A 72,089-nucleotide genomic window follows, 5' to 3' on the forward strand; every position below is an offset into this window, starting at 1 on the left:
ATGGTACTAATAAAAACATCAACTCGTCCCACACAAAAGGAGCCCCACATAAGACGATTGGAAAAATAAAATAATAATGTGGCTCTCAGAATATGGCGACAAAAAACATGATTTTTTTTTTCAAAAATGCTTTGTGTAAAACTGGTAAGACATAAAAATACTATATAAAATTGGTATCTCTGTAATCGCACTGACCAGCAAAATAAAAATAATGTGTCATTTTTACTTAATGGTTTCACCACAATAACAAAACAATAAAAAGCAGTGACAGAATCACTATCTTTTGTTTATCTTGCTTCCCAAAAAACTAAATAAAAAGTGATAAAAAATTGATCAACTAGAACTAATGATGAATAAATATATATAGGGTGGCACAACTAACCCAGAGATAATGGTAGGTGCTCTGATCCATATGACACCTCCAGTCACGTAGAAAAAATAAATTGTATATTAAATTGATCGGCACTCAATATCTGTTTCATGCTGAATACATTTAATCGATAAAACCAAGTAAAATATAATACATAAGCATAAATAAAAACTTTCTTATAAAATCCAGAAATGTCAACTAAAATAAATGTATTTGCACTTCGTTAAACGCAAGGTTGGATAATTAGGCAACCTGTGCCAAGAACAGCTGTGCAAAGTCCTTCATAAACACTATTCAATACTGCATCATATTGCAATGTTCACAGTGTTCATCCGATTTTTTTATGTTAATGCAATTTTGATGAAATTTTTGTAATTAATCCCAATAGATTCAATTTGCAATGCATTAAACGCATGGTAGAACAATTAGGCAAACAAAACTATGCAAAGAACCGCTGTGCAAAGTCCTACATAGACTGCATCAAATTATAATGTTCCCAATGTTCATCCGATTTTTAATACTAGTGCGATTTTTATGCGATTTCAGTACATAATCCAAATATATTCGACTCACAGTGTGAACACAACTTGATTTAGACCTTTACAGATTCCTGCGGTATTTACTGAATGATAAAACACTGTGCAATGGTCCACATAAAAGACTATTCACTGTTATCGCAAATGATGAAAGCTAATCGCATCAATATATTCGTAATGTTCGTCTGCTTAATAATGATGCGATTTTTTAATGATGGAATTTCAATATTTTCGTTTGCAGATCTATGCACATTCAATTCCGTTGTAATAAACCTTCATAAACTTGTGCGGTACTCACTAATGATCGGGCACTTTGTGGCATCCCACGTGTTGAAAAGTTGGTCTGTGCCTACCTATGAGATCCCATCGATGTCTCGTGAGATCACCGCTAATTTGCAGCTGTAGTGGAGGTTTCACACTCCCATCGTCATCTCTGGGATTTGAAGTTTCTGTGCTTCTCCACTATTGGCTGTATGGTGAAGGGAGTAGGAATTTGTGTGTCGATTTTCTTCTCTGCTGTAGTAGTTCTGTAATTTTCCAAAAGGTTATCTATGCCGGCATGATATAATCGGTCCTCCAGTGAATATTGGGGTATTGTATTGGCAACCAGACGCGTTTCGGAGCTTTATTATGCCTGCTCCTTCTTCAGTGGTGTAATAATGATGCCAAGGATACCCCTTATATATCACATAACTCCACCTAAAGGGTTTGGGAGAATCTCCGGATTGGATTTTCCTGTTTGAGATTTGAATCCCTTTGGATTAAATCAATTCAAATGCAAATCGCTATATAAACACCTATTCAGTTGTGCATGTGTGTTCACATAGTCAGGATAAGCAAAATGAACAATGAGAGCCAAAAAAAGCATGTGCGTTTTAGTTGCAGTTTTCATGCAGTTTTTGGGAACTTATGCATTTTTTTTGTCCAGAGTTGGAGGGAGATATCCTCCATCAACTTATGTATTCATGAGTCAATACACTGTTGCATCTTGAAAATATAGACCTTACAATATTGATAGCAGAATTAGGTGTTGTGAAAAGGGTGTGAAAGGTGTAGTGGAGCGAGTTCCCTTCTCTAAGGACAGACCCCGTGGTTTAAAAGATCACCGGGGTTCTGCGTCAGTGAAGAGACCCCGCCCTAAAATTTCACAAAAAAACAAAAAATTCCATATCTGCATTAAGGCCTGCCGGCATTGCAAATTTAATCTATTGGGATTAATTACAAAAATTGCATCAAAATTGCATTAACATCAAAAAATCGGATAAACACTGTGAACTTTGCAATATGATGCAGTATTGAATAGTGTCTATGAAGGACTTTGCACGGCGGTTCTTGGCACAGGTTGCCTAATTATCCAACCTTGCGTTTAACGAAGTGCAAGTACATTTATTTTAGTTGACATTTCCGGATTTTATAAGAAAGTTATTATTTATGCTTATGTATTATATTTCACTTGTTTTTATCGATTAAATGTATTCAGCGTGAAACAGATGTTGAGTGCCGATCAATTTAATTTAGACCCAATGATGATAACAACTCAGAAAATGGCTGTACTAGAACCCCAGAGGTTGTTCAATAGCAACAGGGCACCAGTAAACTAATCCATCAAAATCTGCTCTGCAGAAGCCAAATGGCGTTCTTTTCCTTCTGAACCCTCCAAAACTGCAGTGTACCTCCACATTTATGGCATTTCAGTACCCAGTAGAACCCTCCTAACATTTTAAAGGGCATGGTGTGTCTCAGATGGTATATGCTGGGCACAGCACACAGGCACTGAAATGTGATATCTGTGGAAGACTTGCAATTTTCACTTTGTACAGTCCGCTGTGCATTAATTTCTGCAAACTATCTATGGAGTAAAAATGCTCACTCCACTTCTCAATAAATACATTAAAGTGTGTAATTCCTGATATAGGGTCACTTCTCGGGGGTTCCATTTATTATTTCACCCCTGAGCCTCTACAGCTGTCAGCACAAGATGCGAAAATTATCACAATGCACCTCAAATGCACATGGTGCTTTTCCACTCCTGAGTCCTATGGTTTGTCCAGGCAGAAGATTAGGGCAACATGAAGGGTGTTTATAAAACCAGGAAGCATGGAATAATAATACGAGGGAATTTCACACTGGCACACTTTGGGCACAGCACATTGGGCACTTGGTACATACTGTGAGGGGTGTGGCTTCCAAAATGGAGTCACTTTTTGGGGGTTTTATTTTTTTTCACCTCAAAGCCTCTGGAGTTATCGGCCAGTGCTGTATAAATCACCAATCTAGGTCACAAATGCACATGGCACTCTTTCTCTTCTGAGCCCTCACATGTGTGCATACAGCAGTTTATGACGACATATGGGGTGTTGCCGCATAAAAGGGAATCTGTCACCTGCTTTGAGCATATTAAAGTGTTACTACTGCCATGTACAATAAAATACCTTATTTCTTGCTGTAGTCTTCATTTTTTGTTTCATGGTTTCATTAGCAATGAAATCCACTTTTTATGTTATGAAAATTAGTGTCCAAGATGCCCAGAGGGGCGTTATTATCCTTCTCTGGAGCCCAGTAACTCCCCCCTACAGTGTCCAGCCCGCCTTCCTTTAGAGCCCAAGCATGCCTCTTCCAGCATAAGTAACTGCTCACACCCAAACTCTTTGCCGCCACCCCGCTCCGCTATGTGAAATCTCACGCAGGCGCAGTACCGTGGACTGCCTGCTCGATATAGAAGCTCCTGAGGGCAACAGCTTCAAATGTGTCACTGGGCATGCGCCGAGCCCAGTGACAAATTTAAAGCTATTGCCCTCAGGAGCTTCTACCTTGCGCAGGCGCAGGCAGTCTGCGGTACTGCACCTCCTTCTATTTTGATCCCTGCTGTGTGCCCATGCATTTGTTTACAACCACAAATAGGGTGTTGCTGTGTTCAGGAGAAAATGTTTGGAGTGATTTTTATCCTGTTATCTCTTGTCAAAATGAAAAATGGGGGGGCTTATGCAACATTTTAGTGGAGGAAATTTAATTTTTAATCTTTACAGCCATGTGTTTCTAAATTCTCCAAACACCTGTGGGGGTCAAAGTGGTCAGTACACCCATCAATAAAATCCTTGAGGGGTGTAGCTCAGGGTCTTTTCGAAGGTAACATGGTGACCGAAAACCATTCCAGCAAAATCTGGCCTCCAAAAACCATATGGCTCTTCTTTCCTTCAGAGACCTGCCGTGTGCCCAAACATCATGACCACATATGGGGGGGGTTCTGTAAACCACAGAAGCAGGGTAATAAACATTGAGTTTTTTGTTTTTTTTTTGCTGTTATCTCTTGCTGCCTTACAGTAAAAACTGAATTAAAGGGCTTCTGTCACCCCCCAAAAGTCATTTTTCATTTTTTGGGCTAATTAAAATCCTTATAGTGTGATTATTCAATATATAGTGCTCTTACCCTTATCTGTTGTCTAGTTTTTTTGAAAGGAGGATGCGGCGGCTACCAGCAAGTAACCGCCCTACTTGCTGGTAGCCAGGTAATTAACATATTATAAAAGTGCAGTTTTTAAAGAAACTAGACAACAGATAAGGGTAAGAGCACTATATATTGAATAATCGCACTATAAGAATTTTAATTAGCACAAAAATGAAAAATGACTTTTGGGGGGTGACAGAAGCCCTTTAAAGTGGAAAATCTGCAAAAAAAAATAATAATTACATTCATTCATTTAAATATTCCATTCATTCTTGTGGAACACCTAAAGGGTTAGCAAAGTTCATAAAATCAGTTTTGAATAACTTGAGGGGTGTAGTTTCTAAAATGAGGTCATTTATGAGTGGTTTTTACTATGTAAGCCCCACAAAGTGACTTCATAACTGAACTGGTCCTTAAAAAAGTGGGTTTTAGAAATTTTCTTAAAAATTTTAAAAATTGCTTCTAAACTTCTAATTCTTCTAACATCCTAAAAAAATTAAATTAAATTTACAAAATGATTCCAACATAAAGTAGACATATGGGGAATTTTAACCCCTTCCCCACCGCAATCCGTCTATATACGTGATAGCTGCACATGCCCCGTTCAGCTACCACGTGTATAGACGTCAGGCAGTTCTTTAATCCAAGCACTGCAAAGCGCTTGGATTAAAGCTTCTTCCCCTGCACTGCAGATGTCAGGGACACCATACAGTCTAGTAATGCCGGCAAGGGACCAATCAGAGTGGTCCCTTGCCGGCAATCGATCCGATTGGTTAGTCTGTGCAGACTAGCCAATCGGATTGCGGCAGTGTTAAAATGCTGGTTTCAGGCTCTGATCTGCACTCTGCAGATCAGAGCCTGAAATCAGGTAATGTGTAATGAAGCCCCCTGATCTGTGCCCCCGATCTTTGCCCCCCGATCTGTGCGCCTTCAACCCCCCCACCCCTCCTGTGAGCCCTGCCTCTGATGCGATCCCCGCCCCCCCATCCATGTATTGTATCCCTGATGCGGTCCCCCCATACATGCATCAACCCCCAAATGTGCCCCCTCCTGCTGGCCATGCCCTCCCTTTACAGCGTTCCCTCCATCTGTGCCCCCTGCCCCCTATGCGGTCCCCCTGCTTTATTTGATGTCGGCGGCTCTATTCCTGAGCCGCCGACATCAGCAGCGAGTGTCAGCTGTATGCTGACACTCTGCTGTAACCCCTTAGATGCCGCGGTAGCGGCATCCATGGGGTTAATAGAAGGAGGGGGCTCCCTCTCTCAACCATCGGGGCTGCCGCGCTGTGATGGCAGCGCCCAATGGTTGCCATGGCAACCGGACGCTTTGCAAAAGCGCCCGGTGTTGCCATCTACAGGACATTTGATAGTATTGTACTTTGCAATGCAAAAGCATTGCAAAGTATAGTACAGCCATCAGCCCCACTGGATCTTCAAGATCCAAGTGGGACTTGATAAAAAACAAATTGAAAATAATAAAAGTAAAAAAAATAAAAAAAAAATAAAAATGTAATTTAAAAAAATAAATAGCGTTTTCCTGTAAAAAATTAAAAAGAAAAAGAAACTACACATATTAGGTATCACTGCGTCCGTAACGACAGTCTTTATAAATATATCACATCATCGACCCCGTACGATAAACACTATAAAAAATAAAAACTGTGTCAAAAAGCCATTTTTGTCACCTTACACCACAAAAAGTGCAACACCGAGTGATCAAAAAGGCGTATGTCCCGCAAAATGGTACCAATAAAACCGTCACCTCATCCCGCAAAAAATTAGACCCTACATAAGAAAATCGCTCAAAAAATAAAAAAAACTATAGCTCTCAGAACACGGAGACACTAAAACATCATTTTTTTATTTCAAATATGGCATTATTTGTGTTAAAGTGAAATAAAAAAATTAAAAGTGTACATATTAGGTATTGGCGCATCCGTAACAACATGCTCGATAAAAATATCACATGACCTAACCCCCTCAGGTGAAACACTGCAAAAGCTATTTTTTTCACCTTACATCACAAAAAGTGCAACAGCAAGCGATCAAAAAGGCATATGCAAAAATAATACAAAAATAGTATCAATAAATCTGGCACCTTATCCCCCCAGTTTCCAAAATAGGGTCACTTTTTGGGAGTTTCTCTGCAGGGGTGCATCAGGGGGGCTTTAAATGGGACATGGCATCTAAAACCAGTCCAGCAAAATCTGCCTTCCAAAAACCATACGGCGCTCCATTTATTCTGCGCCCTGCCGTGCCGCCCTTACATCAGTTTACGACCACATGTGGGGTGTTTCTGTAAACCGCAGAATCAGGGTAATAAATATTGAGTTTTGTTTGGCTGTTAACCCTCAATGTGTTAAAGAAAAAAATGTAATAAAATGGAAAATCTGCCAAAAAAGTGAAATTTTTTTAATTTATTCTCCATTTTCCTTTAATTCTTGTGGAACTCCTAAAGGGTTAACAAAGTTAGTAAAATTCGTTTTGAGTAACTTGAGGGGTGTAGTTTCTACAATGGGGTCGTTTATGGGGGTATCCACTATGTAGGCCCCACAAAGTGACTTCAGACCTGAACTGGTCCTTAAAAAGTGGGTTTTAGAAATTTTCTTAAAAATTTTAAGAATTGCTTCTAAACTTCTAAGCCTTCTAACCTCCTAAAAAAATAAAATGACATTTCCAAAATGATGCCAACATAAAGTAGACATATGGGGAATGTTAAGTAATAAATGTTTTATGAGGAATCACTTTCTGTTTTAAAAGCAGAGAAATTGAAATGTTGAAAATTGCGAATTTTTCAAACTTTTTGGTAAATTTGGGATTTTTTCATAAATAAAGGTGAACTATATTGACTCAAATTTATGACTATCATGAAGTAGAATGTGTCACGAGAAAACAATCTCAGAATGGCTTGGATAAATAAAAGTGTTCCAAAGCTATTACCATATAAAGTGACGCATGTCAGATTTATAAAATTTGACCTGGGCACTGGGGCATCAATGACCCTTGGTCATGAAAGGGTTAACTAATAACTATTTTATGAGGTATCACTATCCGTCTTAAAAGCAGAGAAATTAAAATTTAGAAAATAGCAGATTTTTAAAAATTTTCTTTAAATTTTGGTCTTTTTAATAAATAAAGGTGAAACATATTGATTCGAATTTACCACTAACATGAAGTACAATATGTAACGAGAAAACAATCTCAGGATGGCTTAGATAAGTTAAAGCCTCCCAACGTTATTATCACAAAGGCCGCTTTCAGATGAGCGTATTGAAATCCATCAGTATTCTGGCTCAGGATCCTGATGATATACCATCAGTATTGTCATCAGGATTGCTTTAGGATTTTATCAGGATTTACATGCGTATTTCTTCCTTCCTTCCTTCCTTCCTTCAAATACTGGCAGAAATTATACGCCCATTTGAATAGCTCAATTCATTAACATTAGCAGCGGATTCTGGTACATTAAATCTGGACTATATATACGCATTGCAAATACACTTGTCTGAAAGCAGCCATAAAGTGACACATGTCACATTTGCAAAAAACATCCTGGTCCTTAAGGGGAAAAATGGCTGGGTCCTTATCACGGATGCAGACCCATTCACTTGAATGGGTACACAATCACAGAGATGCAGACCGGAAGCATGGATCGGAACCCCACGGAAGCACTCCGTAGAGTTTCTGGCCATGCCTCCGCACCACAAAATAATTTGTTCTATTTTTTTTTACAGTGCAAACGCATCACGGACCCATTCAAGTTGAATGGATCTCAATCGTCCCGGCCGCCCCGCACGGACATTGCCCTTGCATTGGGGACCGCAAATTGCAGTCCCCAATGCACGGAATGGAGCACACAACGGCCGTGTGCATAAGGCCTCAAGGTGTTAAGTCCTAGGCTTCCAATGCTCAGATTTGTTATGCCATACAATCCCAAACTCAAGCCAGTTGTAATCTTGGAAATTTTGAGTCCAAGTTATTATCATGAATTCTGAAACAATTTTTGTCAGCGTGGTAGGGCATTATTAACCTGAGGTTAATACTGAGGAAAACTGTTGCCATGAATGGGCATACTCTGCTATACACTGCCTCTGGTGGCTTACTTTCTTTAGTAATGCATCTTGGTACCACCTCTCCCCAGGTAAGTCTTACAGCAGTGGCCTGCAGCTGCTGTACTCGCCTGTCCCTGCGGCACCAGACCTGCCACCTGCTGTGCCCCCTACTCCTAATAGATCAGCGCTTGTTGCTCTATCTCTCCATGCAGACTGAAGACTGCATGCTGGCAGTCATAGAGCGTGCGTGTGCCCTCCATTTCTTCAAGGGCCAGCATGCACCCTAATGCTCACCAGCCAATGGCTGGCAATTCTAGGTTACTTTAGGCTCCTTTCCCTGTGGGAATGTGTCTGAACAATAGGTTTTGTAGCTTGTAGCATAGGTGTGCTGTTTCTGTTATCTGCCTGTGTATTGACTTTCTTCCCATTTCCTGGACTGTGACTCCATTTAAAATCTACTCTGCCTGCCCTGACTTTGGACTGCCTCTGGCTTTTCCTGAACCCTCTTTGCTCTGTATCAGTGTCTCTGACCACCATGGGTCAGCTGTCAATCATACAGACACTAAACAAAAATCACAGAAAAAGATTTAAAAAACCATCCTGCATGATGTAATACATGAATATGCAGATGTGCATGGCTACATTCATAAAAGAAAAATCATGGAAAATAATGCACTAAGACAATAGATGCAAACATTATATATGGACTAAGCCCTCATTCTGATGTGATAAAATCGAAGACTCTCAGTTAATATATTTTGATCAAAACACATCTGTGCCCACCTACCCACGCCAAGGTGGTCTCAGTCAGGCAGGTCCTACTCTAAACCTACCTATGCTGTTGGGCATCTACATTCAGGAGAGCAGACCCTGCACATATAGTGTGCTGCTCCTAGTTACCTCTGTGTGCTCCAAGCAACCAATGAGAAGCAAGCACACCGATATGTACCACCTAATCAAGGTCGCCTGTGGGATAGGCGGGGCAAAAGTGCACAGAAATGCTATAATGTTTGCATCTATTGTGTTAGTGTATTATTTTCAGTGATTTTTCAGTCATACATAGACTACCCTGCAGTGAAGCCCACATCCATGTACTGGCAAGTCCTTGCTCTCCAAGTGCACCAATGAGCCTTGAGCACCTATGACTCCTTGAACCACTTTTCATTGGTACTAACAGCTGCATGCACCCCATAAGACCTACAGTCTCTGATCTAGTGGTCCAGCCATCACAATATGGCTCTTGTCAAAGTCACTCAGATTTTTACACTTGCCTATTCTTCCTGCTTCCAACACATCAACTTCAAGAACTGACTGTTCACTTGATGTCTAATATATCCCACCACTAGACATTGTCACAAAATAATAATCAATGCTTTTCACATGTTTTTCATATTATAGCTGAATATCATTGCCTAAATGTGAGCAACATTTTAGATGCGAATCAGTTTGTTAGTATTGTTTTTTCTCTACTCTACTTCACTACATTAGAATTTTCATTATGTTAACAAGAATGGTGGCTACAAATGTGGTGACCTATTTCTTCAATCAATCTTTCAATTGTATTTGGCAGCTGAGCCTAAAAATTGCAGTCAAAGACTAGCCATTGAGGAAAAAAACCTTTCTCTATTAATCAGTCAAATGGAAGAGGTTGAGAAGTAGTCTGCAGTGCGTCATGGCCAGAAGATTTATTAAAAGTCATACGGGATGTGAATTTCTTGAGGTGTGCCTGGGTTATTTTAAGCTTCTGAATGATGTCTATACCCTATTTCTTATCTCATTTTTTCACACTGCCATTTCCTATATACGTGCCCTTCCCCATAACTCTGTGCCTATCATTATTCCTTTATTCCTCTCAAAGCGCATAACGCTTCTGACGTCCAGCAACTGATCTCTGACGAACACCCTTCTGCTTTATAAGAATTTTTCTTTTAATAAAACAAACAAATTTGCCCGTTGACTTCAGATAGGTCACACGCCCTGCCTCATTAAAGATCTATAGGCTTATAATAATCCTAACTGCTAAATTAAAAAAATAAAACATTGGAAGAAGTGGAGAAGTCTTGTAGGTCCGGAATTCCCCTGTACTGGAAAGGCAAGTGTGTAACTCCACCCGGTCCGGACTATCCGCTCTACTACTATCAATGAGAGCCATTGTTTGATAGGGGGTGTATCGCATGTACCCCAAGTAAGGGTGCAGGAGATACGCCCCGTCTAGAGAATTAGTCCTATAAAACTAGCTTCTTCCCTCTGGGGCTACTTTTTTAAATTAAGTAGCTGTAAGGACTGTAGATTGGATCAGGACCTAGGACAGTTCACTATTGCTATGTTATACATATCCACGATAAATAGACTGAGATATCAAGACTCATTATGATATGAAATATGATGTATATCCTCAACCTTCATAAGTAAAAAGAATACATTTCTCTGTTTTTGACAGCACGATTTGACAGAGGAAAGCAGACTGCAGCTCTCAGGGGGTGGATTTTCTCTTTACTTCAATGAGAAGTGAATTGTGGAGCATAGAAGCAGCAGGGGATTGTGCTTCTGGCTTATGAAGCAGGGTGTGTGCAGCCAGAAGCAGAGCAGGGAGTGGGCATACACTGGGAGTTGAAGGTTGCAGATGGATGATGAGCACCCTTCGAACAAGTGTTTGATGACCTATGCATAATGTGAGTATTCTACATTGCCAATATATGAGCACTAAACTAAAGCTTTATTTGACCATTCAAAAATATACTTCAACTTTTATAGCAAAGTGGTAAGAATTGGAAATTCAACTGTTTATAATCCTGAGCAATCTGGGCATAGTTGTATGATGTTACCAATGTGAATCCGACAATAAAGACAAAACGAGTGTAATTTTACTAATAGATTGTAACCTTTGCATCCCTTTAAAAGCTATAAGGGGTTGGGTCCACTCTCTCTCCTTTTGTTTCATTGTTAGCAGATGCCTTAGTCACTATCTGGTTATTTTTGCATGTATTATATAGCAGTATGACTATTACTAGCAGACATTAGTTAGGAACAAAGGTTTTTATGGAATAATATTTGACTGTGAGATAAATACATAAATTATAGAGTTGCAATAACATTTCCTACCAGTTATTATCCGTAATACAGCCAGTAGAAGTAAATTATGATTTCCCTGCCTTTTATGGTGAATCATGCAGAGGAATTCTTAGCATTGTGAGACAGGCAGGAGTGATTGATGATGGTAGGAGCGGAGAGAGCAGGCAGAGAGGAGCACAATTTACAGGTGACTGACTTGTTGATATTTTCCTGTGACTTCTTAGATGGTTATTATTCTACATAGAGAAATGTTGAGTTGACTATTTGTGTTCTGTCTTTTTCCTAGTTCTTCATGTACAGGAGACCAGAGTGCTGTACGATATTATGACTCATTCATGAAATAGCCAGGACCTTGCTCTAGAAGATGGCTTTCCACGTGGAGGGGCTGGTGGCAATAATCTTTTTCTACTTGGCTATCCTGTCTGTGGGCATTTGGCTGCCTGGAGAACTAAGAACTCACGTGGTGATGGAGGACCCCAGGGAAGGCATTATTGTGGGTGGAAGAGATATAGGACTCCTGGTTGGAGCTTTTACTACTACAGGTGAGGATCCACTGTCTTTTATGGAGTTTTCTATCTGCAGCTTTATAACACTGATTTATGAGCGTTATAAGCAGTAATAGAAGATTGAGGGCAGAAAGGACCGCATGGTCCATCTAGTCTGCCCTTGTATTATCACTTCTCTTAGACAGACATGTGTTTATCCCAGGCATGTTTAAATTTACTTAGTGTAGATTTCCCAACCACATATGCGTGGTAGGTTGTTCCAAGCGTCAACTACTCTATCACTGTAAAAATATTTTCTGATATTGTTGTTGATCTTCTCCCCAGCTGATTTTATATTGTGCCGACTTGTTCTTGTGTTAAGTCAGGCAGCTTATTATCAAGCAAATCTGCATTGTCTTGGCAAACTACACTGATACAAATAAGGCACCGTACACACAAAGTGCTATGGGTTTCAGGTTTAAAATTTTTACTGCCTGTCATGTTGACTAGAGATGGTAAAATTGATGTACCAGCTCCTAAATTTACAGCAAATTGGTCTGATTTGTGTCTTGAAGAGTCACAGAAGAGAAAATAGATTCATTCATCTCGATTGCTGATTCCTCAATTATCTGAGGTGCATTACAGCTACATTAGACAGCCTTTACTGTATTCCTAATTGTGTATTATTAATTACTTTCCACCTCCGCTTTATACATTGCTACATTATCTGCTGTGCATAGTTCATGTTAATGATGGAATGATTAACTGCAGCAATGTTTGCTCTGCCAGGGCTCGGCTAGATGGGTTTAATGTTAGTTATGCAGTTACTTTAGTAAACAATTTAAGCAAAGCACTTAAAATATTTGTCTTTGTTTTAAGCTGCGGATAGTTTTTTTTTTAACACTCCTCCAATCTTCAAGTCAAATGTGTGGATTGAAAGACTCTTGAATGAATCAATCAATCATATTTTTTTTAAAAACGGAATTAAAAGAGATGCACTAATAAATCTTTCACGTTGTGCCACCCCCCTCCCCCACTAAATATACATTTCTATATGTCCCATTTTCAACATTTCTCTAATCATTATTATCTCTTTTTCAATATCAATGCAATTCATTAGCAACATGGGTTGGTGGAGGATACATCAATGGGACGCAGAGAAGCGGTGTATGTGTCAGGGTATGGGCTGGCTTGGGCTCAGGCACCCATTGGCTACGCGATCAGTCTTATCTTAGGTAAGTGGTAATTAAATCACATGTATTGATATTTGTCTCAGCCAAAACTATGGTCATCCGCAAATCAAATAAGGGTTGAGGAATACAGATATCAGGGAGATGCAGAGGTTAATGCATGACTAATTTAATAAGCAGACATATCTAATCAGTGTTCCTTCGAGAGGCTTCATTTAACCTTTTCAGGCCTTCAATGTGGTGTGCTGTTTTACTTCAGGACGTATAAAAGATAATGCAATGGTGCTCATATTAGGAGTAAAGTATAATACAAACTAATTTAAAATTCTGCCTATCTTGCACTCTAAGCTAGGGAAAAGAAATTCTGGATCATATTTTTCACATGAGAAAAATTAATTATTGTGCTAAATATCTGGATGTATAATGTTCCACGGATACATGCCTGGGCATAGAAAGCTTCATCATTCATGGGGTGCTACACTGCGTCATTACTGCCTGCCTCTTGGCCTTTAATATTGCCTCTAAATGCCACATTCTACAGTAACCGAATGGAAATGAAAGTCATGACAACTTTATAAGACAAGCTGCATAAGGAACATTCTAAACGATGCCATGAAAAAATGTTTTCATCAACTGAATTTTTAGTTCTGTGTAGCCTGTGATATGTTTGCACAAATTTCATGATATTAATAAGTCATACTAATACATAGTACAGTATATACTACTGTAGATCAGCTTATTTCTCATTATATTTTATAGGGGATCTAAACTCTATATGTATCAAAGGCAAAGCAAAAAATGGTTTAACAGATAACTTAATTTATGGCCCCCGTTGCTAATTCAGGTTCCCAAACTATATAAGCGGTCATATACTGTAAGGGCCATTAAATGGTGAAATACACTCTTCCAATAAGCAGCAAATAAATCTAATTAAGTGTCGTATATTTCTGGACAACAGCATATACTGACTATAAATATGTATTGGCAATACTGACATAGTGAGTTGTTCCAGGAATATGTCTAATTTTCAGTACAGGACCAGGAGGGAGTGTTACCAGTTTGGGTACAATTTAAAGGAGTCTCACCTCAGACATTGGAGACATATCGTTAGGATATGCCACCAATGTCAGATAGGAGCAGATCCCACCTCTGGGACCTGCTCCTATCTCCAGAACAGGACCGCCAAAGTGAACAGAGGGCAGCCGTGCAGGAAAAACTAAAAGTGGCCCTGTGATGTAGACAACAGAAGGCATGGCCATCACAAGTAGGCAGAGCCAAATACCACAGTGCATCACAAAATACTCACCCAGCAGAACCAAATACCGCAGTGCATCGCAAAATAATGCTCCAGCAGCACAAAGAATCTTCCCCACTTTGGTGGCCAGTGGCAACTGCCATGTTCTATTCCCCTACTCCAGTTACCTCAGGATGGCAACAGTTGAATTCAGGAGTCAGGAGGGAACCTGCAGCCACCGGCCAAGTACATAAGTGCTTGATGCTACTAGCATTAATTAACTGTCGGAGCATCAGACTATTACTTCTTTGAAGAGCTCAGACGCTTCCCTAGGCATTGGCCCATTGGGAAGTTTCCCTGTGGCCAGTACAGCCCTGGCAGCCACCTTCCATTCATTTCTAAGGGACTTCTGAAAATAGCCTATTGCTGGCTGACCCATATAGGTAAATGGAGCAGTGGCCATGCTTGTCAATTTTTGAAACTTCCATAAAAATTAAAAGAGAGCACACCATGCATGCTTTGTGCCCTTTCCTTCACTTTTGGGATCCTGGACCTCTAGGACCCGCACCTATCTGATATTGATGACGTGCCCTAATGATATGCCACCAATGTCTGAGATGATAAAACCTCTGCTGTTTGTTATCGTATCTGTTCTCTGTACTTCCATCAAATAACATGTAACATTATATCTAAATGGTTGCGCTTGGATTTCAGAGGTACCTTTACACCTTGACAACAATTGCTGGGTCATCTGGTCATGACAATACTGAGTCTGTTCCTGTATATTTTATGTGCCTTCTTATAGAAAAATGTCCACCAAATATAAATGTACTATACATCTTTCTCTAGGTGGTCTGTTCTTTGCTAAGCCGATGCGATCAAGGGGATATGTAACCATGCTAGACCCTTTCCAGCAGATTTATGGAAAGCGAATGGGCGGCTTACTTTTCATACCAGCATTAATGGGAGAGATGTTCTGGGCCGCTGCAATACTTTCTGCTTTAGGTAAGGCTCTCATATACTTTTATTGATTGAATTATATGGCATCTGATGTATCTAACAGAATCTTCTACAATTATTCACTGTATACTCAGTAAAAGAAAGAAGCATTAATGTGTTGTATACAGCACAAATCACTTGGCCATTTAGGCCTCCTGCACATGATTGTATCTGTTTTAGCAGTCTGCAAGCCACGGATCCGCAAAATACAGATACCAGCCGATTGCATCTTGCACTTTTTTCCAACCCATTGTAGAATTGCCTATTCGTGTGTGCAAAGCGAACAAGAATAGGACATGGATGCAGACAGCACATGGATGACACCTTTGTGCTGTCTGCATTTTTTGCGGCACCATAGAAATGAATGGGTCCATGTGTGATCCGCAAAAAATGCGGATCGGATGTGGACTGCAAATACAGTGGTGTGCATGAGGCCTTATAGCGTATGTCTTACAAACTGAACTCTACAAACATCCTTCACAGCGTGGGGGCGTCATAGGTGTAGCCACAATGCTGGTCCTTGACTTAGCCCAGCGTTGAGTCTTACATGGCCATTAACCCTTGACCGGCCAACACTATAATGTGTAATATCACTACATATACAGTGCATTTCAAATTAAATACACAGACATATTTGCATCCTATCAGAGGGTTTGTGACTCACAAAGGTGTTATTGCTGCTTCACATGGGCATAAGAAGTATTCAATGATGATTGCATCTTTTAATTTCATCACACATGCAGCCGCGTGACCGTGTGACATTAAATAATTAAAAGTGGGATTGTTTGATTGTATAGCATAAGTTTCTCTTCTATTAAAAGTGGGATTGTTTGATTGTATAGCATAATGTTTTTTTTAATGGTTAGTCGTTCCACTGTGAAATATTAGAAGGTATATATTTGTCATAGTGTAAAAAAAAAAGTAAAGTTAGAAAATGAACTATTGTTTAAATTAAGTTTTCCCACAAGCCACTGAGCTTCACAGTAGACTGACACCTTTTGTTCTGTATAATTTCTAAGCATTCATTTTGTTATCATCATAGACAAGATTACAATGAAAGATAATGCATGTATATAGATATGTCATGATCCCCCATTCACAATACATGACGCTCACAGCCCATCTCCACCCCTTCTCTGCACAGGTCACAGAGTATGACTAGAACACAATGAGACTAGATTTGTATGGTGTGTGTGGCTGCTATTAGCTGTGGTTAACAGCTGCTGCTGCTTTGGCAAGATGTCTGCACCCTGGTCATGCCCCTGTATTAATGGAGCGGCAGGTGGAGCAGGCTGCTTCATTCACTCTTTATACATGGGCTGGAGATACCATAGCTGAGAGCAGCAGTTCCTTAGAGAATGAATGGAGAGACATGCTCAACCTGCAGCTCCATTAGGATGTGGGTACAGGATGCCTGTTTTTAGGATCGGTGGGTATTACAGTGGTAGAAATCCAACAATCACTTATGTTGCTGCGATTTAGGATAACTCCCAAACTAGGGGACTACACCTGGCTTGTCTATGGGGTCCAAATTAGCTAATTGTCTTCCCTTGTGCCTAGGGAAGTCAGCCGGCCAAAATAACAAAGATGCAGACAGCTTGCTATGTAATGGATTTTCTCTTTGATTAACTATAAGTGATCTACCCTCTCCTCCACGCCAATTTCAATATAACCAATTACAAGCATTTATTAAAGTAACCAATTAGAAGCATGATGTAAAAATATATCTGTTTCATTTAGACATTACATATGAGGGCATGATCCATGCTTTTGAAAAAAGCCCCATTCTAAATAATGTCTTGCTATCTCAGCAGTTCCTCTACTTGCAAATACAACTAATTTAAAGTACCTTATAAATAATAATTGCGAAAGAGAGTGAAGAAAACACAGGCTATACTTATGATTAATAAGGGTCCATTCACACGTCCGTAATTTGGGTCCGCATTTGTTCCGTAATTTCCGGACCCGTTCACTTTCAATGGGGCTGGAACAGATGTGAATCCGCATTTCCTGGATCCGCCTCCGCATTTTTAGGATCCGCAATTCCGTTCCTGAAAAAAATAGAACATGTCCTATTCTTGTCAGCAATTGCGGACCAGAAAAGGCATTTTCTATTATAGTGTCAGTGATGTGTGCGGTCTGCAACTTGCGGATCGCACATTGCAGATGTCTGTGTGAATGCACCCTTAAGTAGACAAAATGGATGCTGCTTAACACATATACTAAAATATTGCTGGCTTCATCAGTTCCTCTTTCCTTGCAGTCTGTACAAATCAAGCTCTTCATGACTCTTGGCCTCTTGCACACAAAGGGTTTTTTTTCCGTTTACGTTCCGTTTTTTGCGTTCCGTATACAGACCGTATACGGAACCATTCATTTCAATGGTTCCGCAAAAAAAAAAAAAAGGTACTCCGTATGCCTTCCGTTTCCGTATTTCCGTTTTTCCGTTCCATTCAAAGATAGAACATGTCCTATTATTGTCCGCATAATGGACAAGTATAGTACTGTTCTATCAGGGGCCAGCTGTTCCATTCCGCAAAAAACGGAATGCACACGGACGTCATCCGAATTTTTTGCTGATCCGTTTTTTGCGGACCGTAAAATACTGAAAAAGCCATACGGTCGTGTGCGAGAGGCCCTGAGTAGATGTTAAAAAACAAACAGACATTTTTAGCATAAAGGAGAATACTTAACAAAACTTAACCATGGACAAGAGTGACAATCTTTCCGGAAAAAAAATGGAAATTTTTTAAATCTTAGACAAGCTTTTTATGTTCAGTTAGTGTATTGAAATATACAAACTTTTGCCCAAACCATCCACAATATAGATATTGGCAACAGTATTAAAGGACTGGATTTTTACTGTAAATTCATAAATTACATATAAATATTCATAGCAATAATACAAAGACTCAGCCCATGACTGTAAATATGTTTGACATGTCAGTCATGTATGATATTATGGGCAAAGCTCATGTGGATACATAAATAGTCATTACATGGACTCTCTTTCATGTAGCTATGAATTAAGGATGTTCCTTTGAAATGCTGAAATGAGTGTAGTAGGTGACAACCCTTACATCATGCTGGGGAGAGGGGAAACATATATCTGAAACGCAAGTAGGGGTCTAAGGTCTCAGCTTTTATCTCGCAGGTAAGTATATGAAAAAAAAAATCAAATAGTGAAGATTTACATTTTAAATAAGCAACATTCTTTTTCAGAGATCTTGTAAAAACTTAAACACTTGGTGTGAGTCATCTATATAAGAAATCCAAATTGGAAGTCATTTACCTGTGTTGCTGCCCACTTAGATTTGATTCAAGTGATTTTGCCTTGGGTTTACTGGTCTATTTCTTATGCTTGAGGCCAAGCTTCTCTTGTTCTAATAAACCTAATTTACTGTAATTTCCAACTGTGCCCTGATTAGATGAAACAGTAAGGCGCTTGTTTACATTTAGACAATTATCACAGTAATATTGATGTAATTATTCTGTTTTAGACATTAATGGCTCAAAATAAAAATTGTAACGTGCTAAAAGTAATCAAAGAATACAACAAACTAATCGCATACAAAGATACAATTTTCAAGTTTGAAAATACCTACAGTAAAATTCTGAATTTAACAGACTTGACAGACCTGATGGGTACTTGAATAGCAGTGCATCTACTACTCTTTCAGTAAAAATTGTATTTTCCGCCAACTTGTTTCAGATTCTGTCCCCTTGTTTTTTTGTTCAGTTTATTTAAAACCTTGTTTAAACCTTTGTCATATTTATGATTCCAAGACCATGGGATTTCAGTTTTTGCATTTTCATTTTTACTCCCTGCCTTCCCAGATCCATAAATTGTTTTTATTTTTCAGTGCCATATGAAAACTTGTTTTTTATTGGACAAGTTGTACTTTTTAATGGCATCGTTTAATATTGCATACAATGTAGTGGGAAGCTGGACAAAATTGCAAATGTTGTGAAAAAATAAATTCTGCTTTATATAATAATTTATAGTTTTATAAATTTCGTTTTTACAGCATTCCCTATTCAGTAAAACCAACCTGTTCCCTTCATTCTCTGGGTCAGTATGATTACAGTGATACCACATTTACATAGTTTTCTTTTGGTGTAATACTGAAAAACAAATAAAAACATTGGGGGGGGGAATTTGCATCGCTACATTCTGACCACCATAATTATTTTTTTTACATTTATGTCTATGGAGCTGTGTGGGGACTCATATTTTGTGGGGTGATGTGTAGTTTCAGTGATTTAATTTTGTAGTTAGTATGACCTTTTAATCACTTTTTATTTAGTTTTCTGGGGGGAGGTGAAGTGACGAAAAAATTGTGAATCGCTCACTTGTCCCATAGACTGCAATGAATTATCATTGCAGCCGCTGGAACAATCAATACATTCCTAAGGGAATGGGAACTATCACTGTGGTAGCCTCAGAATCTTCAGAGGGACCAATGCTACTACAGCGAATGAAAGACTTCCCCAATCATCACGCAGGGGAGCTGTTTGGGCCCAGGAAGTTGCAGCATTCCTGGGGAAAGCCATCTCAGATGACCATAGCATCTGAGGCATTAAATGTCTATGATCAGCCTTTTCCCATAAAACTATGGCGGAATTGATTTTGTTTTCCTTTTCCATCCCATTTGGTATTTTTTCCAGCTTTGCACTACATCATATACAATATTAAATGATGTTATTATAAATAGAGATGAGTGAATTTCTAAAAAATTCGATTCAGCTAGTTCGCTGAATTTTCCGAAAAAATTTGCTTCAATCAGAATATATTCGCAACGAATCGCGATAAAAAACGGCTATTTCCTGGCTGCATAGAGCCTTTATATGGATGTAGAACACTGTGCCTTGCAGTAACACGCATAGGGAGTGTGCTGTGGTAGTGAAATAATACTGTGAGTCCATATGACATGCAGATGACAGGCGTCGCTCTTAGAATCACTGCACACTTCACTTATTTGGGTAGTCACGGGGCCAAATAACTCAAGTATTAAATCAGCCTTACAGGTCCATGTTAGCATCAAGAAGAAGCGCACTAGAAGAATATGACAAGAAACGCTTTCACCGCAAATAACACCAAATGTGAACTGCATCTATTTTTCTCGTATTGAAGTGAAATACGACAATAAACGCTTTTAGGGCAAATAACAGCAAATATGAACTCAGTCTATTTTTCTCTTTTTATCTAGCAATATGGCAATAAACGCTTTTAGCGCAAATAACACCAAATGTGAACTGCGTCTGTTTTTCTCGTATTGTAGTGAAATATGACAAGAAACGCTTTTAGCGCAAATAACACCAAATATAAACTAAGTCTATTTTTCTCGCATTGGAGTGAAATATGACAATAAACGCTTTTAGCGCAAATAACACCAAATGTGAACTGCGTTAATTTTTCTCGTATTGTAGTGAAATGTGACAAGAAACGCTTTTAGCGCAAATAACAGCAAATATGAACTAAGTCTATTTTTCTCTTTTTCTCTAGAAATATAGCAATAAACGCTTTTAGCGCAAATAACACCAAATGTGAACTGCGTCTGTTTTTCTCGTATTGTAGTGAAATATGACAAGAAACGCTTTTAGCGCAAATAACACCAAATATGAACTAAGTCTATTTTTCTCTTTTTCTCTAGAAATACGGCAATAAACGCTTTTAGCGCAAATAACACCAAATGTGAACTGCGTCAGTTTTTCTTGTATTGTAGTGAAATATGACAAGAAACGCTTTTAGCGCAAATAACACCAAATATGAACTAAGTCTATTTTTCTCTAGAAATATAGCAATAAAAACTTTAAGCGCAAATAACACCAAATGTAAACAGAGTCAATTTTTCTCGTATTGTAGTGAAATGCGACAAGAAACGCTTTTAGTGCAAATAACACCAAATGTGAACTGCGTCTATTTTTCTCGTATTGTAGTGAAATATGACAAGAAACGCTTTTAGCGCAAATAACAGCAAATATTAACTTAGTCTATTTTTCTCTTTTTCTCTAGAAATATGGCAATAAACGCTTTTAGCGCAAATAACAACAAAAGTGACCTGTGTAAATATTTCTCGTATTGTATTAAAATAGGCCACTAAATGATATCAGCGCAGTTAACAGCAAAAGTTACCTGCGTATATAATTATCTTTTTCCACAGATAAAAGCCACGAAAGGCTTTTCAACATAGCACTTACACCCCGATAACTAATTGCTGGAATGACAGAGCTGTATTAAGAGACTATCTGGATCCCCAAGTAATGTTTCCCTGCACTTCTAAGGCCTCATGCACACGACCGTATTTTTTTGCGGTCCGCAAAACGGGGTTCCGTTTTTCCGTGATCCGTGACCGTTTTTTCGTCCGTGGGTCTTCCTTGATTTTTGGAGGATCCACGGACATGAAAAAAAAGTCGTTTTGGTGTCCGCCTGGCCGTGCGGAGCCAAACGGATCCGTCCTGAATTACAATGCAAGTCAATAGGGACGGATCCGTTTGACGTTGACACAATATGGTGCCATTTCAAACGGATCCGTCCCCATTGACTTTCAATGTAAAGTCTGGAGTCCCTTTTATACCATCAGATCGGAGTTTTCTCCAATCCGATGGTATATTTTAACTTGAAGCGTCCCCATCACCATGAGAACGCCTCTATGTTTGAATATACTGTCGGATATGAGTGAGATCGTGAAACCTCATTTCCGACAGTATATTCTAACACAGAGGCGTTCCCATGGTGATGGGGACGCTTCTAGTTAGAATATACTACAAACTGTGTACATGACTGCCCCCTGCTGCCTAGCAGCATCCGATCACTTACAGGGGGCCGTGATCAGCACAATTAACCCCTTAGGTGCCGCACCTGAAGGGGTTAATTGTACTATCATATCCCCCTGTAAGAGATCAGGGCTGCCAGGCAGCAGGGGGCAGACCCCCCCCTCCCCAGTTTGAATATCATTGGTGGCCAGTGCGGCCCCCCCCCTCCTCCCTCTATTGTAATAATTCGTTGGTGGCACAGTGTGCCCCCCCCCCTTCCTCCCTCTATTGTAATAAATCGTTGGTGGCACAGTGTGCGCCCCCCCCCCTTCCTCCCTCTATTGTAATAATTCATTGGTGGCACAGTGTGCGCCCCCCATTGGCCCCCCCTCCCTCTATAGCATTAACAACATTGGTGGCCAGTGTGCGGCCTCCCATCTTCCCCCCCCCCCCCCCCCCCCGATCATTGGTGGCAGCGGGTTACTAGCAATAGTACAATAGTAAAAGATTCATACTTTACCTGGGAGCTTGGGAGCTGCGAGGTTCGTGTCCGGCCGGGAGCTCCTCCTACTAGTAAGTGACAGTTCATTTAGCAATGCGCCGCACAGACCTGTCACTTACCAGTAGGTGGAGCTCCCAGCCGGACACGAACATCGCAGCAGCAGCCTGGAGCAGGTAAGTATGAATCTTCTACTATTGTACTATTGCTAAGTAACCATGGCAACCAGGACTGTAGTAGCGTCCCGGTTGCCATGGTTACCGATCGGAGCCCCAGCGATTAAACTGGGACTCCGATCGGAACTCCGCTGCCACCAATGATGGGGGGGGGGAGAGATGGGAGGCCGCACACTGGCCACCAATGTTGTTAATGCTATAGAGGGAGGGGGGGCCGATGGGGGGCGCACACTGTGCCACCAACGAATTATTACAATAGAGGGAGGGTGGGGGGCCGCACTGGCCACCAATGATATTCAAACTGGGGAGGGGGGGGGGAGGGTCTGCCCCCTGCTGCCTGGCAGCCCTGATCTCTTACAGGGGGCCGTGATCAGCACAATTAACCCCTTCAGGTGCCGCCCCCTGTAAGAGATCGGGTGCTGCCAGGCAGCAGGGGGCAGTCTTGTACACAGTTTGTAGTGTATTCTAACTAGAAGCGTCCCCATCACCATGGGAACGCTTCTGTGTTAGAATATACTGTCGGTTCTGAGTTTTCACGAAGTGAAAACTCAGCTTTGAAAAAGCTTTTATGCAGACGGATCTTCGGATCCGTCTGTATAAAAACTAACCTACGGCCACGGATCACGGACACGGATGCCAATCTTGTGTGCATCCGTGTTCTTTCACGGACCCATTGACTTGAATGGGTCCGTGAACCGTTGGCCGTGAAAAAAATAGGACAGGTCATATTTTTTTCACGGCCAGGAAACACGGCTCACGGATGCGGCTGCCAAACGGTGCATTTTCCGTTTTTTCCACGGACCCATTGAAAGTCAATGGGTCCGCGAAAAAAAAACGGAAAACGGCACAACGGCCACGGATGCACACAACGGTCGTGTGCATGAGGCCTAAATCGCATTTTTTTCACAATGAGGATTTTCCTATGAATCTCCCTAGCATCTGCACACGTCTCTCCCTGTCTATGAAATGATTCCTCTCACTTTCCTTACCCTGCACTAGTAAATCGCTTCTTTCCTTTTTTTTAAAATAATTACTTTTACTCTCCCTAGCGCCTGCATACACGTCTGTCCCTGAACAAAGTATAATAGTGAATGGCAGATTCTAATATGGCCGCCATATTTATAGGGCTTTGACATCACAGGGCTGGCTGGCTGCTAATTGGCTGCATGCATGGCATTATGGGTCATCCCGCCTTCCCAGAGTTCCTTGCCCCATGTCCTTACACGTGTAGCCGCCATTTTAGCCGCCATTGTAGCCGGCTAGCCGCCATGTTAGGAAAAATTGTGTTTCGTGACCACGAAGCGCGAGGAAATTCGTATTCGTTCAGAATCAAATTTTTCCTGAAATTTGGAATGAATTCGACTTCGTCAGCTTCGATTCTCTCATCTCTAATTATAAAGTACAGCTTGTCCCACAAAAAACTTAACTTATGGCTTTTTGAACAGAAAAATAAAATACTTATGGCTCGGGAAAAGCAAGAAGTAAAATTGAAAAAACATGGAAAAGTACCAGAATACTTGACTCTCAGAAAAGCCAATGTGAACAGAGCCTTAAAACATATAACAGCATTCTGCTAACCCATGGTCTTGAAAAAACAATATGCATATACACAATGAAGTGACATGCATGCAACAGTATTAAAAGACGCTGGCCTATGGAGTCTGCTGAGGTTTAGATGATACACCAACATCACATTAATTTATTTGTCTTTTTGTATGTTTTTCTCACAAGGTGCCACCATAAGTGTTATAGTGGACATTGACATCAACATTTCAGTGGTAGTCTCTGCCTTGATTGCCATTTTCTATACCCTTGTTGGTGGATTGTATTCGGTAGCCTACACCGATGTTGTTCAGCTCTTCTGCATCTTTATAGGACTGGTGAGTAGACATAAAAGCAAACTATAATATTTTTTATTACCTTTTCTAGTCACTTTAAGTTGAAAGCTAAGGGCTTGTGCCAACATGGATTAAAATTCATTGTGCATTTCCATGACAGAAATCTGAAATAAGAAATAAGTTCACAGGTTATATGACAAGTCAGATTCTATAATAATGAAAGCAAAAAGCCCTACGCTGACTATTAACCCCTGGGGATGCCATGTCTTGTGGCAATACACATCGGGATTATTCTATAAAAGTTAAAATGAGTGAATTGTACAAACTGAATTCACTCAAAATCAGCCTTCTTGAACAGTAAAGGGCTGGCCCCACTGCTCAAAAGACTCCCCCCTTCCCTTTAATTGATAGGGCCAGGCATCTTGTGCCTGTACAGCTGCTCCGAGTAGCAGTGCAATCTCTAGGCCCTGCTACTGCCTGAGCGGCACAGCTGTCGACTTTGCATGCGCCGCTACACATCCGGGAGTTTCTTGAGCAGCAGGGCCAGCCCTCACCGCACAAGAAGGATGATTTTCAAATGAGTTGGATTTATGCAAATCGATGTGCGCATCTCTAGATACAAGTCTTCAGCTCCCACACTGTTAGAATGTATTTATGTAGTAACAGTTATGGTTATATTGGTCATATTTTGTATTTATTTTATATTCAGTTTGCACAATGTGTCTCTTATTAGTATGCACACATCCAAGGGAGGGGTGTGGCAGGCGCAGCACTATGAAGTATCTTTTGCGCTGTGGCATTAGAAGAATTTTGATATCTCTGACCTTTTAGTCTAACCAGACTGTCTATTACTCTGTAATTCCTATAGGGCCGTTCTATGGAAACAGTAGGTTTAAAGAGCACACCAAATGCTTGAAATAACTTCTTTATTAACTTCAACTTTTCTTCATATATAACACTGCCGCCTCTGCAGTGGATAATCAATGTACAAAACACGTGTTGAAAAGATATCACAAAATGGCAGTATGCATAAGATGGTGGTTCAACTTTTCAATCTTGTCATTCAACATAAAATGGTGGATATATTTCTCTCTTGAGTATCTGTACTCTCACTTTAAGTTATTTAAGCACTTTATGATATCTCTGAGAGGTATATCTGAGATCTAACTAATAGTTCACTTGCTGAATTTGGTCACAATTTGCACTATGCAGTTAGCAGTAACTATTTGCAGATTGGTTGAGTATGATCTGGTATGGTTGTATGCAATTTGGATTGCAATATGGAATTTGAATTTGGATTATGAACTTTGTAGTTTGCTATTGATTTGTAGTTTACAATTGGATTTGGTGGAACTGTAAGTAAACACACATATAACTGGTTCAGTATACAGTTCAAATCACTATAATAACAGTAGGAACATTATATAACTGTTTTAAATACCTATTTTGGCCTCTCTGCTTCCATGAAACACAAGTCTTAGTAGAGTGAATGTCTGTTCAGCTTCTCTCTCTGGTGAATAATGATTCCAGTAGCTCCTGCTAGGGGAATTTCCCACACAAGCTGTGTGTGAGGCTGGCTATAATTGGTCAAAACTCCTGGGCTGTGTGAGGCTGGCTAGGATTGGTCAAGACTCCTGCCCAGCAACAACAATTTAACACTATGCTTTCTGTTGTTTATGCTGTGTCACTGAGCTTACCTCACATTAATATAATGAATCTTAAAGGCATATTATCTTTTCTGCTTCTGTGAACACAATATATAACAGTTATATGACATCCAAACATAAAGTCACTGTAAATAACTCTGCTTTTGTCTTTAACACACAAACATAGGAACTGTATTAAGGTTATTGGCAGGTCTAGCTGTATAAACACACAAGCTATATTAGCAACCTAGGACAGATCTTAGCTGGCCAGCTACACTCCCACCAAAATTACCTATAATTCTATGTTCTTAGTAGTAGGCCTTAACCATGAATTTGAGGAATTTTCCATCATGTTCTCAACTTCCAAGTGTCTTTTATCACTCTCAAGTAGAACAACTAACTTTTGTATAGGACATTCCAACTTGAGTGGAGTAGTGAGACTTTTTCCTTTTTTGTCAAGTTTTGAGTCTCCTATTTGTAACAACACTCTTCTTACTAGTTTGTCTTCATCCTTTAGAACTTCTAGAACTTTGGCCAATTTCCATTGACTTCACTAACACTATGTCACCAACTTGGACATTTCTTCTGGGTTTTTGCCATTTACTTCTTAACATAAGATTGGCAGAGTACTCTTTTCTCCATCTATTCCAAAACTGTTCTGATAGATATTGAACTCTTCGCCATCTCCTTTTGGCATATAAATCCTCTTTGGTGAACTTGCCAGGCGGTGGCTGTATGTAATCAGACTTAAGGTGAAGTAGATGGTTGGGAGTTAAAGGGTCCAAACTTGTTGGGTCGTTGATGTTATCAACTGTAAGTGGACGACTGTTAACAATAGACATTACTTCATAGAACAGGGTCCTAAGTGAAGCATCATCTATTCTTCCGGCGTTCTTTTTCAACACTGAACTTAACACATTTCTTACAGTTCTGATTTGTCTTTCCCAAACTCCTTCTGTATGGCTTGCATGTGGAGCATTCATATGAAAATCACACTGTTTCTCTAACAAATACTCAGTTACCTTTTCTTTATCGATCTCTTTTAGAGCTTTCTTCAATTCATTCTTTGCTCCGACAAAATTATATCCTTGGTCAGATCTAAGCTCTGTGATGGTACCTCTAATGGCTATGAAACATCTCAAGGCATTGATGAATGCGTCAGTTGACATATCCTCTAACATTTCCAGGTGAATTGCTCTGGAGTTCAGACATGTAAATATTAGTCCATATATCTTGTACTCCTTGCGGTTATGTTTGGTGATGAATGGGCCAAAACAATCCATTCCACTATAAAGAAATGGTGGTGATGGGTTTACACGATCTGCCAGTAAATCTGGCATTCTTTGTTCTTCGGTAGGCCTACGTGCCTTTCTGCAGACTACATATTTACTTATATACTTTGCTATAACTTTGCTTCCTTTCACTATCCAGTAACCACCTTCTCTCAAACAGCTTTGGGTAAAGCTTCTTCCTTGATGCAAGGATATGTTGTGGTAGTGATCAATAATCAATCTTGTGAAGGTAGAGTTTTTGGGTAGAATTGCTGGATGCTTTTCTCTGCTAGGTAACAATGCATTTTCCAGTCTCCATCCCACCTTCAGTATACCATCCTGCAGAACAATATTTAGCTTGTACAATGGGTGGTTGTTTGGAAGCCTTTTAGGTTCTTGACTAAGTCTCTTCAACTCTTCACTGTAGAATCTCTGTTTAAGTCTTATGACTGTTTCTTCAGCTTCCATTTTTTCTTCTACATTCAACAATTCCTTCTTTCTGATTCCCTTTGCCAAACGTTGAATTCGAGTTACTACATTTATGACCGTATTCCATTTTGAACATCTGGCTAGTCTTTCAAGTATGTCATCTTGACACTTGGCAGCAGTGCTCAATGTTTGTACAACTTTTACTTCTGGATCACCCAAAGACAATTCTGTGTAACCTTTACTGGACGTGATTTCCTTTTCCCACAGGAACTCTGGGCCTGTGAACCAATTAGAATTTTTTAATTCTGTTACATTCAGGCTTCTTGAAGCATGATCTGCTGGGTTATGCTTTGTCAATGTGATGCCAATGTTCTGGATTTGTTATTTCCCGAATTTTCTCAACTCTGTTAGCGAAAAAGATATGGAATCTTCGTGCTTCGTTGTTTATGTATCCTAGGACAACTTGTGAGTCTGTCCAAAAATATTCTTTATCTATTTTCATTTCCAATTCTTCTCTCAAAAACTTGCTTACTTATGCTGAAACTACGGCTGCTGTCAGTTCAAGTATTGGTATTGTCTGAATACTGGTAGGTGTGACTCTGGCCTTCCCCATAACCAGGGCACAGTGTGTCTTTTCTTCTCCTATTACTCTGATGTAGGAGCACTGACCATAACCATTACTACTGGCATCTGAAAAAGGATTAAGTTCTATTTTCTAGTACTTTCCGAAATCATGAGGTACAAAACATCTGGGTATCCGAACTTTTCTCAAGTTTTGCAAATTTTCAAGTATGGGCTCATCCCATCCCAACTTCTGTCTGCATAATTCTTGTAGTATTTATTTTGCTCTGAGGATTACTGGGGCCAAGAATCCCAATGGATCAAATATAGAAGCCACTGCGGAAAGAATGGTACGTCTAGTTGCAATTTTCTCTTCAATAGATACTTCAAAGAAGAACTTGTCATTCTTTACATTCCATCCCAATCCAAGTACGTTCTGGACTGAAAGAGGAGCATAATTGAGATCTACATTCATCATTGTTGATGCACGTTCAGAGTCACTGATGGATTCCAGTACCTCTCTGTTGTTTGAGATTAATTTATGAAGGCGCAGGTTTCCTCTTGCGCATAACTCTTGGCTTTCTTTCACTAGTTTGATTGCAGATTCTGTGGACTCTAGACTTATGAGACCATCATTTATATAAAAGTTTTTCTTCAGAAAATTTGCTGCTGATGGGCAATCCTTTTCATTCTGATTGGCCAGGTACTTCATACCATAATTGGCACAACCTGGAGATGATGCTGCTCCAAACAAGTGTACTTTCATTCTATATTCTGCTGGCTATGTTTCTGTATCTCCGTTCTCCCACCATAGAAACCTCAGGAAGTCTCTATCTTCATTCTTCACATGAAACTGGTGAACATATTTTCAACGTAGCACATGACCTCTACGGGATACTTTTTGAATCTACAGAGTACTCCAGGCAGAGTGTTTGTAAGATCTGGTCCTTTTAGTAGATGATCATTCAACGCAACACCATTGTACTTTGCTGAGCAATCAAATACTACTCTAATGTTATCTGGTTTCTTTGAGTGGTAAAACCCTTAATGTGGGATGTACCATACTTCTCCTTCTTTAGGTTGGTTATTAACTTTCTCTGCATGTCCTTCTTCAAGGATGCCTTCCATGAATTTCAAATAATCATTCTTGAGTTTGGGATCTCTTCCCAACCTTTTCTTCAAACATTTCAATCTTGCTAGGGCAAGATTTCTGTTATTTGGCAGACGAGGTCGCTCTGTTAAGGGTAAGGGCATTTCAAGATGACCTTGTTGATTCTGCCGAATACTTTCTTCTAGAGTGTGTACGAACTTTAGGTCTTCTTGGGAAACACTCTTTTCTTTAAAACTTATGTCTGCAAAGACGGATTCAAGGATTTTGATTACTTTTGCTGGACTTACAGTTGGTAACTCTTGGACAGATATTCGATGACACAATCCTATCACCTGTCTTGAGTTTGCGATCTGCTGTTTTCCTCCAACAACACCCTATCCTAGATCAGTTTGAACAGCGTAGGGTTCACCCTTTCCTCCTGTGATTACCTTTCGTGGCACCAAGCCTTCGGGACAATCGTAACCTATCAACAGTCGAACACCAAACTCCTTCAACAGGGACATTTCATGAGATATGACAGAAAGGTGCGCCCATTTATTGGCTGTTTCACAGGTAGGTATGCGATCTCGATCTAGAGGTACAGTACAGACCAAAAGTTTGGACACACCTTCTCATTCAAAGAGTTTTCTTTATTTTCATGACTATGAAGGCATCAAAACTATGAATTAACACATGTGGAATTATATACATAACAAACAAGTGTGAAACAACTGAAAATATGTAATATTCTAGGTTCTTCAAAGTAGCCACCTTTTGCTTTGATTACTGCTTTGCACACTCTTGGCATTCTATTGATGAGCTTCAAGAGGTAGTCCCCTGAAATGGTCTTCCAACAGTCTTGAAGGAGTTCCCAGAGATGCTTAGCACTTGTTGGCCCTTTTGCCTTCACTCTGCGGTCCAGCTCACCCCAAACCATCTCGATTGGGTTCAGGTCCAGTGACTGTGGAGGCCAGGTCATCTGGCGCAGCACCCCATTACTCTCCTTCATGGTCAAATAGCCCTTACTTTCAAAGTTTTCCCAATTTTTTGGCTGACTGACTGACCTTCATTTCTTAAAGTAATGATGGCCACTCGTTTTTCTTTACTTAGCTGCTTTTTTCTTGCCATAATACAAATTCTAACAGTCGATTCAGTAGGACTAGTGTTGAGCGCGAATATTCAAATTTCGAATTTTTATCTCGAATATCGCAATTCCGAGATTTCACGAATATTTAGAATATAGTTCCATATATTCGCGAAATCGAATATACGTATTTTTTTATTTTATTTTTTTCATCTGAAAATATATGATTCCTCCCTGCTTCTTGCTTGTGGGTCAATGAGCCATTGGCCCACAAGCAACTGAATTGAAGCTGGAAGGAATCACGTTTTCAGATGGACCGGAATATTCGAAATAAAAAATATATAGCTGTATATTCAATTTTAGAATATTCGTCCTATTCTAATCGAAACCAATAATCTCGGTTATAATATTCGAGTTCACGAATATTACAACAGAAAAATCGTAATGGTTAATATGTGTGCCCGAGCGCATGACAAAATCGTTATTTAATCAACTTCAGCATACAACAAACACCCCGACAAGCGTCCCCGTCACCATGGGAACGCCTGTGGGTTAGAAAATACCATCGGATTTGAGTTTTCCCTGAGATCGTAAAACCTCAGATCCGATGGTATATTCTAACCCACAGGCGTTCCTATGGTGACGGGGACGCTTGTCGGGGAGCAGTATGCCAAAGTGGAATATTATTGCTCTAACTTCGTATTTTAGAATATTCTTAATATTGCTCTAACGTCGTCTTTTAGAATATTCGTAATATTCTAAAAGACAGAGTTAGAGCAATATTACGAATATTCTAAAAGACGAAGGTAGAGCAATATTAAGAATATTAGTAAAATACACATAGATTGTAATTTAGCTAATATAGTGCTATAATCCTTTTTTTTTTTGTCTAATTTTTTTTGCCTCTTCTAAACTTCAGTTTTGGAAAATATGTACACTATTAAAAAAAATTACTTTAGCAGTATATTAGCTAAATTACAATCTATATGTGTATTTTACGAATATTCTTAATATTGCTCTAACTTCGTCTTTTAGAATATTCGTAATATTGCTCTAACTCCGTCTTTGAGAATATTACAAATATTCTAAAAGACGAAGTTAAAGCAATATTAAGAATATTCGTAAAATACACATATAGATTGTAATTTAGCTAATATACTGCTATAGTAATTTTTATTAATAGTGTGCATATTTTCCAAAACTGAAGTTCAGAAGAGGCAAAAAAAAATTGAGAAAAAAAAAAGGATTATAGCACTATATTAGCTAAATTACAATCTATATGTATATTTTACGAAAATTCATAATATTGCTCTAACTTCGTCTTTTTGAATATTACGAATATTCTAAAAGACTAAGTTAGAGCAATATTAAGAATATTCGTAAAATACACATATTAGCCTAGCCATAGTCATAGGAACGTTGCCTTATACAGAAAAAAAAAAAAAAATTGTACGATTAATTTAATCGCATATTATTCGCGATAAAAGAAATAATTACGAATATTCGATTTTGTCGAATATAATACGAATATTCAATCGAATATTCGCAAAATATCGCGAAATCGAATATGGCACCTCCCGCTCATCACTAAGTAGGACTATCAGCTGTGTATCCACCTGACTTCTCCTCAACGCCACTGATAGTCCCAACCCCATTTATAAGGCAAGAAATCCCACTTATTAAACCTGACAGGGCACACCTGTGAAGTGAAAACCATTTCAGGGGACTACCTCTTGAAGCTCATGAAGAGAATGCCAAGAGTGTGCAAAGCAGTAATCAAAGCAAAAGGTGGCTCCTTTGAAGAACCTAGAATGTGACATATTTTCAGTTGTTTCACACTTGTTTGTTATGTATATAATTCCACATGTGTTAGTTCATAGTTTTGATGCCTTCAGTGTGAATCTACAATTTTCATAGTCATGAAAATAAAGAAAACTCTTTGAATGAGAAGGTGTGTCCAAACTTTTGGTCTGTACTGTATATCGTCTTTTGTATAAGCTGGAGGTAGATTTAATGTGAAGTTTGAATGAAGTCCTCTAACTCTCAGTCCTTTGACCCTTTGACTGTTCACTAATGTGTCTCTCCCCGTCATTGTGGTAAGTTTGAGCTTCTGGTTCTGTAGTCACTCTGGGCATCCAGTAGCGCATAGGCGTATACCTTCTTGTTCCTCCTTTTAGGAATTGAAATGCAAACTGGCAAAACCATTGATATGCCGTTGCTTTCTCCTTCCCTCACTCTGCAAGAGAATACCGATACTTTCTTTCCTTCCTTAGTATCTTTAGGTATTGAGGATTTATTTTTCTTTGGACGTTCTTCATGTAGTGGTGTAGAATAGCTTCCTTTGCAAAGGCTGCATGTGGCCTTTCTTTTACACTCCTTAGTAACATAGCATTTTTTACACAACCGAAACACAGTTTATTCTCAAGTACAAACCTTTTATTTTCATCTGGGAACTTCTCCTTTAATTGTTGGCACTTGTGTATGGAGTGGTTTCTTTCCACAGAACATACACTTCAAGATAGTCTGAAGATTTGTTGTTTCGATCTCTCTACTGATCCCAGTAAAGACTTTGAACTTGCTCTCGTAAGTATCTGGACCTTTAGCTGCTGTGTTGGTTGCAAAGCTAGTTGCTCTTGCATGTCTTATCTCTCTTGCAGGCCTTTCTTCTACGTATTTTAAGACGTAAGATGTTACTGGATTACATACTATCCGTGCTTCCTTATTGACGAACTCAGAGAACTCTTTAAAACTTGGGAAGTTCTTGCCTAGATCTAACTGTTTAGTTACATAGCGATTCCATCTAGAAGCCACTTCTTCAGGTAGCTTGGCTAGCATCCTGTGGTTTTCTAGATAGTCGTTCAGTACTTCTAGACCTTAAACATGTGGGATGGCAATGTTGCATGCTTGTAGGAAGTCACCCTACTTTTGGAGTCTGAAGTGTTCTTTAGGACCTATTTTAGGCCAGTTATTAAATTTCTCTCTAAAAGCTCTTTGTACTAAGAAAGGATGACCATATCTTGCATTTAATTTTTCCCAAGCTTGCTTGTAGGCATATTCATGTTTTCTATAGAAGTTATCTTCAAGAACTTTCTTTGCTTCCTCACTAACATATCTCTGAAGGTAGAATAACTTGTCGACTGGACTGAAGCAATGATGCTCAATGATCATTTCAAAACTTGCCTTCCACTCTATGAACTTCAGTACATCTCCCGAAAAGACAGTAGGTTCCGGAATAGGAAGTCTAGTTAGGACTGTTCTCTGTGGTCTTGCTGGGACAATGGTTGTAACATTCTCCTGAGGATTGCCGTGGCATCTTGGAATACAATCATCCGGTTCTATTTTCTCACTTATTTCTGAATTAGGCGAGTCCCTTTCTTCTTCTTTTCTGGTAGAGATAGAGGGTAAATCCACACACCTTTTTCCTAACACTGGACTAGGCCTCTCTTTATCTTTCTGATCAGGGATGAAAGGATGATGACTTATTTCCTCACTAAGTGCTGGAGATTTCCTTCCATTCTCCTGGGAGTATGTAGGAAATTCTGCTTCTTCACTTAGTACAGATTTGAACCTATGACTCTTCTCATATCCTCTTTGTGTTCTCTGAGACTGGCTTCTATGATCTTAACTTCTTTTTGCCTTTCCAGACTTTTCAATTCAGCTTCCATTTGATGGCGTTGTACATCCTTTTCAGCTTCCTTTTCAGCCACCAGTTGGCACTGTGCCTCGATTGCAGCTTCCATCTCAATTTCTGCTCTCTTGACAGCAAGTTGTTAAGCTAATTCCTTTATTTTGGCTGAAGTACTTGAGGACTCTGATACGGGGGTGGCACTTCTACTAGCGAAGGAAGTCCAACTTGTAATTGTGGTTCCACCTAAGGACCTAGCAAAGTCTCTCATAAAGAGCTCGTTCATTCTCCTTCTTGCTTTAACTTCATCATTGTTTTCTGCAGATGATAGTTCTCTCATAAGCTTTACTAAATCTTTAGTGACTGCAGTACATGTGTCCATGTTCCTTACAATATCCTGGGAAGATGTCGTAAGTAACTGCAGGTTGACAAATGCTGCCATAAGCTCTGATTCAGATTCTTCTACCGTCTCTACCATATCACTCAAGTTCCCTTTTATACTTTCTTGTTTTAACTTTCCACGAATGCCTTTAATGTATAATTTCCACTTCTCATACATTTTGGCGAACTTTTTTCCTTTTAATGCTAATTCTTGCTCCAAATTTTCCAGCATCTTTTGGGTCAGTTTTCTGGCACATGATGAACGTCTTAGTTCATCTGCTTGGGCTATATTGGTTTGAGGCAAGACTAATGCTGCATCAGACTCTTCTACCTCAGACAGGTTCCCATGCTCTTCAACTTCTACTCTATCTATCTTTGCATCCTCTAACAGTGGTATGGTAATACTATGCTCAGACGTTTTACTTTAAATGCAATACTGACAAACAATACGAATAATAAGATGCCTTTCACTTTAAATGCAATATTGACAAATGCAGAAATAAATGACTTTTACTTTAAATGTAACAGCGATAAATGCAGGCAATAAATGACTTTCACTTTAAATGCTTTAGAGTCCATATATTACAAACTGTCCTTTGTTTTTACTTTAAAGTCTCTTATTTCTGAACACAAAAAATGTCTCTTTATGCCAAAGCCTATATGCAATGATAAGTAATAAAAGGAAAGCTCTGACCTTATTTTGAAGAGCAGGAACAATTGTCAGTCTTAAAGGAGACTTGTCTTTTCTTGATGTGATGCGATGCTTTGTGCTGACTTGCGATGCACCATGCTGACTTGCGATGATCTGTGCTGACTTGCGATGATCTGTGCCTAGATACGCTGTCTTGCGATGCGCTGGCTTGGATACGCTGACTTGCGATGTGCTGGCTTGGATATGCTGCTGCAGGCTTTGGGCCTAGTGGCGGGAACTAGCTGGCTGCAGTACGTGGCCTCTTCGTGGATAGCGGTGCGGGCACTCTAGCTCTGAATGTTGTTCTCAAACCATGTGTCTGTTTCTCTCTCTAGGGATAGCAGGAGGGTTGGCGCTCTTTCTCTGACTATTAGGCCTTTGCCATTCTGCCACTTTAAGAGTCGGCTGCAGTTTGACTAATGCACACGTTTTATGGCCTCTATGGTAGCTCTGCTGAGGTGTATTTGCTTGCTCACTCAGGGATCAGTTGCTGCACAGGAGCATATGCTGGTGCTCCGCTGCTCTAATGCGCTCTTTTCTGTGCAAGTTGAGGAGTGCTATCGCTTCGCCCACTGAGGGTAATAGTTTTACTGTGGCAAGCGCAGCACTATGAAGTGCCTTTTGCGCTGTGGCATTAGAAGAATTTTGATATCTCTGACCTTTTAGTCTAACCAGACTGTCTATTACTCTGTAATTCCTATAGGGCCGTTCTATGGAAACAGTAGGTTTAAAGAGCACACCAAATGCTTGAAATAACTTCTTTATTAACTTTAACTTTTCTTCATATATAATACTGCCGCCTCTGCAGTGGATAGTCCCTGTACAAAACACGTGTTGAAAAGATATCACAAAATGGCAGTATGCATAAGATGGTGGTTCAACTGTTCAATCTTGTCATTCAACAAAAAATTGTGGATATATTTCTCTCTTGAGTATCTGTACTCTCACTTTAAGTTATTTAAGCACTTTATGATCTCTCTGAGAGGTATATCTGAGATCTAACTAATTGTTCACTTTCTGAATTTGGTCGCAATTTGCACTATGCAGTTAGCATTTGCAGATTGGTTGAGTATGATCTGGTATGGTTGTATGCAATTTGGATTGCAATATGGAATTTGAATTTGGATTGTGAACTTTGTAGTTTGCAATTGGATTTGGTGGAACTCTAAGTAAACACACATATAACTGGTTCAGTATACAGTTCGAATCACTATATTAACAGTAGGAACATTATATAACTGTTTTAAATACCTATTTTGGCCTCTCTGCTTCCATGAAACACAGCTCTTAGTGGAGTGAATGTCTGTTCAGTTTCTCTTTCTGGTGAATAATGATTCCAGCAGCTCCTGCTAGGGAATTTCCCACACAAGCTGTGTGTGAGGCTGGCTGTAATTGGTCAAAACTCCTGGGCTGTGTGAGGCTAGCTAGGGATTGGTCAAGACTCCTGCCCAGCAACAACAGTTTAACCCTATGCTTTCTGTTTTTTCTGCTGTGTCATGAGCTTACCTCACATTAATATAATGAATCTTATAGGCATATTATCTTATAGGAAGAAACTTTAAACGTGCCTTATAAACACATTTTTTTAGGCATGCTTATCAAGCTAACCTAAAATGACTTTTCCCAGACTAAACCTCCCTCCACAACTCCTCTGGCCTAAACTCGATCCTCTAGTAGTCCAAAACCCGAAGCACCACTCCTGTCAGTTCAATAATGGCTCAAATCCTACTTATAACAATCAATTACCTTATGTGTCACCCCCATAAGGGTGACTCTTAGTGTTTCTAGTGTTTCAGTTGCATATTAGCCAGTTACATTTGTTCTGTACATGAACCCTATGAATTTGTAAAGCGCTACGGAATATGGTGCCACTATATAAATAATTTTATTATTATATTATTATATATTATGATATACAATACATGTCTGATAGATGCAAGCATTACCTCTCCAGAATGAACCTCCTGAAACTCCATCCCATCTATTGAGGTGGCTGCCTAATACAACCAGAGAATAAATAGGGGGGAAGGGGGGTTATTCTTCTGTGAGGTTCACAATAATAGCCAAGCATGCTAGCTCTGGTGTTCCCTGACTCCACAGCAAGTGAATGAAGAGGCCATGCACATGCATGACCACCTCTCATTCATTTTGCACCTGGATACTGCTACCAGTGGCAGCCTCACCAGGTGGGACAGGAGTCCGATGACCCACATTCTGGAGATAGCTGCAGTCCCCAGAAGTGGATATGTAATGCCATAACTGTCTAGGGTAGGAACAGCCTGGACTCCAGACTGATGCAGTACAGAAAACCAGCAAAAATGGGGTGAAGGGTTTTGTTTAACTGCTGCTGATTTATTTAGTGCATAGATTATTTCCTACATTGGATACAATTGTGTTCACTTCTCAGCAGAGAGGACTAGGTACATTATGTACAGGTTTGCTGCCTATGATGTCAATGAATAAGATAAATCTTGATTCAATTCGAAGTAAAATGTTACAAATGGTGAGAAATTGAAACATATATAGAAAATATAGGAAAATTGTAGAACTTTTCATTTATACAATGATTAAAGGCTATCTACACTTTTGGGAGCATTTTTTATTATTGCATTGTACTCATTTTGAGCTAAAATATTTTTTTTTTATTGGTTTTATTAAAAATATGGCATCCTCTTTTGTACAGAGCTGACATGCTCTAGTAGCATCCTTTGGATTTTCTGTCTTTTCTGTCAGACCAGGAGCAGACAGACTCCTTATCTCTGCTCTCTGACATTATAAACACTCATTAGAGCTCAGTTCTTCTCATACTATTAAGAATGTGGCTTAATTAAGGTTGTATGACCTCTAGTAGATTAGAGATAAGGTTTATTAGATGACTGGCACAAAGTGAAGGCACCAGACACACAATTAGAAAAACAGTTCACCCTTCGTGACAGAACAGCTCAATATTTTTAATAAAGGCCAATTGAAAAAATTATTTTTAGCCAAGATGAGTAATATGTAATCATAAAAAGAAATTGCCTCTAAAGGTGTGCCTCGCTTCTACGCTTTTTTTCACACACAAATGGAAAACTCTTGATATGCCATGGGAGAAAACTCTAGAATCATTTGTGTGGGTCTGGATAAATTGGGAAAAAAAAACAGCAGTAGAAAGCAATACTTATACTGCAATCAGCAATACTAAATGCAGCTCTATACATATAAACATCCATGTTTTAGCATCCATAAGCAAACACTGATGCTGATGCCATTTAATTTATAAACTATTAGGGTGCCATTTGAACTCCATATATACTATAGGGTCAAAACTTTGTGGACCCCCCCCCCCCCCCTCTCCTAATTATTGAGTCCAGGTGTTTTAGTCACATCCACTGCTAACAGGTACATAAAATAATATATAAAATATTCTGCCATGTAATCTCCATGGACAAACAATGATAGTAGTATGGGTGACGAAGAGCTCAATGACATAAAAGTAGCACTGGTATAGGATGTCACCACTGTCACCAGTCAGTGTATTTTAAGATCTGTTAACTCTCGCACCTTTTTGACGGTAAATGCTCTGATTGTGAAGTGGAAATGTCTAGGGAGTAGCAGCAGCTCACAAGTTGGGGCTGTTAGCTAGTCCGTTTACTACACACACTACATAGATTCACATTGCCTCTGGATGAGGAATCAGCACAAGAACAGTGTATTAGAAGCTTCATGATTTGCATGGTCAAGAAGCTGCACACAAGTCAAAAATCACCAAATAAAATGGGAGGTACTGGCTTGGGTTGCGTAAAGCACAATGCCACTGAACTTTTCAGCAGTGAAAACGTGTTCTCTAGAGAGATTAGTACATTTCACTCTGTGGAAGTCTGATGGATAGATCTGGACTATCAGAATGCATAGCACATACTGTAGAATTTGGTGAAGGATGGACAATGGCTACTTTTCAGGGTTTGGGCTAGGTCCCTAATTTCCAATGAAGGATAATCTCTTAATGCTACAACATTCAAACAGATTTTAGACAATTATTTGCATTCAACTTTGTAGCAACAGTTTGGGGAAAAATCTTTTATGTTCCAGCATGACTGTGCAAAAATTAAAATCCATTAAGACATGGTTTGACGACGTTGGTGTTGGAAAACTCAAGCTGTCTGGACCTCAACCATACCAAAAAACATGAGGGTGAACTGGAATGCTGATCTTGAGTCAGACCTTTTTGTCCAGAATAGGTGGCTGACCTCAGAAAATCTCGTTTGGCTAAATGGGCACAAATTTCCCACAGACACACTCCAAAATCTTGTGGAGGCTATAAAAAGGGGTACAACATCATGGTTTTGGTTCGTATAGGTGTGATGCTCAGGTGTCCACATTCTTTTGGCCACATACCACGTTTGGCGTGTGTTCAATTTTAGCAATATTACATCTACAGTCAAAAACTGCAGTGAATTGCCAAAACATCCAGTGTACAGATTGAGTTTAATTTTCTGTAAGAGTAAAATGATATGTGTTGTCTTTAATAGAATGTCCCCATTGGGTGCTTTTGTCATGGCTATAATTTCTGTAATTCCATGGGCCCCCAATGGAAAATAAATAGCAAGGAACCCAGATGGCAGGCTGAAAAATCAGCTCATTCACTTTCTGATCTGGATCTGTAGGGGGATATTGCTCTGATGAGGAATGATAATGTGATAAGAGGGTTTAAAGAGATATTCTATGAATATCAAATGTATCTATTATCAATCTCTCTATGAGTCGATTTTTCTTTCTGTCTATAAACTAGAAATATTGCTTTATCATTCCAGTGATTTGCCATTTGGCTCATTTTCAATGACTGTCTGGGAATGCCAGACCTGTCTCTGTCATATGACATCCCATAAAATACATTACTTTTTTTAAAGGGAAAATGGCCATGTTTATTACCAGTGTCATTTCATCAGACACACTGTCTCTTTGTGTTGCAGTGGATCAGTGTACCTTTTGCAATGACTCATCCTGCAGTTACAGACATCACAGTGACAGCTGTAGAAGAAGTCTACAAGGATCCTTGGCTGGGCAGCATAAGGAAGGAAGATGCCTGGTCTTGGATTGACAGTTTCTTGCTTCTGGTAAACTAAAATTTTCTAGAAATCTTCTTTTCATATTAACGTTGAGACTTGTGTGAAAAGAACACAGCTTGAAAAGGGAAGACTTCAATATCACCTTTAATTCAGGATGACTTCTGTATTTGAAAAAAACAATTTCCTAAATATTAAATGGACACATTCACAATTTGCTGGAAATAATGTGCCATATTTATAAATGACATTGGGCAATCCTTCCTACAAGCTTCTGGTCTATAAGCTTCAGGCCTTGTTAACACAGTGCAGTTTTGAAGCAGTTATGCGATCACAACAGAACTGGGATTATATAAATCCATGCGCATGCAGCAAGCCCAGGAGTGGAGTGCTCAGGGAGGAAGATAGTGGTGGTGGCAGCAATGATGGTGGTAGTACCATGCTGGTCCTCACTCTGGTGCTGCCTGGGCTCTGCAGTGGTTGGAGGGGCACAACCTTTCTTCCCCTTGGGCACATCCTAGCTTTGGGGCCTCTTGCCCTGGTGTTAAGTGGGGTGCCCTTGATGTGGTTGGGTTTTCAGATGCAAGGCAGGGGACCTGAATAGTAGCAGGCGATACAATATGGCAGCAATGCATGCCATAACGAGGTTGGTTTTAGGGGTAACAGATGGACCGCTTTACTGGCAACTTTAGCAGTTGTAAGTAAAGCTGCTTGCAATGATAGGTACAATTTTCATCAGACGCATTGCATATGCAGCTGTCTCAAGGCTGTGTATAGGGGTTATAAACAGCATATAGATTCCCATTAGTCACTTTCCTCATAACTTGTGCAATCTGCACAAGTTGGCCAAGGCATGCAATTCTTCTCTCTCTTTATTTGCATCTATACAGGGTGCAGTATCTCAGACTGTTTCTGCTCCTCTAGGCTGTGTCCACTCTCAAACAGAAACTCCTCAACTCTCTCCTGGCAGCTGGCAGCTCTAGCCTACAGGGGTGGGACCAGGCCACACCTAACAATTGTTATTAAGGGCTGCCAGTTAACTGTTTCCTCCCTATATGCAGCCTTTGGTGAGGGATACATAGGGAAAACACATTAACCCCTTATGCAGTGGGCTGCCATGCCACATCTTTTAGGGTAAAGTTAAGTATGGTTTTAAATAATGATGTTCAAATTAATTTCCTGTTTTAAAATGTTGCAAGCTTCCTGTGGTGAGCATTAAAGTGGTTTTCAGGGCTAACATATTGATGATCTATCTATAGGATGATAGGCCATCAATATGGGATTGGTGGGGCCCAACACCCTGCAACCCCACTGATCTGCTGTTAGCAATAGCTGCAGTTCCTGGAAGAAAAGAATATATGGAGCCAGGGCCGTCTTTAATATTGATTGGACCCTGGGCAAAAATTTACTTGGGCCCCCCTGGATCCCGCCCTTCCCACACCTTAGTAGGCAATCACGCCCTCCACCACAACACACACACAAAAAATCCACACACCTGGTAGAGTACAGTGAATGACTGTAAATACTTCCAGTTCTGAAGACTCCAGCGGCTCAGGATCAGTGCTCTGGGCAGCTGGGCTCAGGCTGGAAGTGGGCACCACTCTGCAGGAAGGAGACCAGGGCTCGGCTCATCTTAGTGTTACAGTGCACCCCAGCACCCCACAGTATGCAGTATAGCACCCTATAGTATACAGCAACCCATAGTATGCAGTATAGCACCCTATAGTATACAGCACCACACAGTATGCAGTATAGCACCCCACACTATGCAGTACCCTACAGTATATAGTAGAGCAGTATAGCAGCCCACAGCATACAGCACCCCACAGTATACAACACCTCACAGTATACAGTAGAGCAGTATAGCACCCTCACCCGTATACAGCACCCCAAACTATACACTATACAGCCCCCACACTATTACAGTACAGCAGTATAGCACTTCACAATATACAGCACCCACAGTATACAGTATACAGCCCCCACACTATACAGTACAGCAGTATAGCACTCCACAATATACAGCACCCACAGTATACAGCCCCCCACAGTATACAGTACAGCAGTATAGCACTCCACAATATACAGCACCTACGTATACAGTATACAGCCACCCCACACTATACAGTACTGCAGTATAGCACTCCACAATATACAACACCACAGTATACAGTATACAGCCCCCCACATTATACAGTACAGCAGTATAGCACTCCACAATATACAGACCCACAGTATACAGCCCCCCACACTATACAGTACAGCAGTATAGCACTCCACTATATACAGCACCCACAGTATACAGTATACAGCCCCCCCACAGTATACAGTCCCCCACAGTATACAGTACAGCAGTATAGCCACTCACAATATACAGCACCCACAGTATACAGCCCCCCACAGTATACAGCCCCCCACAGTATACAGTACAGCAGTATAGCACTCCACAATATACAGCACCCACAGTATACAGTATAAAGCCCCCCACAGTATACAGTCCCCCACAGTATACAGTACAGCAGCATAGCACTCCACAATATACCGCACCCACAGTATACAGTATACAGCCCCCACAGTATACAGTATACAGCCCCCCCCACAGTATACAGTACAGCAGTATAGCACTCCACAATATACAGCACCCACAGTATACAGTATACAGCCCCCACAGTATACCAGCCCCCCACAGTATACAGTACAGCAGTATAGCACTCCACCATATACAGCCCCCCACAGTATACAGCCCCCCACAGTATACAGGCCCCCCACAGTATACAGGCCCCCACAGTATACAGGCCCCCCACAGTATACAGCACCCACTATACAGTAGTTTTACAGTATATTAGCATAACAGCCCCTGTCACCTTTTTCTGATGTAATCTTCACAAAAAAGCTCCACAGTTAAGGCAAACTTTTATAGCAACACTCCTGGTAGGACCTTGATGACCTCATAGCCATGTGACCAGTAATATTGCTAGGTTACTGGTCACATGGTGATGATGTCATCTAAGGTCCTAGAGAATCACAGCTCTCACAGTACGCTGCCTGGAGTGCAAGCAGGCATGGCATGGCAGCACCCCCTGTGTAGCTGACAGCCTGACACCCAGGGCAGTGGCTAGCAGGGCTCAAGAGGCAGCTGCCTTGGGCCCCCCAGGAGCAACTGGGCCCGGGGCAGCTGCCCCTTTTGCCCCTTGTTAAAGACGGCCCTGTATGGAGCTGAAACAGCACAATTTTGTCAATTGTGTGGTGGCCATTCTCTGGCAATGCAGGTTTTCAATGAATGTGATCTAGGCTGCAGTACCTGAGAACAAGCACTACACACTGTACACAGCTGTGGTCTTCCAGATCTGTATCCTGTTTACTTCCTGTAACCTGCAGCTGCCTGGAAAGTCCTGGAAAACTCCTTTAAGGGCTCATGCGGATGCGTTTATTTGCAGATTAGATACTGACCCATTCACTTCTATAGGGCCCTTTTCTTCCATTCTACGGCTCCGTAAAACAAGTGAAACATGCCCTATACAGTGAAAATCAGGACATGGCCCTATTGAAGTCTATGGGCCCGCAAAAATGCTGAATACTATCAGCGGACATGGTGAACTGTCATTTCTTTTTGTAAAGAAACAAAACATCAGTGGTGACTGTCTGCTTTATGTTGTCTAGCATTGCTCTGTCAATTTATCCTCTATAAAGATACTACTTTTAATGTTGCTCAAGTAAAAATAGCTATGCTATAAGTTTCAAATTTTTAATTTTGTAGATGCTGGGAGGGATCCCCTGGCAGGCATATTTCCAACGGGTCTTATCAGCATCCTCAGCAACCTATGCCCAAGTTCTCTCTATCTTAGCTGCTTTTGGATGTTTAGTGATGGCTATTCCCTCAGTTCTCATTGGTGCTATAGGAGCTTCAACAGGTATGAAAAGTTTACATATTTACATTTTTTCAACGGAAACTTAACAGTATTCTATGGTATTTTTATAGCTACCACCTCTGGGACCCACTCCTATCTTCAGAACAGACATCCCAAAGTAGAAGCAAATTGACGCATGGTCAAAGTGTGCGATGCGCTCTCTATTACTTTGGGAGCCCAATTCTGGAGATAGGATGTGGGCAAGAGGTGGTACCACACCTATCTGACATTGGTGGCATATCCTAGTGATATGTCACCAATGTCTGATATGGGAATACCGCTTTAATCTCTAGACTTGATGATCTTGTACACAGCATATGGTGTATACTATGGACATCAGTGAAAGACACTGATAACTATCCTTATATTCACAGCAGCCTATTAATGTAAGACAAATGCAATTTTTTATTTTTATTTTTTTATTTTTTTTTAGAATGTAGTAGTCTAACGGAAAGCCTTTGCTTCCACATTTTTTTTTTAGAGTGGAATCAAACTGCCTATGGTTTACCGGACCCACAAAGCAGAAATGAAACAGATATGATCCTGCCCATTGTTCTTCAGTATCTGTGTCCTCCTTACATTTCTTTCTTTGGACTTGGTGCCGTATCCGCTGCTGTGATGTCATCCGCTGATTCTTCAATCTTGTCTGCTAGTTCTATGTTTGCCAGAAATATCTATCAGCTTTCATTTAGACAAAATGTAAGTTACTGCTGAGTAATATCACTACTAGACAAGTATTGTCACACATGTTTAAGACAATAATGACCATAAAAAAAATCTATAATACCACACTAACATAACATTAAGACACAGTTTATAAGACTGAAAAAGACATACATTATATCCATTCAGTTCAGTCTGTTAACCTGCAATGTTGATTGAAAAGAATGGAAAAAAAACTCATGAGGTAGAATTCTATTTTCTTCACCTTAGAAAAAAAATCCTTCTCAACTATAACTTGCAATATTAGTACACTCAGGTAATTAATGCATTCCTGTCACTTCTGAACTTTTTGAGTTCACCATCACAACCTAATCTGGCTGACAGTTCCATAGTCTCACTGCTCTTACATAACTAAAACTAAAATACAATGTTTTCCAGTCATGCTAACTAGATGATAAAGGAAGGAATGAGAATAAAGGAAGGTGGAATTAATTGCTGGTGCAATTTCCCTCTACTACAAGAGAAGGTTTAAAAGTTACCCAAATTTAAAATAGAGAGTTATCTAAATTGGTTATTTGGTTTAGAAAACTCATTTTCATATTCATTGTTAGTGGTTTATGAGATAGTACAGAACAGGTCTTTCCAGGATATCATCAGACCTGAGTGGATAGCTTCTACAAAGAGTATATCTTGATCTGAACAACCTGGTATGTCCATGCATCCCATGGTATTATTCTCCTTTTCACCTGCTGATCTTCTGCAGGAAAATAAAACATTTGGTGCCAAGTTCTCCAGCATTTATTCCTTGACTGAGCAATCTGCTGCCTCCTCCAACCATTCAGTATAGCAAAACATGAAATGAATGATAGAGACAGTATAGCAAAGATCATTGGTAATTTTTATAACTCATTTACCTACATATGGGGTCAAAAAAGTGCTGTCTCTTGTAGACATGACTACATTTTTACTCAAATACCATTTTATTTTCCAGGCATCCGAGAGGGAAATCTCCTTGGTTATGAAGATCACAGTCTTTATATTTGGGGCAGGTGCAACAGCCATGGCATTACTTGCTAAGTCGGTATATGGCCTTTGGTACCTGAGCTCTGACTTGGTCTACATCGTCATTTTTCCTCAGCTGCTCTGTGTCTTGTTTATCAAAGGAACCAATACCTATGGCTCTGTTATAGGGTACATCTTTGGGCTTTTTCTACGAATAAGTGGAGGAGAACCATATCTACATCTACAGGCTCTCATCTGTTATGGGGACTGCTATGTAGACAAGAACAACATATATTTACAAAGATTCCCATTTAAAACACTCTCTATGCTGGTTTCATTTTTAAGCAATATTAGCATCTCTTACTTGGCTAAGTATCTATTTGAAAAGGGAATATTGTCACCAAAGTATGACTTCCTAAATGCTGTGGTGGCCAAGCACAGCGAAGAGAACATGGACAAGACAACTCTTGTGAAGAATGATAATATCAATTTGTCAGAGTTAGCTCCAGTGAAGCCAAGACACAGCATAACATTGGGGAACACCTTTGTAAATAAGCAGGCAATCAGTGACTTGGACTCAAGCCCAGAGTCTCCAGAACTTGAGAACAAGGACCTCTGATATAGCCATAATAAGAACGCTACTTCTTAATAATTAGCTATGAAAACTCGATAAATAGAAATAAAGATGGTAAGCAGTGTTTTACTACAATTATATGGTTTATATATGTATGGCATTGCACAATTAAACATACACATCATATCACCCTCTCAGTATGAAGTCACATATTGCTGTTCTTCATACAAACTTTACTAAAATATTGTGATACTTTTTGAGCTAGGTTTTGTTTTACAGACCCAGCAATATTCAATATGTTAAAATACAGATACATACATTGAAGTCCTCTTTACACCAGCCAGCAATCGGGCCCTTGCTAGGAAGGTACATTCCTAGGAACTCTCGTTCCCGATAACTGGCCAGTGTAAAGGTGTAGCCGATCTCCCAATGAACAAGCAATCACTAATTCATCAGGTGAACGCATTGTTGAGACAGACACCAAAAACATTGTTTTGGGGGGTAGCAAATCATACTGTGTAAACAAAAATCTGGTGCCCGGAAAATAAAATTTTCTAGGGTGACAGGCAATCACTGGAGTGATGGTTCATCCCCATTCAGAGCAGATCTAAATGCAGCTGTCACCTCCTCTGATGACCCTCCTATGTGGGCCTGTATTCAATGAAACTACTACACGAAAAATGCCTATTGTGTGTATCTGCAGATTTTCTTTATGCGTAATTCTCCTTAGAACTTAAATGATTAAATAGTAGCCATAGATCACTGCTATATAATTTATAAGATGTGATTACATGGCAGAACATTTCACATTACATAGATTTTATTTTTATGATATGGTTTTATAACACCAGCAGTTCTCCACGTGACCAGGAATAACATATGTAATGGTTTTTTCATTGCTCATTTAACTACAAATTACATTTTATAATATTTACTCAGTATTACTATGGAGAAGTATTAATGGTATAGAAATTATTTAGGCAGCTTTCTAGAAGAACCAAAATTCAACTCATTTTCACAAGTGATTGGACTAGTCAACACCCTTCTCCTTTCCCCTGAAACTTTATATTCATTGGTATTTTATTTCTGTTATAGAGTTTGATAAATTAGTGCTGCCTAAAGACCCTTTTACATGCCGAGTATCAGGACTATTATCAGGGATGAGAGTTTGTATGACTGCTAATTCACGATAATTGTTTTGTGTACAGGTGCCATTAATCTCCCAATGAACAAGCAAACACTCACTCATTGGGTGATATCTCTTTTGTTCAGCTTAAAATCCACAGGGATGTGTTGCAGACAAACAAGGAAACTGTATGGGGATGAATGATCAACAGCGGTCATTGCTGCATGTAAATGCATTTAACATGTGTACAATGATCAGACAGGAATGTTCCTAGGAATGTTCTTTCTCAATCTTTGGCTGCTCTGTACAGCCTTAGCTACTGAACAGGGATGTGTGAATCCAACCAATCATCACTACAAAACCCTAAACTTATCCAAGAAATTAAAGGATTTATTAAGAAATACATAAAGAGACATGTCTTTGTCTAACCCAGTATCTAAGCTCCATTTCCACTCGAAATTGGTATGTTGTTTTTGACTGGAGACTATATTAATCTGTAAATTAACTATGATTGCAGTTCATTTTGTTTAACAAGATCATAAATCACTGCGAAAGGTGCACTGTAACGATATGCAACTCACACACCGTAGGTATTCTAGTGGTAGGAACCCATACTACGCTGAGATACCTTGACGGTGGTGCAAAAAGGCTCCGATGTGTTCCTGACAGGAATACATTTGCTAAAGTCTCAGCTTGAGGGATTAGCCAGTGTTGTCAGTTGCATATCATTGTGGTGCACCTTTCGCAGTGATTTATGTATTTTTATATTTGCATCCACACATTATCCCATCTTGCATACGATGCCATTGTGGTGCATGTGGTCCGCTACCGACATCCTCCATTGTATGCATTTTTGCTGGGGATTGTCGTTAGCAACGGATCACATGCGGAGGAATTGCTTCCCCGGTTATAAACACGGGGGGTTTTGAGTATTTCCTCCCATTTAGGCCAGTTTATTTCAGGTTTTTTTCTTAACAAGATCATAGCCAGATTCTTGTTTACATTTTAAAGGGAATACAATCAAAACTGATCTTTTGACGTTGCCTATTAACATGATCATGGTGTCTTTGGTGTTTCTAATCTTGAACCTCCTCTGAGTTCCATAATTACAGAGCTTTCAAGCCCCTGCAGCATTTTTGATACAACATTCTAGACAAAAGAACGTTAAGATTAACATTAGCTTTCCTTGAAAATTGGACTGGGAATATCAGTAGCACATATATATATAGATAAAAAAAGCAACACCCCATTGACATAAGGTGTCACCTACTCCCCCTCCCTGCACAGATCATAGAGTATGCCTTTGACACCAACCCATAGAAGTTAATGAACATCTCCAGACTACAAGTTCCTATGGTCCCTAGGGCTGCTGTAAAAGTATCTCTGAACACTGTTGGCAGCAGCTTGAGGAAGATGACTGCCCCCCATAATCATGCATAAAAATAGAATTTAAAAAAATCTAAAAACAGAAAATATAAACAGATTATAAAAATTAATTTGCATCACTATCTGGTTTCAATTAGTAAAAATTCTATAGGTAATACATTCCTTTTAAAATTACTAAATGTTAGGGCAGATTTTTGTTTTATCAACGTGCAGCTAAAGGCCCCTTTACATGAGTAGATAATTCATTTGATGGAACGAAGAATGAGTTGTTATCTGAGTTGTTAATGTTTGAATGACAACCCTTTAGATGCACAGAGTATCTTGTAAATATTCATGAGTGCGATCGTGTTATAGATCATTTGTCAAGCAAACACTAAAAGATAACCGACTTGCTGGGCAGTGTTTGGGGAAAAAAGGGATTGTTTTATAACTTTGAAGGTGTGAAAGGTTTGTCTTCAGTTCAGACAACACAATTGCAAGATAAACTTGTGGGCAAAACATCTCCTTGTGATAGGAAATAATGAACATTTCTACCTACACAATAGCAGAACCGCAGACACTTGTATTTAATATGTTCATTTGCTGTAGGATTGTGGTGTTCGATGTTTGACAAGTGAATATTTGTTTGGAGTGCAGAAGTGTGAAAAAGTGTTTCCTTCCTCTTAGGCTCCATTCACATGTCCGCAAATGGGTCCGCATTCGTTCCGCAATTTTGCGGAACCGGTGCGGACCCATTCATTCTCTATGGGGACAGAAAAGATGCGGACAGCACACAGTGTAGTGTCCGCATCTGCATTTCCGTGCCGCGGCCCCGAACTTCCGGGCTTTGGCCCCAAACTTCCGGGCCGCGACTCTGCAAAAAATAGAACATAGAATAGGCAGTTCTATGGGAGGTGCCGGCCCGGTGTATTGCGGATCCGCAATACACTACGGACGTGTGAATGGACCCTTAGGAGAACAAGTGAAGGAGCGTTTTTTTTTCAATCCGCACCGTTTTTGTAAAATGATTATCTACTTGTATAAAGGGGCCTTAAGGGAAGAGTTTATCTTCAAGCGAATCTCATTATATTAGTGGGCGGAACATTAGATCGAAAGAATGATAGCTCCATTGCTCTCACCTTTAGTGGATTTATATGTACAGAGGAGCATCCAATTATCTAGAAGGAAGCATTTCTTCCTGACAACTGGCTGCTCATTCATTTATATGCAGCGATCACCTCCACAGTATGAGAACGGGTGATCACTATTGCAATCGCTTGTCCTCATACAGCTGCTTTGTTCCTGGGCAGCCGATCGCTGTTTAGACTTCACAATCTGCTGCCCAGAGATGATAATTTACATGCCAGCACTAATGATAGTTTCACCCGATGAACAAGCATTTCAATTGTTCATTGGGTGATCGGCTGCACCTTTAGACGGGCAGTCTGTTGAGAATGAGCGTTCGCAACAACATTTGTTCCTAACAATCCGACCTAAGATCTGCATGTGTAAATCGACCACTAGACAGAGCAAATTACCAAATGCAGTTCTTTACTTTTCACCATATTTTTCAACAATCTTACACCTAGACGAGGAATAAGTCGCACATTACATTGTCCATTGTGGCTAGTATATCTACTTGGTACACCAATATTAAAGGCTACAGATAATGATGAACAATCCCCAGTATAGGTCATCAATATCAGATTAGTGGGGTCCAACACCAGGCCCCCCACCTGGCAGCTGTGGTACCAGAAGCGATAAAGTATATAGAGCAAAAGCAATAGGCTCCATATACTGTGTAGTCATACTGCAGCTCAGCTCCGATTCCCTTGAACAGCCACTACTCTGTATTGTTTCCGACACCGGCAGCTTCCTGAAACAGCTAATCGGAGGGGCTGCCAGATGTCAAAACCCTACGAATGTAATATGTCTGACCTATCCTGAGGATTGGTCATGAATATCTGTAGCCCACACAAATCCTTTAATAAGTATGTTCTATTGTACTTTGCAAATTGGTGTCTTTTGTGGCCTAGGCCTTGTGCATAGACTGTGCAAGTCTCCTGTCAGAGGTACATGCTCCCAAAGTATACCTGCCAAAAATGGCACCAATGTTTGAACTGTATAGGCACACAGTGGAAAAAAGCAACGAAGCACAAGGAATGGGTCACTAAATGTATACAATGGGAGTTTTACCAGCATATCCATTAAACGTATGTCTCAGATGTAGTATACAAAGAATTTATCACCAAACCTGCTACTCCAATTACAAGGGGCCATAATGTTATTTTCTTATATACACTATGACTTCACATATAATTGTAATTTCAGTTATTATTGTAGTGCTGTTGTGTCTGCACTGTCTCTATGCAGCAGGGGTGGACTGGGAACTTAAAGTGGCCCTGGAGAAAATACTAAAAGTGGCCCCGTTTTGAAGTCGGGTCCAAATTGATGGAAGGCAGGGCCAGCAATACCATATTGTGGCACATTATACCACCCCAACAGACGCAAATACTACAGTCCATCATAAAATACTGCCATCAGCACAAAAAACATCCCCAAAAACTTCCACTGGCCGGCCGTGAGGAGGCGGCCCCCTGGGCACCGTCCCACCGGGAAGTTTCCCTGTAAGGTCTATGGCCAATCCGCCCCTGCTATGCAGGCATGTTCACACTAGCAACAGAAGATCATTTGTCTTATGTTGTAATGTTAAATACATAGGATTTTTCTCATTACCCTTTTTTACATTAGAGGAATGGAGTATGGATTAGGAAAGTGATGCAAAGTGACAGTCCTCATATTAGAAATGCAAAAGTTCAAGGATGCTGCTATGACCAAATTTTCATTATGACAACTTCAAGGATATAGGCAACTAACTATGGGAGTTCAGTGATAACCACTGCTGCCTTACAACACTGGGGGGCTACTCTACCTGTGAATGACTTTTCCCTTAGTACACCTTCTCCCTCACATATTTGGGCCAGGAACGTATATAAGTGGATATTTGGTATACTTCTACTCAAAAGAGAATAACAAGGGTTATTCCCATCTCATAAAGTGATGTTAGTACGGCTAGGATAGGCCAATACTTTATTATCGGTACGGATCCCTCCTCTCTGAGCCTCATCGATCCTAAGAATGAAGGGACTGCAGTATAGATTTTCTCAGTGCTCCAGCCACCTGCTGCGCAGGGGAAAAGCAGCGCCTCTCCATTTAAGTAAATGGGACAGTTTGCAACTCCCCATGCAGTAGCCCTGTCTCAAAGGCTGATGAAAAGTTACCAAAACGGGTTAGGTGCCTACAGACACTTCAAAAGCGAACCACTCCTTGGAGCTTACCAGGCAATAAGCAGCTGAAATCTTTAAAAGCCCAACCATACATCAATAATGTTTCATTGTCTTTTCTGTTGTATTTTATATTAGACTGTGTTTCTGTCAGAATGCACTCATTATCCACATACTGTGATGATTACTATGTATTAAATGTTTAGTGAACTGTTACTAATGATCTTATGTGGTTAGTCCCTGAGGGTCCTCACATAAATCATTAAGATTCTTCATCACTGAATAGTGGAGCTAGCAAAACTGCAAACCACTTTGACACTGGCTAGAAAACACATAATACACTTACCTTTTAGACTGTGAACATCAACTAGTGCCTTACAGTCCACATGAGATCCTTACTGTGCAGATTTAAGTGACGTTTCCCTACATTTCACATACGATATGCAAATTTTTACATGTTTATGAATTTGAATATTGACTAATTCTTAATAAAAAAGTTTTTTTCTAGATTAAGATAATACCGCCACAGTTGTTATTATTTTGTTATATTGACTAAGGCCCTGCTCACATAATCATATTTCTGTTCTGTATTTTATTTTTTACATTTTCATTCAGCAAAACAGGATTGGACCTCAGAGGGAATCAGTAAAAAGTTACTTTGGGGAAAATTTTTCTTCTTTGTGAGCATTTTTTTTCTTTTTTTTTTTTAATAGTTACAAAATTCATAAGGGACTACAGACATGCAATACACTTGTTAGTGAGAAGGCAGAGAGGAAGTAGAATCTATTGCAGCTGATTTTTTTTATACTTTTGGTATTCCCATGTGAAGCTATACATATTATTTTTAATATTTTAACTATCAGTATCGATCTGGCTCACCAGAGTACCAGAGGATCCTTTGGTGGGCCCAGGCTCTGATACCGCAGTAGACCCCAAAGGTCCAGGAGAAAAAAAACATGTGGAACAGACTTTGAAACCAAAAACTTGCCACCAAGGTCTTTTTCTTTGGATAAAAAGACTTTATTGATTACATAAGTTTGGGAACCGAGAATAATTTTATCTGGTGGGCCCAGTCCGACCCTTCTTACTATACCAAATTTGATAAATCTGTTTAAGAAATAATATAAAAGTACAAAAATACATGTATGGCCACATGATCAGGTTTCCTGATGCAGTTTTGGAAGCCAAAACCAGGAGTGAATTCAAAAAGAGAGAAGTCTTATCTGTACTTTCTCTCCTTTTATGATCCACTCCTGATTTTGGCTTCAAACACTGCATCAGGAGATGTGAATGTGTGGCCCTTCTCTTAGACTTCTTATAAATTAAGCAGAATCCTTCAGTAGAAGACTAGTGAGCAGATTACCAATGACCATTTTACATGCATTTGTCAATTCACTGTGTACTCAGTTTTGTAGTTGCAAGCAAAAATTATATTACTATAAGGAAAGTTAAAAATGAAATTGAACTTTCTTCACAGAACTGATATCCTATTCTGCATTTACGTGTACATTTGTGTTTCCGGAACCAAAATGCGTTGTGGGTTTTCGTCTTTGTAACCCTTACTAGTCCCACATACAGATAAGTGTACTGTCATTCTATACCTTGCATAATGTGTCTGGCTGTTAAAACACAAAAATTAATTGATGTTGTCTCATTGTGATTTAAATCTGCAACAGAGGCAGAGAGAAACAATTGTAAATCTGTCAGTTAAGCGACTTTCACATTACTGTAATAAAATATATATTTTTGTTTCTTTCAGATATGATATATAGTAAAATGCTTAAGAAAATAAGATAAAATATATCTATTGTTCAAGTACTGTATTAAATAGTGCCAAATAAGTTCTGGAATCTAATTGTGTAATATAAACTTTATATTTATCTATGTAACCCACAGATATACATATTTATTTTATTAGTAACTAATAATTTTATGTGTGTAGCATAGCAAGAGAGATATGCTTTAATAAACTTTTTTTTCTTATTCATGGTGGCACTTTGCTTGGCTATAGTGGAAAAATGAAGATAGAAAACAGTTGAGGCTGCATTGGCTGGATTTGACTATCAAACAGAAAATGCTTAAGTAGTTGCACTGTATTTACCATTTCTTGTAAGTAAAAATATATCATAAATTGATTAATGACATGTATTTCTACAGTCTGACTCTGGGTATGACCCCAACAGTGCAGCTGGCCAATGCAGCCAAGCCTCCTCCATTCATGACAACTAGAGATGAGCGAATCGAATCCGATGAGGTGGAATTCGATCCAAATTTCAGGATAAATTTGATTTGCCGCAAAGCTGAATTTCCTCTTGCTTCGTGGTAGCGAATCATTTAATCTGAAATAGTGTAAAAAACAAAACAAATCATACTTACCTCCTCCATTTGCTCACGACGGGCCAGCCGCCGCCATCTTGATGGAAGATCTCAGCTGAAATCCCATGCGTGGTGATGTATGACGTCACCACACCAGTCATCTCAGGCCGCGAGAGATTTCACGCAAGATCTTCAAGCACAATGGCGGTGCCTGGCCCGTCGTGAGCAAATGGAGGCGGTAAGTATGATTACATTTTTTTTTTTTATTACTCTCAGATGCCGCGATCATGTATGAACGCGGCATCTGAGGGGTACAATAATGGGGGGTGGCGCTATCACAGCTCTCTGTCATTGCACCTGCTATTTACAAAAAATGCGCTTCGTGACAAAGTAATTCATCACAAAGCAAATTTTTTTGTTAAATTCGGTGAAGCAGCCAAATCGAATTTTCCAAAGTTTACTCATCTAAAATTGTGCAGCTATTGGCTGCTGTGGGTGAACCTGTCTTGGCGCATGTGCTCAGTCTTACTGTGGGATTGTGCCCTTTTACTATTAAGGTTAACATGCAGCATTTTAGTCCTTATACACACATATGAGTTCCTTGTGGTTTCAATCTACAAGCTTCCGTCTATCTCAGTGCTATAGAGCTGCAGGCACTCCAGTTGCTAACCTACCATTATCCGTTGGGTGGCCTCATAGGGAAAATTTCTCTATGAATACAGCATCCGAGCAAGCCACCATTTTTTGATAGATTTGTAGAATCCAAAATAAATAAAATCTCAGTAAATTTCTATATGAAATTGGAGGCACATGGATGAATCAAAGCCCCATAAATTACTATCCATGTACATGAGGCCTTACACTATGCATTTCAAGCATTTTCAGCTGTTTGTTTATTTTTCCAAACTTTTTGGTAAAGTACTATTTGACATTTTGTACAGTCATTTTGTCTTGACTTTTCAAAGTCCTTTGGAGAAGCCTCTGGAAAAAAAGATTAGAAACAAATATCTACAGTATAGTACATTTTAAAGAAAACGCTACTGATCCCAAAAACATTGCAAACATGCTAAACATAAAAATGTTGTGCATGAAGACTTGACAATATTTTGCTAAAGACTTTGAAGGGCTTTTTGACTAGCCTACAGAGCATGTGGTACCTAATGAAAAATATGTTTGTGTATGTGGGAGTCAGTAGAGATTCTGTCGGCAGAACAAGCATTTGACCAACAGCCATTGGACACATTAAGCCCTCATCTGCATGATTATATTTGGACTTAAAAAAAATATCCCATGCTCCCTTGGATGTTCTGGACTGAATTTTTCCATAGAACCAATATTTTAATTGCCACTGGACGACAATTTGGACAATGAAATGCCAAAAGAGTTTAGATAAATGGTATAAAAACCTCACAGCTGCAGCTTGTCTAGCATAATGCTTTGAAAGGGTTATCTGGGAATACCTTAGTTTTAACTGATGCCCACAGCCTTCGTCCATTATTAAAAGATTTATACTTAGCTGCTCCCCGCCCCTCTATTTTTGCGTGCTGGATCGCACATGTCCTATCTTCCAGTCTGCAGCTTGTTTACCTTCCTCCCTGGCGTGGGTATCGTACCTGCTCCCACTGCAGCCAACCGCAAACTTCAGTGGAGAGGTGTCTCTTGTGGACACATCACTGCTCAGCTAGTCATTGGATTCTGTGCAGCAGGTGACCATGCCCGTGCTAGGGAGGAAGTAAACAAGTTGCTGAATGGAAGATGGACACACAGGAGCCAGGGCAAAAGACCAGAGTGGTGGGGAGCAGGTACTGTAGATGCTTATATGCACTCCCATGTCTCAGCAACCATAAAGGCCATTGCTTTTTTCCTTTAGTGTGAAGCATGGCCACAGTTGATGGATTGCAGGGTGGTCATAACCATGGAAACGAGCAGTGTATAATGTGATGGAAAAATGAATCAAGCCAGCAAAGGAGGCAATATGGACAACTATACATTAGTAAGTGCCTTGTTGTAAACGGTCGCGTACACACACACACAGGGGAGGGAAGTGACCACTGCGCTCCACCCTTACCCCTGGCCCTGCCTACTTGCCTCGCGAGTCCTAATGACAGGGGACAACTGGACGGCAATCCCTAACTTGGAATAAGTGCAGGGATGACAGACAGACAAACAACAGAACGTGAACGGACCGAGTCAATACAAGGAAAGCTATAAAGTACAAATGGAGCAAGCAGAGAATTGTCAGGAGAAGCCGGGGTCATAAATAGCAGGAGAATCGTGAAGTACCAAAGGAGTCAGCAGAGGATCGTCAGGAGGAGGCCGGGGTCAGAATACCAGGAGAGCAGCAAAGTACACAAGGAGCAGGCAGAGGATTGTCAGGAATTCAGCAGGAGGTAAGTACGCCAGGAAAGACAAAGTCACAGGTGGAACCTAAATAACAGGCAACCTGTGGCCAGCAGGCTGCCTGTATTTATAGTGGGGAGTGAGGGTCATGTGACGTGGCTAGCGTCACATGACCGACAGACCAACCAGTCGAGCACCGAGTGATCAGCTCGGTGCTCAAGGCAGACTTAGGAGCAGGGGGCCTCCCAGCTAGCAAAGCCACCCTGGGAACGAGGTCAAACAACAGATCCTCGCTCCCAAAGCTAAGCAGCAGGTCTGCAGCTAATGGGAGACCAAGTGCACCTTCGGAAACCCCGTTACACTTGTATTAACTTTGTCTACATAACAAATTCCCATTTGCTGAAGTAAGACAATCCCTTTAAACTGTGTAATATACTTTAAATAATTAAGAGAACTTTCCAATAAGTGGGTTTCTCGTGGGAGTCTGGCCTCCCACAACCTGGCAAATGTACTAGACTTTAGACCAGAAACTGACATAACTGGCATAGATTTGATTTTCTAGCACATAAATGACCAGAGATATGCTTAATTTATTAAGTGACCAGCACAAACTATATCAAGACTGGCATTTGAAATTCCAATCTTGATATACTATATTTCTCCCTGTGTTCTGCAAGAACCAAAGAGGACTAAGGTTCTCTTCACGTCACATTCAGGTATTATATTCAGTGTATACTTGGTGAACTATTCTGGATGTATATCTATAATGTGTTCATACAGTTCTGTTGACTAGTGTTGAGCGCGAATATTCGAAATTGCGAATTTTTTTCTCGAATATTGCAATTTCGAGATTTCGCGAATATTTAGAATATCGTTCTATATATTCGCGAAATCGAATATTCGTTTTTTTTTCTTTTTTTTTTTTATTATATTTTTTTCTTTCCCACTTCCCTAAAGTTGTTCTTACTTGTCCTTTGGATTCCTGGCTTCCTGGCTGCTCCAGTCAGTGGCGTTTTCAACTTACTGCTATATTCCATATTAGCTAAATTACAATCTAATCTATATGTGTATTTTACGAAATTTCGCAATAGTCGCAATTGCGATGCGAGTAATATAACACGAAATATTCGCATGAAGATTTCAACTTAGCACTGCTATACTCCATATTCTAGCCTAATATGGAATATAGCTGTGCTAAGTTAGCACTGCTATACTCCATATTCTAGCCTAATATGGAATATAGCAGTGCTAAGTTGAAATCTTCATGCGAATATTTCGTGTTATATTAGTCGCATCGCAATTTCGACTTTTTCAAATGTTCTTAATATTGCTCTAACTTCGTCTTTTAGAAATTTCGTAATATTGCTCTAACTTCGTCTCTTAGAATATTACGAATATTCTAAAAGACGAAGTTAGAGCAATATTAAGAAATTTCGTAAAATACACATATAGATTGTAATTTAGCTAATATAGTGCTATAATCCCTTTTTTTTCCTGTAATTTTTTTTGCCTCTTCTGAACTTAAGTTTTGTAAAATATGTACACTATTAAAAATTATTACTATAGCAGTATATTAGCTTAAATACAATCTATGTGTATTTTACGAAATTTCGTAATATTGCTCTAACTTCGTCTTTTAGAATATTACGAATATATTAGGCTATAATATGGAATATAGCAGTGCTAAGTTTAAATCTTCATGCGACTATTTCGTGTTATATTACTCGCATCGCAATTTCGACTTTTGCAAATGTTCTTAATATTGCTCTAACTTCGTCTTTTAGAATATTCGTAATATTCTAAGAGACGAAGTTAGAGCAATATACGAAATTTCGTAAAAATACACATATTAGCCTAGCCATAGTCATTAGCATAGGAACGTTGCCTATACTATCAAGATAAATTTTCGCAATATGCGAAAAAATAATTTCGCGATAATTGGAATAATTGCGAATATTCGATTTCGACGAATATAACACGAATATTCATGCGAATATTCGCGAAATATCGCGAAATCGAATATGGCACCTCCCGCTCATCACTACTGTTGACAAGATGGATGACAAAAGAGGCATACATTTCTGTACAGAAAAACATAGTTGACTACAGTATTCAAAATAACTGTATGCCATAGAAAAACTTAAGCCTCACAGTTTACATTTTGTTATAATGGTAATCAGTGGCATCTGTCTTAGGAATGGGTTTTGGTGGCATTATTCAAACATGTATGCCAAAACCTAGGGTTCAAGCATGAACCTAGTCTAACAAAGGCTCAACCACAGACTGCCTATGATCATGGATAGAGTTGAGCGGACACCTGGATGTTCGGGTTCGACGGGTTCAGCCAAACTTCACAGAAAAGTTCGAGTTCGGGACCCGAACTTGACCCCGAACCTGAATCCCTTTGAAGTCAATGGGGACCCGAACTTTTGAGCACTAAAATGGCTCTAAAAAAGTAATGGAAAGGGCTAGAGGGCTGCAAATGGCAGCAACATGTGGTTAAGAGCATGGCAAGAGCTCTGAAAACAAATGTGGATAGGGAAATGACTTAAAATAACATAAAATACATAAAGAAAAAAATATCTTGATCTAGGAGGACGCGGTCCATATGGAGTAGGAGGTTGAAGGAGGCGGTGGATGTGGCAGTGTAGTTGGAAGCGATGGTGGAGGAGGAGAAGGTAGCCAACACTGGTTTTTGGTTTTGTTTTTATTTTATTTTATTTAAATTGTTTTTGTTTAAATTTGGGTAGACCCCAAAACGTTGGGAAATATAACCTGTGATAACCCCCTCCAGCCGTGCTAAACAAACGTTCAGACAATACATTGGCTGCAGGGCAGGCCAGCACCTCCAAGGCGTAAAGGGCAAGCTCAGGCCATGTGCCCAATTTTGAGACCCAAGAAGTGAAGGGGGCAGACCCATCAGTCAGTACGTGTAGGCGTGTGCACATATACTGCTCCACCATGTCGCACGTCCACGTGATGTCTACGATCCAATTGGATATCTTCTCTATCAACTTTCGATGTACTTTTCTGCGCCTACCATGTTGATCACGGTTAGCAGCGAATTAGGGTTCCATGCAGGAGAGGGAGCGTGAGAAAGGGATACCACATCCATGTAATTGAGCGGAAATGTGGGACAAGTTGTTAAAGCGGAAGAATCGAATGAAAGGAGGTGGCGCGCGTCAATTAAAGATGAATTTTAGAAATTTAAGTCCCTGTCACCTATACAGAGCAGGGGTTTTTCATCGGCAAAAATTGGTTAATGTCACCCACCAATGGAGCAGATGATTTTAAAAAATTTCGGTCCCTGTCAACTATGCAGAGCAGGGGTTTATTCACGGCAAAACTGTGTTCATGTCACCCACCAATTGAACAGACGATTTTACAAAAATTTGGTCACTGTCACCTATGCAGAGCAGGGGTTTGTATATGGCAAAATTGGTAAAATGCTACTTGACAATATAACAGACAATTTTAAAAAATTATACATATTAATTAGATCTCCCCTGAGTTGTCTTTTTTCTAAAGTGAATAACCCTAATTTTCATAATCTTTCAGGGTACTGTAGTTAGTGAAATTTATTTACCTGTCTACTAGGTAGAGCAGGGGTATATCACAGCCAAAAATTGGTGAATTTCACCTGACAATGTATCAGACAAATTAGTGAAATGTATTTCCCTTTCCACTATGTAGAGCAGGGGTATATCACAGCCAAAAATTTGTGAATTTCACCCAACAATGTAACAGACAAATTAGTGAAATGTATTTCCCTGTCTACTAGGTAGAGCAGGGGTATATCACAGCCAAAAATTGGTGAATTTCACCCGACAATGTAACAGACGAATTAGTGAAATTTATTAACCTGTCTACTAGGTAGAGCAGGGGTATATAACAGCCAAAAATTGGTGAATGTCACCCGACAATGTAACAGACAAATTAGTGAAATTTATTTACCTGTCTACTAGGTAGAGCAGAGTATATCACAGCCAAAAATTGGTGAATTTCACCTAGAATGTAACAGACAAATCAGTGAAATTTATTTACCTGTCTACTAGGTAGAGCAGGGGTATATCACAGCCAAAAATTGGTGAATTTCTCCCGACAATGACAAAGGTCCCTTAATTTTTAAGGAACCTCTGCACCACCAAATTCAGCACATGCGACAGGCAAGGGATGTGCGTCAAACCGGCTAGTCCCAGAGCTGCTACGAGATTTCACCCATTATCGCACACCACCAGGCCGGGTTTGAGGCTCACTGGCACCAACCACTCATCAGTCTGTTGTTCCATGCCCGTCCACAGCTCCTGTGCGGTGTGGGTTTTTTTCCCCAAACAGATAAGTTTTAAAACTGCCTGCTGTCGTTTACCCCTGGCTGTGCAGAAGTTGGTGGTGAAAGTGTTACGCTGACCGGATGAGGAGGCGGTAGAGGATGAGGAAGCGTAGTAGGAGGAGGAAGCAACAGGAGGCAAAGAGAAGCGCCCTGCAATCCTCGGGGGTGGAAGGATATGCGCCAAACTGCTATCCGCCTCAGGCCCAACCGCCACTCCATTTACCTAGTGTGTTGTTATGGAGATATAACGTCCCTGACCGTGCTTACTGGTCCACGTATCCGTAGTTAGGTGGACCTTGCTACAGATGGCGTTGCGCAGTGCACACCTGATTTTGTCCCCCACTTGGTTGTGCAGGGAAGGGATGGCTCGCCTGGAAAAGTAGTGGTGGCTGGGCACGACATACTGTGGGACAGCCACCGCCATAGGCTTTTAAAACTCTCCGTCTCCACCAGACGGAATGACAGCATTTCAAAGACCAGTAATTTTTAAATGCTGGCATTCAGGGCCAGGGATCACGGGTGGGTAGGGGGGTACTTCCTCTTTCGCTCCAGTGTTTGGGAGATGTTGGTTGCTTCCTTGGGACATTGTAGAGATGCTTGGTGACCCAGGTGGTGGCGTTGCTGGCAGATCCACTGTTTGCGGGGTGGCAGGTGCCACTGTCACACCAGAGGTGGATGAAGAGGCTGAGACTGCAGCAGAAGAGGAAGCAGGAGGAGCCAGAAACCTTTCTTTGTTTTTGAGGTGTCTACTCCACTGAAGCTCGGCTTTGCACTTAGATGCCTGGTCATGCAGGTTGTGCTCAGGTGAGAACGTTTATGCCTCGCTTCAGGCTCTGATTGCACAGCGTGCAAACCAATCGTGTCTTGTCGTCAGCACATTGTCTGAAGAACTGCCACGCCAGGGAACTCCTTGGAGCTGGCTTTGGTGTACTTGGTCCATTGGTGTGGTGGGCAGTAGCAGGTGTACTGTCTAGGGGACATCACCCTGCTGTGGTAACACAGGTCACTCGCATGACCTTGATTCCATGTGGGGCCAAGGACCTCATCGTCCTCCACATCATCTTCCACCCAGTCTTCACCCCTGCCCTACTTGTCGGTCTTCACACTGCAGAAAGCTACAGCAGTTGGCACCCGTGTTTCGTCATCATCCGAGACGTGCTGCGGTGGTCCTCCCATGTACTCATCCTGAAACATAAGTGGTTGGGCATCGGTGCACTCAATCTCTTCCATTTCTGGGGCAGGGCTAAGTGGATGGCCCTGGGAAACCCTGCTAGCAGAGTCATCAAAAAGCAGAAGAGACTGCTCCATGACTTGGGGCTCAGACTGCTAAGCTGATTTGCAAGAGGGTGAGGTGAATGACTGATGGACATGGGCTGCCGGTGACAACTCTGATCTTTCAGCAGGAGACTGGGTGGGAGACAATGTGAAGGAACTGGAGGCACTGTCAGCCACCCAATCTACTATCGCCTGTACTGGTTCTGGCCTCACCATTCGTATAGCCGTATTCGGCCCTACCAAATAACTCTGAAGGTTCTGTCGCCTACTCGCACCTGAGGAAGGTGTTTCACTTGTGCGTGCAGCTGGCACAGATTGACCACGTCCTCTTCCTGCAACAGGAGCTCCACCAGCAGCACCACGACCGGGGCCATGTCCTTTACTTGACGCTCTCCTCATTCTTTGCGTAAACCCACCAAACTAACAGATGGTTTATGTCAGGCGACAATGTAACCGCCAATAGTCAACAATTAAGTTCACTGAGAGTAAGGCAGTGCCGGTATCATAAAGAGGAAAAATTTCTTGAGGTCACACAACAGTGTGACAGGCGAATTTTATACAATTACTTCACGGTCCCAAAAAATTGTAATTTGTCAACCAACAATGTAACTGCAGTATTGACTGTTGTATTTGACTGTGATAAATGCAGCAAAGGCCGCAAATGTATTATCTTGCCCAAAATGGGTGTTTTTTTAATACCAGAACATAACAGCAGTATGCACCGCTTGTATTGGACTGTAACAAATGTAGCAAAGGCCCCAGATGTAGGTCTTGCAAAAAATTTGTGTTTTTTTTAAAACCAGAATATAACAGCAGTATCTAACACTAGTATTTGACTTTCACAAATGCAACAAAGGCCGCAAATGTATTATCTTGCCCCAAAACTTTTTAAACCCAGTATATAATTGCAGTATTTAAAGCATGTATTTCACTGTCAGAGTATTGCAAAAATGGGTGTTTTTTTAAACCCAGAATATAACAGCAGTATCTAACACTTGTATTGGACTGCCAGAAATCCAGCAAAGGCCGCAAATTTATTATCTTGCCCAAAATAAGTGTTTTTTTAAACCCGGTATATAATTGCAGTATTTAAAGCTTGTATTTCACTGTCAGGAATATAGCAAAGGCCCCAGATATAGGGTCTTGCAAAAAAAGGGTGTTTTTTTAAACCCAAAATATAATTGCAGTATTTAAAGCTTGTATTGGACTGCCAGAAATGCAGCAAAGGCCGCAAATTCATTATCTTGTCCAAAATCCAAAATGTGTGTTTTATTAGACCCAGTATATAACAGCAGTATCTAACACTTGTATTGGACTGACAGAAATACAGCAAAAGCTGCAAATGTATTATCTTGCCCAAAATGCGTGTTTTTTTTTAAACCCAATATATAATTGCAGTATTTAAAGCTTGTATTTCACTGTCAGAAATACAGCAAAGGCCCCAGATATAGGGTCTTGCAAAAAAAAGGGTGTTTTTTTAAACCCAGAATATAATTGCAGTATTTAAAGCTTGTATTATACTGTGACAAATGCAGCAAAGGCCCCAGATGTAGGGTCTTGCCAAAAATGGGCAATTTTTTAAACCCAGAATATAATTGCAGTATTTAAAGCTTGTATTTCATAGTGACAAATGCAGCAAAGGCCCCATATGTAGGGTATTGCAAAAATTTGTGTTTTTTTTTATCCCAGAATATAACAGCAGTATCTAACACTTGTATTGGACTGCCAGAAATGCAGCAAAGGCCGCAAATTTATTAGCTTGCCCAAAATGGGTGGTTTTTTTAACCCAGAATATAACAGCAATATCTAACACTTGTATTGGACTGCCAGAAATGCAGCAAAGGCCGCAAATTTATTATCTTGCCCAAAATGGGTGTTTTTTTTAAACCCAGAATATCATTGCAGTGTTTAAAGCTTGTATTTCACTGTCAGAAATATAGCAAAGGCCCCAGATATAGGATCTTGCCAAAAAAAGGGTGTTTTTTTAAACCCAGAATATAATTGCAGTATTTAAAGCTTCTATTTTACTGTGACAAATGTAGCAAAGGCCCCAGATGTAGGGTCTTGCAAAAAATTGGTGTTTTTTTAAAACCAGAATATAACAGCAGTATCTAACGCTAGTATTTGACTTTCACAAATGCAACAAAGGCCGCAAATGTATTATCTTGCCCAAAATTTTTTAAACCCAGTATATAATTGCAGTATATAAAGCTTGTATTTCACTGTCAGAAATGCAGCAAAGGCCGCAAATGTAGGGTCTTGCCAAAAATTTGTGTTTTTTTTAAACCCAGAATATAATTGCAGTATTTAAAGCTTGTATTTCACTGTGACAAATGCAGCAAAGGCCCCAGATGTAGAATATTGCAAAAATGGGTGTTTTTTTAAACCCAGAATATAACAGCAGTATCTAACACTTGTATTAGACTGCCAGAAATCCAGCAAAGGCCACAAATTTATTATCTTGCCCAAAATGGGTGTTTTATTAGACCCAGAATATAATTGCAGTATTTAAAGCTTGTATTTCACTGTCAGAAATATAGCAAAGGCCCCAGATATAGGGTCTTGCCAAAAAAAGGGTGTTTTATTAGAATATAACAGCAGTATCTAACACTTGTATTAGACTGCCAGAAATCCAGCAAAGGCCACAAATTTATTATCTTGCCCAAAATGGGTGTTTTTTTTAAACCCAGAATATAATTGCAGTATCTAACACTTGTATTGGACTGCCAGAAATGCAGCAAAGGCCGCAAATTTATTATCTTGCCCAAAATGTGTGTTTTATTAGACCCAGTATATAACAGCAGTATCTAACACTTGTATTGGACTGCCAGAAATACAGTAAAAGCTGCAAATGTATTATCCTGCCCAAAATGCGTGTTTTTTTAAACCCAATATATAATTGCAGTATTTAAAGCTTGTATTTCACTGTCAGAAATACAGCAAAGGCCCCAGATATAGGGTCTTGCAAAAAAAAAAGGGTGTTTTTTTTAAACCCAGAATATAATTGCAGTATTTAAAGCTTGTATTATACTGTGACAAATGCAGCAAAGGCCCAGATGTAGGGTCTTGCCAAAATGGGCGTTTTTTTAAACCCAGAATATAATTGCAGTATTTAAAGCTTGTATTTCATAGTGACAAATGCAGCAAAGGCCCCATATGTAGGGTATTGCAAAAATTTGTGTTTTTTTTATCCCAGAATATAACAGCAGTATCTAACACTTGTATTGGACTGCCAGAAATGCAGCAAAGGCCGCAAATTTATTAGCTTGCCCAAAATGGGTGTTTTTTTTAACCCAGAATATAACAGCAATATCTAACACTTGTATTGGACTGCCAGAAATGCAGCAAAGGCCGCAAATTTATTATCTTGCACAAAATGGGTGTTTTTTTTTAACCCAGAATATAATTGCAGTATTTAAAGCTTGTATTTCACTGTCAGAAATATAGCAAAGGCCCCATATATAGGGTCTTGCCAAAAAAAGGGTGTTTTTTAAACCCAGAATATAATTGCAGTATTTAAAGCTTGTATTTTACTGTGACAATTGCAGCAAAGGCCCCAAATGTAGAGTATTGCAAAAATTGGTGTTTTTTTAAACCCAGAATATAACAGCAGTATCTAACACTTGTATTGGACTGCCAGAAATGCAGCAAAGGCCGCAAATTTATTATCTTGTCCAAAATCCAAAATGTGTGTTTTATTAGACCCAGTATATAACAGCAGTATCTAACACTTGTATTGGACTGCCAGATATACAGCAAAAGCTGCAAATGTATTATCTTGCCCAAAATGCGTGTTTTTTTTAAACCCAATATATAATTGCAGTATTTAAAGCTTGTATTTCACTGTCAGAAATACAGCAAAGGCCCCAGATATAGGGTCTTGCAAAAAAAAGGGTGTTTTTTTTAAACCCAGCATATAATTGCAGTATTTAAAGCTTGTATTATACTGTGACAAATGCAGCAAAGGCCCCAGATGTAGGGTCTTGCCAAAAATGGGCAATTTTTTAAACCCAGAATATAATTGCAGTATTTAAAGCTTGTATTTCATAGTGACAAATGCAGCAAAGGCCCCATATGTAGGGTATTGCAAAAATTTGAGTTTTTTTTATCCCAGAATATAACAGCAGTATCTAACACTTGTATTGGACTGCCAGAAATGCAGCAAAGGCCGCAAATTTATTAGCTTGCCCAAAATGGGTGGTTTTTTTAACCCAGAATATAACAGCAATATCTAACACTTGTATTGGACTGCCAGAAATGCAGCAAAGGCCGCAAATTTATTATCTTGCCCAAAATGGGTTGTTTTTTTTAAACCCAGAATATCATTGCAGTGTTTAAAGCTTGTATTTCACTGTCAGAAATATAGCAAAGGCCCCAGATATAGGATCTTGCCAAAAAAAAGGGTGTTTTTTTAAACCCAGAATATAATTGCAGTATTTAAAGCTTCTATTTTACTGTGACAAATGTAGCAAAGGCCCCAGATGTAGGGTCTTGCAAAAAATTGGTGTTTTTTTAAACCAGAATATAACAGCAGTATCTAACGCTAGTATTTGACTTTCACAAATGCAACAAAGGCCGCAAATGTATTATCTTGCCCAAAAATTTTAAACCCAGTATATAATTGCAGTATATAAAGCTTGTATTTCACTGTCAGAAATGCAGCAAAGGCCGCAAATGTAGGGTCTTGCCAAAAATTTGTGTTTTTTTAAACCCAGAATATAATTGCAGTTTTTAAAGCTTGTATTTCACTGTGACAAATGCAGCAAAGGCCCCAGATGTAGAATATTGCAAAAATGGGTGTTTTTTTAAACCCAGATTATAACAGCAGTATCTAACACTTGTATTAGACTGCCAGAAATCCAGCAAAGGCCACAAATTTATTATCTTGCCCAAAATGGGTGTTTTTTTTTAACCCAGAATATAATTGCAGTATTTAAAGCTTGTATTCCACTGTCAGAAATATAGCAAAGGCCCCAGATATAGGGTCTTGCCAAAAAAAGGGTGTTTTTTTAAACCTAGAATATAATTGCAGTATTTAAAGCTTGTATTTTACTGTGACAATTGCAGCAAATGCCCCAAATGTAGAGTATTGCAAAAATTGGTGTTTTTTTAAACCCAGAATATAACAGCAGTATCTAACACTTGTATTGGACTGCCAGAAATGCAGCAAAGGCCACAAATTTATTATCTTGCCCAAAATGTGTGTTTTATTAGACCCAGTATATAACAGCAGTATCTAACACTTATATTGGACTGCCAGAAATACAGCAAAAGCTGCAAATGTATTATCTTGCCCAAAATGCGTGTTTTTTTTAAACCCAATATATAATTGCAGTATTTAAAGCTTGTATTTCACTGTCAGAAATACAGCAAAGGCCCCAGATATAGGGTCTTGCAAAAAAAAAAGGGTGTTTTTTTAAACCCAGAATATAATTGCAGTATTTAAAGCTTGTATTATACTGTGACAAATGCAGCAAAGGCCCCAGATGTAGGGTCTTGCCAAAAATGGGCGTTTTTTTAAACCCAGAATATAATTGCAGTATTTAAAGCTTGTATTTCATAGTGACAAATGCAGCAAAGGCCCCATATGTAGGGTATTGCAAAAATTTGTGTTTTTTTATCCCAGAATATAACAGCAGTATCTAACACTTGTATTGGACTGCCATAAATGCAGCAAAGGCCGCAAATTTATTATCTTGCCCAAAATGTGTGTTTTATTAGACCCAGTATATAACAGCAGTATCTAACACTTGTATTGGACTGCCAGAAATACAGCAAAAGCTGCAAATGTATTATCTTGCCCAAAATGCGTGTTTTTTTAAACCCAATATATAATTGCAGTATTTAAAGCTTGTATTTCACTGTCAGAAATGCAGCAAAGGCCCCAGATGTAGGGTCTTGCAAAAAAATGGGTGTTTTTTTAAACCCAGAATATAATTGCAGTATTTAAAGCTTGTATTTTACTGTGACAAATGCAGCAAAGGCCCCAGATGTAGGGTCTACCAAAAAATTTGTGTTTTTTTAAACACTGAATATAACTGCAGTATTTAAACCTTGTATTTGACTGTCACAAATGCAGATATGCTATGCTGGTGCACTGAACTTTCACTGGGTCACTGGGCTCAGGGCAGGGTAAAAAAATGGTGCACTGTACCCACAAAACAAAATCGCTGTAGATCGCTGAGTTAACAAGCACTTCTGATAACAGATTCTTTCCTATTCTTTCCCTCACAGCAGCAGCATCCTATCCCTACACTAAGAGCAGAGTGACGTGCAGCGCTACGTGACTCCAGCTTATATAGAGGCTGGGTCACATGCTGCACTGGCCAATCATAGCCATGCCATTAGTAGGCATGGCTGTGATGGCTTCTAAGGGCACACAAGTTAAACGCTTGCTGATTGGCTGGTCTGCAGCCTTTCAAAAAGCGCCATTAACTCGCCGAACACCGAACTCAAACCCAAACTTTTACTGAAAAGTTCGGGTTCAGGTCCGGGGTCCAAATATCCTAAAGTTCGCTCAACCCTAATCATGGTTAAAGTAAAAAAAGATTGAGATTCCTCAGTGGTTGATACCTTTTAATGGCTAACTGAAAAGATGACAAAATTGCAAGCTTTCAAGGCTACTTGGGCCTCTTCATCAGAATTCTCTTAAGACAGTATCTGAACATTCAAATATTTATACACCAAAGTATATAGGAATAATGAGGTAGATGAGACAAGTGATGTAAAGCAGATTAAAATGAGTGGAGGAGTAAACAAACAGTTGCAACAGTAAATTGTTGGAGCAATTATACATGAGGATTATATGAATGTGAGTGTGAAAGTTTTATCGTCCTCTAATTGATCTTGAGTCTAGGAATGTGATTAACCCAAAAAGTCTGAGGCTCACATTCCTTAAGAAGTGTAGAAGAACATAAATCCATGAGACATATTCATTCCTGATGTGAGTGTGTCAAAGGTTATCATGAACTTGTATTACCAGATTCCCTTTTAATATCAATACTTTCATGTATGTCATGTTGTGGTCATGGCTGCAAAAGTGTTAAGGTGCAGGCAAATCTATCCTTTCTTCTTTTTTTTTGTGGTGATGAGAGTTAATTTTTGTTCTGAGTTTTTGACCAGTTACCAGTCACCGACATAGAGATCCCCAGTAAGACATTTGATACATACAATCAAATAGACCACAATTGACGGGGTGAAGGTAAATGTACCTGGGATCTTGCAGTCCTGATCTGTCATTATGTATGGGCAGGTCTTACATTTGGTCTATTTGCAGGGGAATGTTCCTGTTGTTATTGGAGAGGACAGAGAGCTTCTGACAATGATGTTTTTGATATTAGGGAGCTGTCTGTAGTAGGGAAGAGCGATCCAAGACCCGAAGTCTATTCGTTCCTAAACTTCATTTTAATGGTGTACAACTTCAGGTTCCTGTTTTAAAATGTTTTTAAAGTTGTAGAATGGAAGTCCAAAGTTATTCACTGAAGTCTTGTGCGACTTTGGACTTAATGAATTTTGCTTCACCGCAGCACATATATTTTAATGCTGTACGGAGACAACAGCATTAAAACAAAGTTTAGGAACAAACCGACTTTGGATCTTGGATCCGAAGCTCAATTTGTTCACCTCTAGTCTATAGCAGAGGAGTGGGGGGGTCCAAAAATATGGATTTCAAATGATCATCTTTTTGTAGTATTGAGTGTAGTCTCCGAGCAATCCTTCTTAGGATTTCCAGATTTGGGTTGTAGGTGACTACTAGATTATTTTCTTGTTTTGTTTTGTATTTAGAAGCTCACTCCTTGGTAATCTGGTAGCCCTCAAAATTTGGTTTTCCACTGCAGCTGGATGGTATCCCTGACTCAAAAATGTCTTTTTGAGAGTTCCAAGGTGTTCATCCCTGCCTGTTGAGTTTGAACATATGCGGTTGTATCTGATAGCTTTACTGTAGATGATGGAGTTTTTTATGTGTTTGGGGTGGACATTGTCCCATCTGAGGTATGCTGTGCAGCCAGTTGGTTTCTGGTAAAGAGTTGTTTCTTTTTTATTGTTCTGTATCTTGGTGATGGTGTCCAAAAAGTTTATTTCAGTAAAGGAGTAGTTTGGAGTTAAATTGATGATGGGATGAAACTGATTGAAACGTTCATGAAATGATTATGATGTCATCAATGTAACATCATGTTGATCTGCTTTGCATCACTTGTCTCATCTACCTTATTATTCCTATGTACTTTGCTGTATATGTACAGGTGAAACTCGACAAATTAGAATATCTTCCAAAGTTCATTTATTTCAGTAATCCAACTTAAAAGGTGAAACTAACATATGAGATAGACTCATTACATGCAAAGCAAGATATTTCAAGCCTTTATTTGTTATAATTTGGATGATTATGGCTTACAGCTTATGAAACCCCAAAGTTACAATTTTGAGGTACCCTTTGCTCAGGGGATATTGATTAATTAGCTGACTAGAGTGTGACACTTTGAGCCTAGAATATTGAACCTTTTTAACAAAATTCTAATTTTGAGCTGCATTAATGCAATTCATTTTAATTTGCATTACTGAAATAAATTGACTTTTGCACGATATTCTAATTTTCGAGTTTCACCTGTATGTGAATCTTCAGAAACGGTCTTAAGAGACACCTGAAGAAGAGGCCCAAGAAGCCTCGAAAGCTTGCAATTTTGTCATCACCTTTTCAGTTAGCCATTAAAAGGTACCAATCTTAAATTATGAAATTGGTAATTGAGACAAGAAGAAACAAACTTACTGAGAGCACAAAACAAAAATTCCAGACTTAAGGATCAAAACAAACACAGAATAAAGCCAAACCCTGACTATGTAAACCACTGCTCCAATACAGTTACTGAAGCATCTAACTGTGTTATCAATTTCTCTACGTACAAACCTAATGAAGTGGAACTTCGGATGCTCTCTTGAGGGCTTCCATTCTGTCCATCCAAAACACTGGATAAAATTGAACTCTATAGTGATATGGAAAATTATTTCAGGAGACTACGCCTGAAGGAATATTTACCAACTGGTACCGAAGCCGACTTTGGATTAAAGTTTTAAAATGGGTCTCAAGTTAAAAAATCGAAGTGCGAAGTTATTCACCAAAGTGCCCCTTCGTACATATGTGACATGAAGTGTTGATCGAGCACCAAAGTGCTCCGGTACTCGGGTGCTGGAGTAGAACACCTCGGGATGCTCGGGTGCTCTACAGAGCACCGGAGCACAATAGAAGTCAATGGGAGAACCCGAGCATTAAAACAGGCACCCCCTGCTCTGAAGAGGGGAGGGTGTCTGGTTCACAGGAAAAGGTCAGAAATTGATGGAAACACCACTGAAATGGTTCGGGAACAGTATAGGGAGGATGTCTGGATCCATCTTGGACTCCCAGGTCGCTGCTGGGAATGATGTTGTTTAAGTAGT

At 39.8% G+C, this 72,089-nt stretch overlaps 1 protein-coding gene across 1 annotated transcript; it reads left to right on the plus strand.

Moving 5' to 3' along the window:
• The first annotated feature begins 11,630 nt into the window (after positions 1–11,630).
• SLC5A7 (solute carrier family 5 member 7) lies at positions 11,631–47,199 on the plus strand. Its single transcript, XM_040421967.1, is given in 10 exon segments — positions 11,631–11,661; positions 11,761–12,016; positions 13,080–13,114; positions 13,116–13,194; positions 15,233–15,388; positions 24,545–24,693; positions 40,382–40,525; positions 44,232–44,385; positions 44,864–45,081; positions 46,037–47,199. Coding segments are annotated over 9 exon segments (1,743 nt in total). The 5' UTR covers positions 11,631–11,661; positions 11,761–11,838; the 3' UTR covers positions 46,667–47,199.
• Positions 47,200–72,089: the final 24,890 nt, after the last annotated feature.

Source organism: Bufo bufo, chromosome 3 (assembly GCF_905171765.1).
Source record: "Bufo bufo chromosome 3, aBufBuf1.1, whole genome shotgun sequence".
Classification (NCBI taxonomy): domain Eukaryota; kingdom Metazoa; phylum Chordata; class Amphibia; order Anura; family Bufonidae; genus Bufo; species Bufo bufo.